Raw genomic sequence first — 72,089 nt, 5'->3', positions numbered from 1 at the left:
TATGTATATATATATATATATATATATATATATATAAATTTTTGTCCCTTCTAAAACTTTTATTAATCTTTAATTTTTGCCTCTTCTGAAAAAATAATTGTTTTCCAGTAACTTTTTTTTCCCTCATCTTATAATTTTTATTTTAGGAATATGTGAATGAGCGTTATCCTTTTTTTCTTGTCTTCTTTCTCTTTTTCTTTCTTTCTTAATTATCTTTTTGTTTTTTGTCTAGCTCTACTGAAATTCTGATCTTTTCTTCTCCCTTTCCCATCCTTAAAGTCTTTCACATCTCCTCTATGTCCCTCCTCTTCTCTCAACATATTCACATTCCTCTCTAAATACATTAATTTTTACGTTTCTATTTTTTTTCTGGTCTCTTTTCATTCCCCTTTCCGTCTCTTCTTTTCCTCTCTCTCTCTACTTGCATCCTACCCAACCCATTTCCTGCATTGTGATTAGGACATAGTTAACTCTCCCTGTGCCTCCCCACACCAATCTATTCCTATTTTTTACCCACATCTCTCCCTAATCCTAATAATTTCGGGTTTTCCAAATTCTTTTCTGCGGTTCGAAGTCCTTTAACATATACTTGTTTGATGTTGAATACATGTATCTGTTGAACTAGATTGTATCTGTAGACTATTGACTGTACAAACGCAAACTTTGGTTGATGGTTGCCTTAAGATAGTGTTCTAGCACAAAACTGGTGCAATCTTCATCTCAAATGGGCAGAGTAAGCCGGAAAAACACAAGAAAAATGGCAAATTCGGGTATCTCAATTCCCAATCTTGATAATCAAGGATTAGAACAGATAAAGAATAATCCAGAGGAGAGTTCCCAAATAGCTCTACAAACACTAATAGCAAACATGATAAATGAGAAGTTTGACGATGTACAAAGGACTCTGTATGAGCGTGATAGGGAGAGAGAGGAGGCATCCCAGAAGTTTATACAGGAATATCATAAGCGTGAGGAAGCTACTCAAAAACTGATACAGGATTTGCGTGAACAACTTGAGAATACTCAAAGAGAAAGGGAGGAATGGCGTGAGCAGGCAGAGAACACTCAAAGAGAACTGCAGGAATCCCACGAACGGGAAGAAAGAGAACTGCAGGAATCCCACAGACGGGAGGAAGCTAATCAAAGAGTAATTCAGGAATTGAGAGACCAGGTAGAGAATACACAAAGATCACTAAAGGCATTCATGGAATCCATTAACAAAGAGCTGAAGGAAGTCAGGGAGACCACAAAGGGAATGCTGAATGGAACCCAACAGAAGGAATGGGAGTCCAAAGAAACCATAACCAATCAACTAAGTGATTTGAGAACAAACACTGAACACCAAATTAAGGAAGTAAAGAAATTCATACAAGACCTAAAACAGAGCTTCAACAAAGAACTTGAAGCCATCAAAGCTGACCAATTAGAAGGAAAAGAGATTAAAAACAAAGTAGAGAGTCTTGACAGCAGGTTAGACCATGCAGAAGATCGAATCTCAGGGATTGAAGACAGCCTAGATATCATAGAGAAAGAACATACAACCATCCAAGACAAGTCCAAGAAATATGATAGGTCTATCCAACACCTGGAAGACACCATCAGAAGGCCCAATCTAAGGATAATGGGTGTAGAGGAGCACCTAGAAACAGAAGTTAATGGTCTAGGAAATTTGTTTAACAGGATCCTAGCAGAGAACTTCCCAAACATACAAAAAGATAGGCCTATTCAGATACAAGAAGCTTTTAGAACCCCAAATAGACCAGACCAGAATAGGACATCCCACCGTCACATTATAATCCACACAGGATCAACCCAGACAAAGGAAAAGATCCTTAAAGCTGTCAAGGAGAAAAGGTTAATCACCTATAAAGGGAAACCAATTAGAATCACCTCAGATTTCTCAGCAGAGACAATCAAAGCAAGAAGAGCCTGGAATGATGTATGCCATGCCCTAAAAACAAACAACTATCAACCAAGAATACTGTACCCAGCTAAACTCTCCTTCATAACTGAAGGCCAAATAAAAACCTTCCACAGCAAAGAAAAATTGAAACAATACATCACCACCAAACCAGCCCTACAAAAGATTCTCAAAGATGTCCTACACATAGAAAACCAACAAGACCACAATAAAGGCCAACAAACTGCACCCAAACTGAGAATCCAAGAACCATAGGAAGAACCCAGTTTTCGCAGCCCCCAAGAAGGTGGATAACATGGCAGGAACTCCCAAATACCTCTCAGTCCTATCTCTTAACCTTAACGGACTGAACTCTCCAATTAAACGACATAGACTGTCTAGTTGGATTAAAAAACAAGACCCTTCTATCTGCTGCCTGCAGGAGTGAAATCTTGCCCATAAAAACAAACACATTTTCAATGTTAAAGGCTGGAACAAAATCTACCAAGCAAACGGCCCTCATAAACAGGCGGGAGTTGCAATCCTAATATCAGATAAAATAGACTTCAAATTAAAATTCGTGAGAAGAGATAAAGAAGGTCGCTACATACAAATTAAAGGATCTCTCGTTCAGGAGGATATTACAATTCTAAATATCTATTCGCCAAACAATGGAGCACCCAAATTTATCAAAGAAACACTACTTTCCCTCAAATCCCATATAGATCCAAAGACATTAATTGTTGGGGATTTTAACACACCACTCTCCCCACTAGATAGATCAACTCGGCAAAAACTCAACAGAGAAACCGCAGATCTAAACAGCTGCATAGATCAACTAGACTTAACAGACATTTACCGAACATTTCACCCAGCAGCATCAGAATACACGTTCTTCACAGCAGCACATGGAACGTTTTCTAAAATAGACCACATTTTAGGCCACAAAGCAAACTTGTCTAAATTCAGAAACATTGAAATTATACCTTGCATTCTCTCTGACCACAAGGGAATAAAATTAGAACTCAACACCAAAAGCCACCAAAGAAAGTCCGGTATCACATGGAGGCTGAACAACACACTGCTGAATCATGAGTGGGTCATGGAAGAGATTAGAAAGGAAATTCAAATGTTCATGCTATTCAACAAAAATGAACACACAAATTACCAGCTCCTCTGGGACACAGCAAAGGCAGTACTCAGAGGCAAGTTTATAGCTCTGAGCTCCTACATCAACAAATTGGAGAGATCGGAAACTAACAATTTAATGACACATCTAAACCTCCTTGAAAAAGAGCAGCAAGATAAACCCCAATCCAGTAGACGGAAAGATATAATCAAAATTAAATCAGAATTAAATGAATTAGAATCCAAAAAAACTATAGAAAGAATCAACAAAACAAAGAGTTGGTTCTTTGACAAACTTAACAAAATTGACAGACCCTTAGCAAACCTCATCAGAAAAAGGATAGAACACACCCAAATTAATAAACTCAGAGATGAGAATGGAAACATCAGCACGGAAACAACCAAGATTCAAAACATTATAAGGGAATACTTCTCAGAACTTTATGCTAATAAGTTTGAGAACTTGACAGAAATGGACCTTTTCCTAGCAAATATTGACATGCCAAAACTAAACCAAGATGAGTTAAACCAGCTTAACAGGCCCATATCAAGCATTGAAATAGAAACAGCAATAAGAGACCTCCCAGCTAAGAAAAGTCCAGGACCAGATGGTTTTACAGCGGAATTTTACAAGGCCTTCAAAGCAGAGCTCACACCAATACTCCTCCAACTCTTCAATGAAATTGAAAGAGAAAGCTCACTACCGAACACATTGTATGAAGGTATCATAACCCTCATCCCAAAACCAGGCAGGGACTCATCAAAGAAAGAGAACTATAGACCCATTTCTTTGATGAACATTGATGCAAAACTTGTCAACAAAATTTTGGCCAATCGACTTCAACAATTCATCCAAAAAATCATACACCACGATCAAACAGGATTCATTTCAGGAATGCAAAGCTGGTTCAATATACGCAAATCAATTAATATTATTCATCACATCAACAGGAGCAAGAATAAGAACCACATGGTTATCTTAATAGATGCAGAAAAAGCATTCGACAAGATCCAACACCCCTTTATGATGAAGGTTTTGGAAAAATTAGGAATCCATGGAACATTCCTCAATACAATAAAGGCTGTATATGACAAACCTACAGCCAGCATTATACTCAATGGTGAAAAACTAAAGCCATTTCCTCTTAATTCAGGAACAAGACAAGGATGCCCACTCTCTCCACTTCTCTTCAATCTAGTATTAGAATGCCTAGCTACAGCAATAAGACAAGATGCAGACATAAAGGGGATCCAAATAGGGAAAGAAGAAATAAAACTCTCCCTCTTTGCAGATGACATGATCTTGTATTTAAAGAATCCCATAGACTTCACTCCCAAATTACTCAAGCTCATTCAAAACTTTGGCAAAGTAGCAGGTTATAAAATTAACCCCCAAAAATCAATGGCTTTTCTGTATGCCAACAATGAGAAAAGTGTGGCTGAAATTAGGAAAGCAACTCCATTTGTAATAGCCCCACAAAAAATCAAATACCTAGGAATTAACTTAACTAAAGAAGTGAAGGACCTCTATGATGAAAACTTTAAAATCTTGAAAAAGGAAATCAACACAGAACTTAAAAAATGGCAAAACCTCCCATGCTCCTGGATTGGCAAGATTAACATCGTGAAAATGGCAATACTTCCCAAGGCTATCTACAAATTCAACGCGATACCTATCAAAATTCCACCCTCATTCTTCAAGGAAATAGAAGAGGCAATCCAAAAATTCATATGGAACAATAAAAGACCCCGAATAGCAAAAACGCTCCTCAACGGAAAGAATATTGCTGGAGGAATATCAATACCAAATTTCAAACTCTACTATAAAGCCATAGTAATCAAAACAGCTTGGTATTGGCATAAGAACAGACCTCAGGACCAATGGAATAGAATTGAAAACCCAGAAATGAACCTACAGACCTATAGCCATCTAATCTTCGATAAGGGAGCTAAAACAATAGAATGGAAGAAAGACAGCCTCTTCAGTAAATGGTGCTGGCAAAATTGGTTAACTACATGTAGAAAACTAAAGCTAGACCCTTATATATCACCCTGCACCAGAATCAACTCCAAATGGATCAAAGACCTTGAACTCAAAGCAGACACTCTGAAAACATTACAGGATGGAATAGGAGAAACCCTAGGTCTCCTTGGCTCAGGCCGAAACTTTCTGAATAGAGACCCGGAAGCAGAACAAATCAAAGAAAGGTTGGACAAATGGGATTGCATAAGGTTGCAGAGCTTCTGCAGGGCAAATGACATAGCTAGCAAGATCAATAGAAAGCCCACCGATTGGGAGAAGATCTTTACTAGCCATACAACGGACAAGGGTCTCATATCTAAAATATACTTGGAACTCAAAAAATTAAACCCCCCAACAACAAATCCTCAAAGAAACAACTGCCCAATGAATAAGTGGGCGAAAGACTTAAAGAGAAGCTTTCCTGAAGAAGAAAGAAGGATGGCCAATAGACACATGAAGAAATGTTCAACATCCCTAGCCATAAAAGAAATGCAAATCAAAACAACATTGAGATTTCATCTTACTCCAGTTAGAACAGCAAAAATCAAGAACTCTAACAACAACAGATGCTGGAGGGGATGTGGACAGAAAGGAACCTTACTTCATTGTTGGTGGGAATGTAAACTTGTTCAACCACTTTGGAAAGCAGTATGGAGGTTCTTCAAAAGACTTCACATAGATCTCCCCTATGATCCAGCAATCCCACTTTTGGGCATTTATCCAAATGTTTACAAACAAGACCACACTAAAGCTACCAGCACAACTATGTTTATTGCAGCATTATTTACCATAGCTAAGATATGGAACCAACCCAGATGCCCCTCAGTAGATGAATGGATCAAGAAAATGTGGTATATATACACAATGGAATTCTATGCCTCCATCAGAAAGAATGACATTTCCCCATTTGTTAGGAAATGGAAAGGTTTGGAAAAAATTATATTAAGTGAAATAAGCCAGGCCCAAAGAACCATAGGTCCCATGGTTTCCCTTATTTGCAATATCTATTATAGGTATGAGTCAAGCGGAAAAGGTCAGATAATGTGATATTAGGAAAATGAATCCTTAAATATGTATTTTAATGTTTTTGTTTCTTTCATGCATGTTTTCTAATGCATTTATAAGATTATTTCTTTGTTGCTTTGTATGTCCCTCCCCCACAGTGTAACCCCCGCTTTCACTATATTTGATGTCACTATAACATGTGGAGGAGATGGGGATAAACAAGTCATTTAAGGATTCAGGTGGACCTGTTGCAACAATGAGCAGTACAAAATGTCATGTCAAAACCAGCTTTACAATGTCGGTGTGGGGGTGGAGGGGGGTATAATTGGGTGGGGGGAGGGGGGAGGCTGGGAAGGGAGGTGAAGGGTAAACAAAAGAGGAGGCTGCAATGCTTGGTAAGAAATGTATGCATTATCCTGCCCATGTAATTGTAGCCCCTCTGTACAGTATATTCTCAAATAAAATAAAATAAAATTAAAAAAAATAAATGAAAAAGCTGATGTGTAACTGAAAAAAAATAAAAAAATAAAAATTATATGAAGATGCACATTTATGTGGTACTTATATTAATTTATGAAATAGTTACATAAGATCACATTAATGATATTCAATATTTTATGTTCAATGTTATGCTCATGAGTCTGCCTTTGGCAATATGAATTGAGATCTCCAACAACAAATGGAATTTCATTGTCAAATACTACAAATAGATTACTGATGCTAGTACCAAAATGAAAGCTGGAACAAGAAAGCTGAAAGTTTGAAGGGAAGGGATCAGTGGTAAGGGCGATGATGAAAGAGAAATTTTTCACCATAGAATCTTGGAAGAATAGAATGTGTTTTGTTGAATTACTAGCTTTTTAAACCTTCTTAGAAAGCAGAACATTATTTTTTATTCTTGCTTTTTGGAAGCTCTTTAATGAATGGTTTAACCAAAAATTATCAAAATTACTATGAAAATTGAATTATGTGAATTATCAGATTAACATTATATTCAAAGTTGCCTTGAGATGCAGGAAGATTGGATTCTTTTCTATTAAATTAATGGAATAAGCTTCCTTTGAATGGTTGGACAGTCCATGACACTTGTTCCAAAACAAGAAAAGATACTGGAGAGAAAAAAAAAGAGGAACGAGACTCAAGGCACCTGAAATTAGCATGTTCTCATTTGGATTTTAATGGTTTTTTTCTACAAAGAATAAGAATTTCATCTTAACAAAATAATTTCAAAATGGATGTGCTACAGGATAGCTTCTAAATGTAATATTTAATGTTGTTGGATTACTTGAAGACAAATGTTTACAGAAAACTTTAAATTCAAGAAAAAGTGTAATGTTCCAATAAACACCTAGAAGGAATATAATTTAAAAATTCACGGTTCAAAGCAAACCCTGGCAGGAAAGACTGTGAGTCACTTGTCTCCAAACAGGAAGTGGCACTGTGGCTCAAGTGGAAGAGATCTTCTCTTGAGCTGAAGAACTCAGGGATATGCTAAAACCCAGTCCCTGAGTTCAAGACCTAGGACTGACAAAAAGAAATTTAAAAAATTAAAGCATTAGGGCTGGGAAGGTGACTCAGTGGTAGAGTGCTTGTCTTGCATGAATGAGGTCCTGGTTTCAATTCCTCTGCACCACATAAGCAGAAAAAACTGGAAGTGGCGCTATGGCTCAATTGATAGCCTTGAGCTGAAGAGCTCAGGGACCATGCCCAGACCCAGAGTTCAGGCCCCCCTACCAACAACAACAACAACAAAAAATTAAAGCATCAACCAACCTGAATATGTTGACCAGAATAATGAGTGAGGCATTATCCGTTTACATAACTTAGTGACTTGAAACCTAGTTTACCAGGGGAGGTGGTGGGCAATTTGTGTGTTTGATGAAACCTGCGAAATTATTTTGTACTCTCCCAAGGATGGAGAAAGGAGGGAATGGGGGAAGTAGGATAGGTGTTTGGCGGCCTTGCTTTTTGGTTCAGTGATTGTTTTCTGGAGTCAAATTCAGAGAAATACTGCTTGCAATCCTAGTTGCATGGGGAATGAAGAAGCCATTTCCTGGAAGTGGTTTTTGCACTGCCCTTGGCCCGGTTCCAACCACCACTGGATAATCCAAGTCCCATTTGAGGACCAAGATACCTTGAAGACTACTAATCCACTGAGCAGGTGGACTTAACCACAGCCAGAAAAGGCAAAAAATTCAATGCGGAGGGCAGCACTGGAAAAATCCTGTACAGAGGGGGTTCAGTTACATGAGTAGGGTAATGAGTACATTTCCTATCGAGCATTGTTGCCTCCTCCTTGGTTTTTTCCCCTACCATCCCTTCCCTCCCCACCTCTCCAACTCCTCCTTCCACTATCCCTGCCTGACAGTGTAAATTCATTTTCTACATAGTGTCCTGTACATCTCTTCGTCACAATGGGTCAACCTGCAGCCCCATTTAAGCATTTTGCTACATCCTTTCAACTCCCCAAATTACAAAAGTGAATATACAAGATGCACAACATTGGAATCAAATACAGTGAAAACAGGGGTTATATCGTGGGGGGGATGAACCTACAAAAGAAACACATAGTGCCTTATAAGTATATTAAAAACAAAACCAAGACTGACTTGGGGTATATTTCAGTTAACATCATCTTATATGATCATATGTACATAACCTTTGATCTTCTCTGCTTGTCCTAGACATGTACTAGTCCTTGCAAATAAGGGAAACCATGGGACCTCTGTTTCTCTGGGCCTGGCTTACTTCACTTAATATAATTTTTAACAAGTCTTTCCATTTCCTAACAAATGGGGCAATGCCATTCTTTCTAATGGAGGCATAGAATTCCAGTGTGTGTGTGTGTGTGTGTGTGTGTGTGTGTGTGTGTACATACATATATATACACACATATATATGTATATATATTATATTTTCTAGATCCATTCATCTACTGAGGGGAATCGGAGTTGGTTCCATATCATAGCTATGGTGAGTAATGCTGCAATAAACATGGTTGTGCTGGTAGCTTTGGTGTGATCTTTTTTGTGATCATTTGGGTAAATGCCCAAAAGTGGGATTGCTGGGTCATAGGGAGCTCTATGTGGAGTCTATTGAAGTACTTCCATACTGCTTTCCAAAGTTGTTGAACAACTTTACACTCCCACTAACAATGCAGTAGAGTTCCCTCCAGCATCTGTAATTATTACATTTCTTGATTATAGACATTCTAACTGGAATGAGGTGCGATCTCAATGTTGTCTTGATTTGCATTTCTTTTATGGCTAGAAAACTTGAGCATTCCTTCATGTGTCTAAAGGGCATTTTTACTTCCTCTTCAGAGAAATCTTTCTTTAAGTCTTTAGCCCACTGAGTTATCAGGCAGTTGTTTCTTTGAGAATTTAATTTTTGTGTCCTAAGTATATTTTAGATATAAGACCTTGTCCATTTTATGACTCATGAAGATCTCCCAGTACGTGGGCTGTCTACAGTTCGTGTTAGCTTTTACCTTTGCCTTGCAGAAGCTCTGCTGTTTCATGCAATCCCATTTGCCCAACTTTTCTTTGATTTGTTTTGTTTCTTGTTTTCTATTAAGAAAATTTTGGCTTGCACTAAAGAGCCCTAGAGTTTCTCCTATTCCTTCATGTAATGTTTTCACAGTGTCTGCTTTTATTTTGAGTTCTTTTATCCATTTGCAGTTGATTCTGGTGCAGGGCGATATATACGAATCTAGTTTTAGTTTAATAGGTGTTTAACCAATTTTGCCAACACCATTTACTGAGAAGGCTGTCTTTTCCCACTCTATGTTTTTTAGCCCTTGTCAAAGATTAAGTGGCTATAGGTCAATGGATTCATTTCTGAGTCTTCAGTCCTTTTCCATTTGTCCTCAGGTTTGTTCTTGTGCCATTATCTCTTTGTTCTTATTACTATGGCTTTTTAGTAGAGTTTGAAATTTGGAACTGATATTGCTCCAGTACTGTTCTTTCTGCTAAGGATTGACAAACCTACAGCCAGCATTATAGTTAATGGCAAAAAGTTAAAATCATTTCTTACAAATTCAGGAATGAGATAAGGATGTCTTCTCTCTCCATTCCTCTTCAACTTAGTATTTGAATGCCAGCTGGGGCAATAAGACAAGATGCAAACTTAAAGGGGATCTAAATAGGGAAAGATGAAGTAAAACTATCCCTCTTTGCAGATGACATGAGCTTGTATTTAAAGAACCCCATGGACTCCACTCCCAAGTTACTTGAGCTGATCAGAAACTTTGTCAAACTAGCAGAATATAAAATTAACCCTCAAAATTCAATGGCTTTCCTGTATTCCAATAACGATAAGAGTGAGGCTGAAAATAGGAACACAATACCTTTTTAATATCCCTCCCAATACCTAGGAGTTAACTTAAGAGTGAAGGACCTCTATGATGGAAACTTTAAATACCTGAAAAATAAAATTAAGGCAGAACTAAGGAAGTGGGAAACCTCCCACACTCCTAGATTGGGAAGAGTAACATCATTAAATTGGCAATACTGCCAAAGGCTATATCCAAATTCAATGTGATACCTATCAATATTCCAATCTCACTTTCAATGAAATAGAAGAAGCAATCCAAAAATTCATATGGAAGAATAAAAGACCCCGAATAGCAGAGAGGATTTATGTGATTCTCATTTGGTATTACCACTTTTATTCTACAAAGTAATCTATGGATTTTAACTTTCTTCCCTCCCTTTGGATAAACCTCACAAAAACCCTGGCTCTAGCTCCCAAGACACCTAACTCTTAGGTCTGGACAATTGTTCCTAGATAGTGAATTACTTAGTTGTATTTTGAATGCATAAAACATGCATATAAAACTAGCATATTTTGATCTCATGAGAAAACTGCCTTTTCCCTCTCTCAAATTCATTTCCTGATAGGCATTTTTAGAAAGAATATATTTTCATTTTTAGATGAAAGTATTGTAGGAAACTATGTTCATAATCTGGCTCCTCCTGCACCTCAACACCTAAACACAAATGTCACAAAGCATTTATAAGAAACAATACAAAGACCAAACACTGGGAAATGCTCAGATGCAGAAAGTTTTACAAAACCCAGAATATAACTCTGCTGTCTGAGGCAGGGGCTCTCTGTGTAAATTAACAAACCCCAAAAGAGCAGCCAGGAGTACCGGACATGAGTGTCCCTGGCTGATAATCCAAGGACAAGGAGCATGGAAGGGCACCCTGAGCCTGAAGGAGAGTGTCTGGAGGAAAGTTTCCTTGCCAGCCTGAGTACAAAAGTTAGCATCACCCCACCTGGGCCTGTATTTCTTGTCTTCTCCCCACAGCTGAGCACAATCGTCCACTGCTCCACGGATGATACTGTACAAGCTGATCCCCAGAGTGGCTTCTGTTTTGTCTGCACTCCTTTCTAGGTGGGTGCTCCCCCGCCCTGCCGTGTGTGTGTGCTATCACGGGCTGATCCTTAGGGCCCAGTCCCATGGGGCTGGTGGGTGCTAGATGTGGGTCAGTGGCACTGTGTCATTCACGCAGCAGCTTCCCTAGTCCAACAGCAGGTACACCCTGATATCCTCCCACAGAATCAGGCGAGATGCCCAGAAGCACCTGAGTTGGGCAGGCTGCCACTAGGATCCTACTTCATCAGAGGGACCAGGATGCCAGATGAAGTGGCTGCTTCCTCAATTAGTAATTATTTTATGGAGCAGTTATAAACAAATTGACCCACATTACTGTATGATATATAATGATATATTCTTGAGTCTCTAGTCTACAAAATCATTGAACTTGATACTAGCAAGAATGGATTTTATTGTATGCGTTTATAAGGCCTAATGGCAAACTGAAATAAAAGTACAACAAAACTCTTATCCAAAAAACACATTCTTAAATCTCAGAATTAAAAAAAATTGTATGTAAGTGGTGCAAATAAAGTTATACTAGAATAGTAAAATACACACAAAAATACTACATTCGTTACATTCCAAAGTAAAATAAGGAGGGGGGACCAAGATGGTGACGGGGCAGTAGGGAAACGCCACAGATCTCCCCAACAAAAAAGAGAGTTGAGTTCCAACGCTTAATCTCCCCAAGAGACCGACAACAACAAAAAGACGAACACTCAGAGAAAAATCAGAGGTGGAAAATAACAAAAAAAGAAAGAGAGGAAAAGAAGAATTTCAGAACAGAGAAGAGTGAAGACCCCTCTCCCAACCTTTACTGGCCGCATGGCAATGCGCCAAGCTGCCGGACAGCCAGCCCAGTGGGGGCTGCCGGAGCCCCAGAGACACAGGGGGCCGCTTGCAGACCACCCGCACAGAAGCGGCCTGAGGTACCGTTTTGCAGAACAACTGTTCGCCAGGAACAGAGAAACCTACCAGCCGGGTGTCTCTAAGAGGATCCCACCCCCACCCCTCACTCTCCACCCAAGCATAGAGGCTACATCCTGCCAAAGCCACCCGGCACTGGCAGCACGACAAAGGAACCTGTCTGCAGACCAACCGCGCAGAAGCTGCCGGAAGCACTAGACCCGCCCGTTCTTGAGCGCAACAACCCGGCAGGGCCCTCCCGGGTCCCAGAAGCACAGGGGGCTGCTTGCAGATCACCCGCACAGAAGCCACCTGAGCATGGACACTGTGGCCCCAACAGCTTCGATAGAGGCAGAGACAGAAAAGAATCACACAGAGCCACCACCGCCCAGCCCAGCCCGCAACCACCCCAACTGAACTAGGATTGCAAAAACAACTGATGACCTACACCACACAGAAACAACCAGCTCCAGGGTGAGTACCCCACAGGGGACAGTGCATCCCTCAAGGTAGACCAGAGCTGGAGGGAATCCCCAGACCCTGACCTAGACTCCCTACACCAACACCCGAACCACAGGACCCACTAAAATTGGGAACTGTTTGAGAGCTCCACCAGCCCATGGAGCACATTCCGATGGCCAGGCCAGAGAAAGAGTGCCCCTGGAAGGGAGCTTAAATGCCCAATATAACAGTAGAAGAAATTTGAACTGTGTCCTCCAGGCTGCATAACCTAGGTGGTATACACATCAGCACAGGCCTAACAAGTGCGCTCCAGGCTGGGGCCGGAACCAGGCCCGGGGATCTGGCGCCTGAACAACACAACCAACTCCTCCCAACTGAAGTAAAAAGCTGAGCATACGCCTCAACAGAGGGGAGAAAATCAGGAAACAGCACTCCCCGGAAAGCATGCCTGTGACAACAAAAGACCTGGAGGCCCAGGACAAGAGAAGCCCAAACACCACCAAAACTCCACCCATATACCCTAGGCTGGGAATTGGGCAACACAGGCTGCCAGCACCTGATAGTAAGCAGGAGCTCAGACTGATAAGGCGGCTCAGCAATAGAGTGATAGTCTTGGATGTATGAGGCCCTGGATCTGATTCCTCAGCATCACAAAAGCAAAAGGTTCAGAAGTGGTGCTGTGGCTCAAACGGTAGGGTGCCAGCCTTGAGCTGAAGAGCTGAGGGACAGCACCCAAACCTAGAGTTCAAGCCCACAACCAGCCCAAAACAAACAAACAAAAACGCATCAGGAGCCCATAGCAGACTCCAGTATTTGGGAGAGTGCATCCAGAGCATCTGATCTTCCCAAGAGCCCCCGTAGGAGCAAACACAAGCAGTCTAGGCTGCTCAACCCTTCCAAAGGCGGGAATTGCCAGCAATCTACAGCAGAGAGCTGAGAATCCTAAGTAGGTCAGAATAGCAGCTGGAAATAGGCTCCCAACAGAACCCAGATCAGGCACAGACTCTCTCTACCAATACAGAATCAGCAACCAAGCAAAGACAGACACACCAAAACAAAATTGAAGAGTAGTCTCCTGAACCCCCATGCGAAAATCACAGAGAAAAATCACAAGGTTTACTACCACCCAGGACAGCAAGCTCACCTCAAAAGCCAGCAGCCACACAGGGGAGAGCCGCAGTGGGAGCAAAGCAGGAATGGAAGACAAAAGCTACATCCAAGGGTTGCTGGAGGCAATGACTCAAGAAATAAAGCGAGAAATTGATCAGAAATTGAAAGAGCACAAGGATGAACTATCAAAAGAGATACAGGATATCAAACAAAAGTTGGATGCAAAAATAGAAGCTGCACAAACCTCAGTAAGAAGTGAGATAAGGGCCAAATTAGAGGAAATACATACTGAGATCAGTACTCTGAGAACCAACATCGAATCCATAAAGGGATCCATTTCCTCCATGCAAACCACAATAGAAGCCACTGTCAACAGAGTTAATGAAATGGAAGGTAGACTGTCAGATACATAAGACAGAATACACCAACTGGACCAAAAAGTAACAGATTTGGAAAAATCACTCAAATTAAACCAAAGGGAAATTCAAGAGCAAGCAGATAATGCCAAGAAGTTTAACCTTCACATAATCAGAGTGGAAGAAGGTGAGGAATTACAGAGCAAGGGAATGCAACAAATTTTTAACAAGATAATCAATGAAAATTTTCCCCACCTCAAAAACGACCATCTTAACTACATTCCAGAAGCTTATAGAACACCCAACAAGCAAGATCCCAGGAGAAACACTTCTAGACACATTATAGTAAAAATGATAGATCTGAATAATAAGGAAACAATCCTGCATGCAGCAAAAATGAAGAAGGAGCTATACTACAACGGGAAAAAAATTAGAATCACTGCAGAGCTCTCCACACAAACAATGGATACTTAAAGATGTCCTACACATAGAAAACCAATAAGACCACAATAAAGGCCAATAAATGGCATCCAAGGGAATAAAATTAGAACTCAACACTAAAAGCCACCAAAGAAAAGTCCTGTAACACATGGAGGCTAAACAACACACTGTTGAATCACCAATGCGTCATAGAAGAGATTAGAAAGGAAATGCAAATGTTCGTGATATTCAACAAAAATGAACACATAAATTACCAGCTTCTCTGGGACACAGGAAATGCAGTTCTCATAGGCAATTTTGTACCTCTGAGTTTCTACATCAACAAATTAGAGAGATCTGAAAACAACAATTTAATTAGACATCTGAACCTTCATGAAAAAGAGCAACAAAATAAACACCAATCCAGTAGATGGGAAAAAATAATTAAATTTAAATCAGAATTAAACTAATTAGAATCCAAAAAAACCTAGAAAGAATCAACACAACAAAGAGTTGTTTCTTCAAAAAGTTAACAAAAATTGACAGACCCTTAGCAAACCTTATCAGAAGAAGAAGAGCACACAAGGAAATAAACAAACTCAGATATGAGAATGGAAACATCACCACAAAAACAACCAAGATCCAGAACATTATAAGGGAATACTTCTCAAAGCTTTTGCTAATAAGTTTGAGAATCTGGTAGAAATAGACCTTTTCCTAGCAAATATTGACATGACAAAACTAAACCAAAATGAGTTAAACCAACTTAACAGACCCATATCAATCATTGAAATAGAAACATCAATAAGAGTACTCTCATCTAAGAAAAACCCTTGACCAGATGGATTTACAGTGAAATTCTACAAGGACTTCAAAGCAGAGCTCACACCAATACTCCTCCAACTTTTCAATGAAATTGAAAGAGAAAGTGCACTACTGAACTCATTCTATGAAGACATCATAACCCTCATCCCAAAACCAGGCAGGGACTCATCAAAGAAACAGAACTACAGACCCATTTCTTTGATGAACATTGATGCAAGACTTCTCAACAAAATTTTGGCCTACCGACTTCAATTCATCCAAAAAATCATACAACAAGATCAAACAGGATTCATTTCAAGGTTGAAAAGCTGGTTAAATATATGCAAATCAATTAATACAATTTATCACATCAACAAAAGCAAGGATAAGAACCACATGATTATTTCAATAAATGCAGAAAAAAAACATTTGACAAGTTCCAAAACCCCTTTATGATGAAGGTTCTGGAAAAATTAGGAATCCAGGGAACATTCCTCAAAACAATAAAGGCTGTATATGACAAACCTACAGCCAGCATTATACTTAATGGTGAAAAACTAAAGCCATTTCCTCTTAGGAACGAAACAAGGATGACCAATCTCTCCACTTCTCTTCAATTTAGTATTAGAATACCTAGCTACAGCAATAAGACAAGAGGCCATCATTAAAGGATCCAAATAGGTAAAGATCATGTAAAACTCTCCCTCTTTCCAGATGATATGATCTTATATTTAAAGATTCCCACAGAATCCACTCCCAAATCACTCATGCTCATTGAAAACTTTGGCAGAATAGCAGAGTATAATGTTAACCCTCTAAAATCAATGGCTTTACTATAAGCCAACAATGAGAATAGTGTGGCTGAAATAAGGAAAACAACTCCATTCGTAATAGCCCCACAAAAAATAAAATGACTAGGAGTTAGTTTAACTAAAGATGTAAAAATCTTTATGATGAAAACTTAAAAACCTAAAAAAGGAAATCAAAACAGAACTTAGAAAGTGGAAAAACATCCCTGGATTGGAAAGATGATCATCATGAAAATGGCAACACTTCCCTAGGCTATGTACAAATTCAATGTGATACTTATGAGTATTCCAACCTCATTCTTCAAGAAAATAGAAGAGGCAATCCAAAAATTCATATGGAACAATAAAAGACCTCGAACAACAAAAACATTCCTTAATAGAATAGTGCTGGAGGAATATCAATACCAAATTTCAAACTCTACTACAGAGCCATAATAATCAAAACAGCTTGGTATTGGTACCAGAACTGATCTCAGGACCAATGGAATAGAAGTGAAAACCCAGAAATAAACCCACAGACATATAGCTATCTAATTTTCGATAAGGGAGCTAAAAAAATAGAATGGAAGAAAGGAAGCCTCCTCAGTAAGTGGCTGGCACAATAGGTTAATTACTCATAGAAAAATAAAGTTAAATGCTTATATATCACCCTGCACCAGAATCAACTCCAAATGGTTCAAAGACCTGGAGTCACAGCAGACACCTTAGGTCTCCTTGTCACAGGTCAAAATTTTCTTAATAGAGACCCAGAAACACAACAAATCAAAGAAAGGTTGGACAAATGGGATTGCATGAAATTGCAGAGCTTCTGCATGGCAAAGAGTAAATCTAGCAAGATCAATAGAAAGCCCACGGATTGGGAGAAGATCTTCACTAGCCATACAACGGACAAGGGTTTCATATCTAAAATGTACCAGGAATTCACAAAAGTAAATCTAACAACAAATCCTCAAACAACTTCCCAATAAATAAGTGGGACTTAAAGAGAAACTTCTCTGAAGAGGAAAGAAGGATGGTCAATAGACACATGAAGAAATACTCAACTTCCCTAACCATAAAAGAAATGCAAATCTAAACAATATTGAGATACCACGTCATCCCAGTTAGAATGGCTATAATCAAGAACTCTAATAACATCAGAAGCTGGAGGGGATGTGGACAGAAGGGAACCTTACTGCATTGTTGATGGGAGTGTAAATTTGTTCAACCACTTTGGAAAGCAGTATGGATGTTCCCTAAAAGACTTCACATAGCGCTCTCCTATGATCCAGCAATCCCACTTTTGGGCACTTACCCAAATGATCACAAACATGATGATACTAAAGCTTACCAGCACAACTATGTTTATTACAGCCTTATTTACTATAGCTAAGATATGGAACCAACCCAGATGCCCCTCAGTAGATGAATGGATCAAGAAAATGTGGTATACTTACACAATCGAATTCTTGGCCTCCATCAGAAAGAATGACATTGCCCCATTTGTTAGGAAAAAATTGGAAAAAATTATATTAAGTGAAGTAAGCCAGGCCCAAAAAGTATAGGTCCCACGGTTTCCCTTATTTGCAATAACTAGTATATTTGTGAGACAAGCAAAAACGGTCAGATAAGTTGATGTTAGGTGAAATGAACCCCAAGATAAGGACAAAAATGTTTTTTTTTGTCTTGGTATTGTTTCTAGCTTATTTATAAGATGATTTATTTGTTGCTTTGTATGTCCCTCCCCCATGTTATAACCCGTTTTGACTGTATTTGATGTTGGTATAATTTGTGGAGGAGAAGGGAAAAACAAATTCTTTAAATAGGGATACAAGTGGACCCATTGTTTGGTGCATGGGTTGGTTTTGGGTGGGAGGGGATGGGAAGGGATGGGAAAGGGAAACAAAGTAGGGGGCAACAATGCTTGATAAGAAATGTAATCGTTACCTTTCTCATGTAATTGTAACCCCTCTATATGTATTTTCACAATAAAAATCATGAAATAATAAAGTAAAAATCCATGTCAATTTTTTGTGTTGTTGTTGTTGGTCGTGTGGCTTGAACTCTGGGCCTTGGCGATATCTCGCAGCTCTTCAGCTCATTGATTCCACTGAATCACTTGAGCTACATTGCCGTTTCTACTTTTCAAGTGGGTCATTGGAGATAAGAGTCTTACAGACTTTTCTGCCCAGGCTGGTTTTGAACCACCATCCTCAATCTCAGACTCCTGAGTAGCTAGGATTACAGGCATGAGCCACCAAAGCCCAGATGCAAGTCAATTTGTAAAAAGCAAGCTTATTGAAACTTCTGGCTTTTTCCAATAAACAATCTTACTTTTTAGCATTAGTTTATAACTATGAGTTATTTTTGATGTAACTGTAAAGTTTTTAATAGAAACAAACATAATTTTTACTATTGCTCAGTATCTCACAAAATCCCTTGTAATTGACTTTCCCCAAAGTCAATTATTACATACTATTACTCACTATTATTACACTCTATATTACATATAGTGTGAAGCAAAAATAGTTTGGACCATTTCATTTAAATTATTAGATGGTATTTTAGCATTATAAATTCGCATCTGTGATTTTAAAAGAAGGAAAGTATAAAAGTGTAGTATGTCCTAATTAATGCAAAATTCATGAGTTCATACAGACAAAATTATTTTCTTTCCACTAAAGGTTTGAAGGAATACTATTGGAAATAGTGAGGCAAGAGGAGGAAGAATTCCAATCATGTCAAAGAATGTCTCTGTTATTCTGCTACCCCTTCCACTAACAAGACCTACCCGGTACCAGATGTCACAAAACTTCAAGTATCTCTCTTAGAAATCTATTTGGAAAAGTTCTAAATCACTGATTATTTATGTACTATCTGTTATATGAAACAAAATATAGACATATAACAATTGAAATAAAATGCACACATATGTTGAAGTCACCACACCTGGAAAAACAACCAACAAAGTAGAACTCCCCCAGGAACAAAAACATGTTGTGTCCGGTTGTTTTGAATCACAAAATCCTCAAATACATGTTATCCTTGAGTAGCTCCATAAAGATAACTGTCTCAGAAGTACAGTTGTGTTAATTTGTAATTAAATTCATCTAGATGAACCTAATATAGCAAATCATGTGCATGGATCAAATTGTTTAAAACAAATGTGACTGTATGTGGAGTGAGAGCTGCACATATTTAAAATAATAAAATAAAAATCATCACATACTTAAAAAATTCAGAAATGCAACCAATAAGTCCAATAGTATCCATATTGAGACCTAAATCCTACTGATTTAACAAGAACAAAATATGCAAATAATAGAATCTGAGCCGTGTACCTGAGTGTACATAATTTTAAACTACTCCAAATTACACTTTGTAGAAGACTGAATGCGGGTTAATTAAAGGAAAAGATCAACCCATGATATAAATGACATTAAAAAAATCTCATGAAAAGAGAGAAGTAGTGGTGGTCAAAATCTTTCTAGTACAGACAAAATTGCATGCCTATTTAGTTAGATCCAAAAAAGATCCAAGATACTCAAAGTGATTTGAAACTTTGGCAAAATAGCAGGATACAACTGTAACATTACTATAAATGTTGACTCTGGCATGGAATTAATTTCCTCTTTGATCTGACAAATGATTATATGAAAGAACAGAATTTCAAATAAATATCAAGACCTAACTAAACATATAATCAGAAAAGTCATCATGCAAGCCATATTGCAACTGGGATAAAAGAAATACCAGTTATGCTGATTCTGTATTTATTGTAAATGTTGATTTTTTCATAAATTATTTCCTTTAGCTTGCATTTTTAAAATACTGTGTTAATTATGTATATCTTGGTGACTAATTTTGGATTCCTCCTTCAATTTAGTTCTGAGTATAATGTCTAACTTCAGTTCCTAACCCAAGAAATGATGTTGATTACAAAACAAATCTAATTACCACTGTTTTATTTATTTATTTTTTGGGGGGGTCCAGTCGTGGGGCCTGAACTCTGGGCCTGGGTGCTATCTCTCAGCTCTTCAGCTCAAGGCTAAGGCTCTACCACTTGAGCCACAGCACCACTCCCGGCTTTTTTCCTTTTGCTTATGTGGTGCTGAGGAATCAAACCCAGGGCCTCTTGCATGCAAGGCAAGCGCTCTACCACTGAGCCACCTTCCCATCCCACCACTGTTTATAATACACAAAATCTCATAAGCCTGACACCAGTACGCATTGGTTAACATTTTGATATCGTGGTCTCATGACTGATGAGGCTTACCTGCATGAGTATAGTTGTGCCTAGATTCCTCAGCCTAAATTTAGCCACTGTTAAAAAATGTTTATATCTTTATTTGTCACCCATCGGAGATTAAACCTGAGTATAAACCTAAGAAAAATGATAAGGTGAGAATTTATCTTTATAGATATAAAGTAAACAAGATTCAGCATAGAGTAACTCACTAGTTTAAAGTCAACCTATTTCTCCAAAACTTTCTAAGCATTTCCTTACAATGTGTATTATTCTCAAGGGAATGAGGAATGTGAGAAGAGGACTAACCTAGCATTATCTTTAAATGCACATAATTTGGATTTACCTCTTTATTTTGCTATAGTCATTTTTGATTTAAAAAACTGTTTGAATAATTGATTTTCAGGTCAGCTATAATATATCCTTGTTGCATATTCCAAAGTACATTCAGAAAATTCTATATAGCAATTAAGTAAAGAAAGTCCGGGCAGAAAAAATGGCATCTCTATACTATGTGACACCCAATACTTAGGTAATTCATTATGCCCCCATTTAATGAATGTGATTGTTTAAATCTTCTTCAAGTATTAATTAAAATCAATCAGTGTCCTATAAAATAATTGTGTATAATTTTATCCTAGAATCATTCAAGAACTGCCCATTCAATCATGACATACATCACATTCCATTGGTATTCATATGGATAGGAATGAGTTTCTTAGGATCTCCCACCTGCCATTTGGAGATGGCAGGACCAGGATTCAAACTGTGGGCTCCAGCTCCCACCACTTCAATCTGAGGATAGGGAACTCACCGGTCTGTCCAAGAACATCAGCAAGACCAGTGATTAGGCAGGTACCAGTGGCTCTCAGCAGTCCTCCTTGATACTTACAAGGCTGTGATAGGAGGATCATGGTCAAAGTCACCCTAAGCAGAAAAGTCCTTGAGACCCCTGTCTAACTTCAGTGCCAACAAAGCCAGAAGTAGAGCCGTATGGCTCCAGTGGCAGAGGGCTAGCCTTGAGCAAAAGCAGCTCATGGACTGTGCCCAGATCCTGAGTTCAAGGTCCGGGACTGGCAAGAAACAGACATACACAACAATCTGTGCAGCCATCCAGCTATACAGGTCACCCTTTTGTCCCCAACTCAATTGGACAGAGTTCCCTGGGAAAGGGGCTAGAGGGCCACTGTCATCTTGACTCCGCCCATTCTGGGTGCATCACAGGATTCAGCCACACCCCCATTATTTCATGGTTCTTTCTGACCAATGGGATACAAGAATTATTGCCACGCCCACATTCCATGCTGTCTTATAGATGGACTAGGTTCTGTTAGCACACTTGGAGGCTGAGATCCACAGGGGGAAAATCCTTCCACAGGAGCAGCAGGCCCGCTGTAGGCACCCGGGCCACCAGGCAGCTCAGTGCCAGACTAAGCTGGAGCCACAGGCCCTCTCCCCCATGAGCTGTCACCACAATATGTGTGGGGATGGGAAGCAGGACATATGGGTATCTAAGAAGAAAATCTGCTTCATCCATGACCTGCCTGATGAGGTGGACTTCCAGGGTCCAGCAAGTGAGCTCCACCATGGATACAGCCAGCTATCAGCACACATCTGAACCATCGAAGAGTCCCCTTTGGTGTGTAAAGAGCAGATGTTGGTCCTGCATGAGCTGTGCTGGGAGAAAGCCGAGTGCTTGCACTGGCTGTCCCAGGAGAAGATGGAGAAGAGGAGAGTGCTGCAGGAGCTGCAGTTGCTCCCAGCAGGGGAAGGCACAGACAGCAGTCTCCAGATGCCAGCACAGGCTGAGCCCCCAACCACCAACACCGCTTCAGATGCCTCAGGGCCGGTGGTGGGTGAAATGAGGGAGGAGCAGAAAGGTTTTGAAGAATTGCAACTTGAAGACAGCATGGAAACTGCCAGAGGAGAGGTCAGGGTTCCCGAACCCATAGTGGACTCCCCCAAGAAGCATATCCTGCCAAAGATGCCCCACATCCAGATCCACCCACAGCTCCCAGGCTCAGGGGAGGAGTGCTCCCTCACTTTCTTCTGTAGACTGATGCAGATGATGACTCTCTATGTGACATACTGACTCTCAAAAGCCTTGGCAGCCACCAGAAGTAAGTGGCCAGGTGCCCTTCTCTCAGGACTCCATCTGCCAGGTGACAGGAAGTTAAACTGGGGGTCGGGTAGGGCATAGGCTGCTGGGACTTGGCCCAAACTCAAGGGACATCTAATGGCCCATTGGTGGCCAGGAAAGAGGCCCATGTTATGCTTATCACAAATAATAAATTATTTACAAAGCAAAAAAAACCTGTCCAACAAAGATTTGTTCTTCTAGTCCTGGGGCTTGAACTCAGGGCCTGGCCACTGTCCCTGAGCTCTTTTTTGATCAATGCTGGCCTTCTATCAGTTGAGCCCCACCTCTCCTTCCAACATTTTCTGTGTGGAATCGAACCCAGGGCTTCAGGCATGATCGGCGACCACTCTACCACTGAGCCACATGTTCAGCTAAGATGATTCCCCCCCCAAACCCATATGGCCATTCCTCAGATAAATAGGGCTAGGATGAATATGAAGCACAAGTCTGGTGCACAACAAAATACTCCCCCGTCCCCTCTTCCCAAACCCTTAGTTGAAGTTTCTCTTCTAACATTGAGGGATGAGAAAGGGAGAAGGGAGTCCTGAGAGAGTACCAACAACAATGGCCCCCTGAGTCCTACATCCTCTCCCACACGTGGTCCTCCAGATTCTGAACTTACCTGATTCAATGTGGAGTCTACACTGTCTCCCCACCACTGCAAGGCTCAGGATGAGCTAAATGTCAGCCCTGGCCTCAGCCCACACCCAGGGTGGAAGCTCCTAGTCCCAGACCCACTTCCACCTCTGACTGCCACGAGTTAGGCCAGACCCACCACTCACCACTATGTTGGCGGTGATGACCTCATGCATGGATTACAGGAAGACAGTCTATGGCAAAGAGCAGAAGCAGCAGGGTGAGGAGGGCAGAAGGAGGAGGGATGATTGCTGTGGGACCTTCCTTGGAGCCCTCCTATCAAGCCACAGCCATGCTGACACAAAGCATGGACAAGGCCAAGGGGTGAGACGAGATGGAGGAGCACGGGACTAAAGCAGGTACTGTTTTGTCTTGGAGCACTTGAAAATTCCAATTATATTTGGCCCATGCCAATCCCAAAGCCAACATGCAATGCCTCTCCTTGTTGTTGTTGGCCGTGAGCGCTGTCCCTGAGCTCTTTTTCTCAAGGCTGGCACTCTACCACTTGAGCCACAGGACCACTTTTGTTTTCTGACTGTTCATCAAGGATAAGAGTCTCATACATTGTCCTGCCCAGACTCGCTTGGCACCATGATCCACCAGATCTCAGCTTCCTGAATAGCAATGATGCCAGGCATGAGCCACCAGTGCCCAGTATATGATGCCTTTTGAGGCATCTTGGCAAGTCTGTAAATGAGCCCCAAAGGGCCTGGATAGAACATGACCCACTCAAGGAGCTGGGATGGGGGAAGGCTGACCTCCTAGCAATTCTGTTTCCCAAAAATTAAAGATGTCAGGTGGTATATGCATCAAAGACCTAGGCCAGCAGCCACCAGGCTTAGTGGGGAAAAAGTAGAGAATACCCAAAGATTGTAGTGTAGGAATTTCTGATTTTGTATGCATGTGGGGTGTGTGTGTGTGTGTGTGTGTGTGTGTGTGTGTGTGTGTGTGTGTGTGTGTGTGTGTGTGTGTGTGTGTGTGTGTGAGTGTGTGTGTGTGTGTGTGTGTGAACTCAGGGCCTAGGCTCTATCCCTGAGTTTTCTTGCTCAAGGCTAGTGCTCAGCCCCTTGAGCCACAGCCCCATTTGCTTTTCGATGGTTAACTGTAGGTAAGAGTCTCAAGGACTTTCCTGTCCAGGGTGGTTGAAGCATGATGGGGGCCCCAGGGAAGCAAGAGTAAACACAACTCGCAGGTACAATCTCTATGGTGGGCGACTCCTGCTCCCTGGTGGCCAGACGCAGAACATGCGGCCCCATGCCATCATCCTCAAGAGTTCAATTTGGGGAAGTGACCAGGGCCAAGCTGACTTTTGCTCACCCTGATTGTTGATGCCAGAGCAGGTCTGTTCCACCCTAGGCCAAGAGAGCTCCAGGAGGCCCTGCTTACCAGGGACACAAGGAAGGGAGAGGTCAGCTCCAGGCTGAGCTAAGAACCTTTGCCTACGGATACCCCAACTTGGCCTTACTTATCACCATACGACCTGTCAAAGAACAACCCCACAAAACAAAATGGGAGCTGTGCCTCCAAGTGGTAGAGCTCTAGCATTGAACCAGAGAGCTCAGGGACAGGGCCCCCAAGCTTTGAGTTCAAGCCTCCCAGCTGAACTTTCCCCATAAAACACAGGTTAGCTAAATGTGAACTAGTAGGATTTGTGAAGTGTTTAAGAATGGTGATACTGAAGAAAGCACCCTAATTCTAATGACAGCTGAACTTGTGACATACAGCTTTGTGGTGAGTCCTTCAAAAGGCACAATTTCTGGGTCCTTCCTGCATGGGGGTTTTGTGCTGAGTCCCCAAAATGGTGCTGTTTGCTGAATCATCCCAAAGGGTGCTATGTGCTGAGTCCCTGAGAAGAGTGGGCTGTCCTGGGTTTTTCAAAGGGTGCTGTGTGCTGAGTCCATCACACAACATACTGTAAGCTGAGTCCTTCAAAATGTGTGGTATGCTAATTCATTCCAAAGGGTCGTGCTATGTGCTGAGCCCTTGAGAAGAGAGGGATGAGTTGAGCTTTTTGAGTGCAGTGTGCTGAGTCCTTTACACAGGGTACTCTGTACTGTCTTTCAAATGTTGCTGTGTGCTGAGTTCTTCCACAGTGTGGTATGTGTTGAGGCCCTCAAAATTGTTCTATGTGCTGAGTTTTTTTTTGTTTTTTTGTTTGTTTGTCTTTTTGGGGTCCGGTCATTGGGCCTGAACTCTGGGCCTGGGCGCTCTCCCTCAGCTCTTCAGCTCAAGGCTAGCACTCTACCACTTGAGCCACAGTGCCACTTCTGGCTTTTTTCCTTTTTGCTTATGTGGTGCTGGGGAACCGAACCCAGTGCCACCTGCATGCAAGGCAAGTGCTCTACCACTGATCCACCTTCCCAGTCCATGTGCTGAGTTTTTGAAGGGTGCTGTGCACTGGGTGTTTTACACAGGGTGCTTCATACTCAGCCCTTCAAAGGTTGTTGTGTGGAGTATTAACATGGTGTGATGTGTGGAGTCTTAACATGATGTCCCTGGGAAACAGTGCTACGTGCTGAGTTTTTCAAAGTATGCCATGCACTGAGTCCTTTACACTGCGGGCTATGGACTCCCTCCTTCAAAAGGTGCTGTGTGCTGAGTACTCTACCCAGCGTACTGCATGTTGAGTCCTTCAAAGGGAGCTGTGTGCTGAGTCCTTTACACAGGGTGCTTTGAGCTGTTTTTGGAAGTGCGTTGTGTGCTGAGTCATCCCAGAGGGTGCTATGTTCTGAGTCCTTGAGACGTAGTTATCCCCAACAATCACACACACACAAACACAAACACACATACATGCATGAGTGTCACCATGCAACTGCTTGGTGAGTGGAGTGGAGGAGGAAGCCTCAGGGCCCAGTCAGGGCTGTGACTGTGGGTGGGGGACTGGGCCCAGGGGAGGAGGGGGCCGAGCCCAGGTGCCCACTTTGGTGGCAGCAATGGCCAGGGACCCAAGGGTTCAGGGTCATGTGTGCAACAGGGATGGGGTGGCCCAGGAGAGGACTGTGGGGCCAAGAGAGAGCAGAAAAAAGAGTTAGCATGAACACAAGCACCAGTGGAAACGGCTTCAGTGGTGGTGGCCGCCCAGATCATAGCGTGGGATGCTGAGCCTGCATGGCAGGCACTTCGCTGGACGCAGCCCCTCAGAGTCGCGGCAGCCATGGCGGCAGGGAGCACAGCAGAGCAGAGGCTACTGAGGTGGAGGCATAGACGGTGGCGGAAGCCGCCTTCACAGGGCAGGAGGCCACTGAGGCGGCGGTGGTGGCTGAGGAGAAGGAGCAGAGGCTGCACACAGCCCCACCACGTGCCTGCAGATGCCTCCTCCTCCACCCAGCAGCACCGTGTTTCAAACATGGAGCTGACAGCACCAAAACTCGGAGCCTCTTGCAGGCACCTAGGGGAGATGGTGTGCCCCTGGATGGCTTGTGGCCTTGACTTGGTCCAGGCCTGTGGTCCTCAGACTCGGGGCACACACCCGGAGTTGCAGCTTCTCCCAGCAGCACATGTGAATGGCCGCCCTGCATGCCTGCACCCCACGACCCCTGCACCCTGCAACCCCCCTACTCTACCCTTCCCCTACCCGTGAGGACCAGGAACCGTTCCTCTCACCTCCCCTCTCCATCCCCCCCTGGACATCCCCTGCACCCCACAGTCCACCCTGGCTCTGCCACAAATGCACTCCAGGGGTGGGGGGTGGATGTGGGTGTCTACCCAGGGATCCCACCCTCATCCTTAGTGGCCAGTGTTCCAGGAAAAGGGGAGCTGCAGGGATGGATGGGGAGGGGGCACCACAGAACCCCTGGCCTGGAGCAGTGGGAGCCACATAGCCACGCATCTGCACCCTTCCCTGCTGGGAACCTGGTGGCTTTAGTCAGAGGTGGGAAGCAGCACCTCCACACCTGCCTTCTAAGGTCTTTTCCTTTTCACTGGGAGGGGGTGTTAGATGCAGAACATAGGCCCCCTTGATGTGTGAACCTTTGTCTTCTGTGCTCAGTCACCCTTTCACCTGAGGACATTCCCAGAAGAGCTCACTAGAGAGGTGAGGGCACTGGGGTCAGATAGAAGGTGGGTATTTGGCAGAGAAACACACCCCCTCTGACAAACATACACCTGTCTTGTACCCCCAAACCTGGGGGGGGGCTGACAACCCCAGTTTTCAACAGTTCTGACTGGGTGATCACATTTCCCAGCTCTGCCAACCTCTGCTAGTGTTCCCAGGCCATCTGGTCTCCTTGTCCTACCCAAGAATCTGCCAAGTCACCCAGAAGTATCTAGGCTGGAAGTAGGGAGTCCATCCATATATATAGCCTTTAGGACCCCAACAAAGTCCCCAACAACGACCCCACCCCAGGTCAGACACGTCTCTGGAGGCACCATGACCTCCTACTTTGTTTTCTGTCCAGGCTCTGAGGAGCCACCTGTCTCCAGACTCCTTCACCCAGCGTCCTAGGGTTTTGGTGAATGGGGATTCAAGGCTGGTTGTTGCCAAGGGGAAGGGTCTGGCCCTAGAAAAAGGGGGAGGCAGGGTGGTTCTGCATTATTAGAGCATTGTTCCCCTTGGGTGGGAGCCCCTGGTTCTGACAAGGGAACCCCCGTGCTCGAGCTGGTACATGCCCAGATGAGAAACCAACAAACTCAGGAGAGGCACTGCTCTGAGTCTGTATGCTTATGTGTGTGAGTGAAAGAGAGAAAGACAGAGAGACAGAGAGACAGAGAGAAAGAGACAGAGACAGAGAAAGACACAGAGAGAGACAGAGACAGAGAGAGAGAGAGAGAGAGAGAGAGAGAGAGAGAGAGAGAGAGAGAGAGAGAGAGAGAGAGAGAGAGAGAGAGAGAGAGAGAGAGAGAGAGAGAGAGATCATCTTTCTCAAGGTACAGCCTGTCTGTGCTCAGGTGAATAATCAGTTGTCAAATTCATGGATAAGTCTTCTGTCACTGGTTTGGATTTTTGTGTGTTTGTGTTTCTCTCTCTCTCTCTTTCTCTCTCTCTCTCTCTCTCTCTCTCTCTCTCTCTCTCTGTGTGTGTTGGGATAGCAGGGAGATGAGAACAATGAAAATATATTTGTCACTGTGTCTAAAAAGAGCAAGAGCATTTTATTTGTTGTTCTTTAATCACTAATGTCCAGTATGAGCCCAGCCACAATTTTTGTATTCTCTTTCACCGTTTCATGGCTCCTTTAGGGAAGGTTTCAGTAGATGTTCCTTTCCACCTCTTTCTTCCCCTTTCCTGCAGCCCACAGTAGCTGCTGGACCTGTGTTGGTCTCCCTTAGGAGGCCTGTGTGAACTGCAGACCAGAGTGGACACCTGCCCTTCTGTCTTCAGCCAGAAGGCTCATGAGGCTACTGTGACAACAGCTGCACTCTTCCAGCCAGACAATATGCTCTGGTGTGTATAATTGGAGCTAATTCAAAGTTGGGAATGTGTCTGCCAAACATAAATAGGGAATGAGATGGGGGGGAGTAGGGCAGTGGCTGTGAAGCTAGGAGGGTTGGGAAGTGTCAAACGGTGTGACATGGCAGATGGTTCACCGTGACCGAGAATGAGAGGGGAATCTTACCCAGGCATTGGCAGTGTCTGTGGGCATCAGGGAAGGGGGCTCCGGGCACCCAATGGTGGTGTGGATACCCTCCAGGGGCAGTGCACTGGTGGGCAGTCCTCCCTGGAGTTCTGCAGACTCCAATCTGTGCCCTCCTGGGCTGTTTCCAGCTGGGCAATGATAAGCAAGTGTGTTCCCCATGCTGGAGCCTGCTTGGGATCAGGACATGGCAGTTAGCTAGGGCTCTCTGAATGCCATTTTCTGTAACCTGCTGTAGGCTGTCTGCAAGGAAAAGGGGACCACTGACTTTGGAACCCTTTAAGTTTGATTGGGACAAGTGAAATACCAGATTTTCCAGGGTTTTTTTTTCTTGAAGCTGGCAATTTCTACTAATGCCTGGGATTCTGGATTGGTCAAATTAGATGTACCATTTCAGCCACCAAACAATGACGTTCAAAGTGGCACAAGCAGAGTTCCCAAGCCAGATGGTCTCCTGCTATGAAGGTCATGCCTTGACTGCCTTTCTCCGGCAGCTGCTGATTCTCCTCCGGCTCTCTCTAGGGTGACCACTACAGTTGAGGATGTCATGGGGAGCACAGACTGTGACCTCACCATCCGCAGCAACCTGCCAGCTGTGAACAGAGACAATTCCCCAAACCTGTACTGGACTCTGGGAGATTCAGAGACCCGGGATGCCTCAAGGATCCTTTCTCTGCAACATGAAATTTGGGGGCCGGATATGGTGAACCATCCTTTCTGGCCCCAGGGAGTGGAGAAGAGGGCTCTTGAGCCGGGCATTCACTTCCCAGCAACCTTGTTCACACCAGAGTAGGGAATTGAGTTCCACAGAGCAGGTCAGTGGCTGGATAGAGATCTTTGAGAAGATAGGCATCCCAGAGACCCCGGAATCCAGTGAGTACATCATGGCTCACATCCTTGGAAACAAAACAGTTAAGTGGGTGGCACCAGGAGGGTAGGAAAGGAGAGAGAACAGTGAGAAAGCTACATCAGGCTTTGCCCCCACCAAGGATGCTTACCTGAATTGAATGGGACTTTTCTGTAGTATTGTTGTAGGCAAATGCTCATTTATTTATACAACAAACGGTTACAGTGTGTGCCAGGGCCGGAAGGGAAGGGGGCGGCATAGACAATGAAAGGTTCCAGTGCTGGTTCCACAGCACATGAAGAAATCTTGGTTTGAGTTGGATGCCGGTGCTTCACACCTGTCATCCTAGCTACTTAGGAGGCTGAGATGGGAGGATTGAGGCTTAAGGCCCAGGCAGGAAAGCTTGTAAGACTCTTATCGCCTAGTAACTACCAAAAAGAAAACGCCAGAAGTGGATGAGTGGCTCAAGCCATAGACTGTTGGCTTTGAGTAAAAAGGCTCAGGGACAACACCCATGCTCTGAGTTCAAGGCTTAGGAGTGACACAAAGAGAGGAAAGAGAAAGAGAGGAGGAAACAATGGAGGGAGAAAAGGAGGAAAGGAAGGAAGAAGGGAGCATGCAAGCTTTGGTTTGGAGTCCCTGGATCAAGGGAGCCAACCATTCACAATCTCTGTGGGGTCAGTTTAAGAGCCAAAATCCAGTATGTAGGACCAAGCCACAGACCCCTCAGTCACTTCATGACATCTAGAATCTGTATGGTCGCTGACTGCAGAGGGAAACAGTCTCGGGTAGACCATAGGGTTCAGGGTGGGTCACAGAGTTTCAATCTCCCCTGTCTCACCGAGTTTATTTTCCTGTCAGATAAGAAAGTGTCCAATGGCTAGAGAGGTATAGAGTGAAAGAGTGTCAAGAGGGGTTGTCAAGGGATAAGCATTGCAACGGACCAGCTCGGCCGGAGCACTGGGACCGATGGGACAGGGATCTCGGGATAGGTGGGCAAAGGAGTTGGCGAAGTGACAAACAGACATAGACTCAAAAGAGTTGCATCTGAGTGTATCTTTATTGAGGAGAATTAACATTTTTATACAGTGTGTGATCGTGACATAGATTTTTTGTTTATTTAAGCACGTAATCAAATTTTTAAAGGCAAAGCATTGATGAATTACATGAAAATTAATGACTATTCCACCAACTGTTTAAGCTAAGTGGTGCGAAACAAGTCTAGCATATTGTTTAATAGAATACGTCATCTATTCAGCCTTTTTTATGTTTAATAATTAACAAACCTAAGACAGGGCTGTACTTACATTATACTCTTTTTAATTTTATCCAATTAATTTCATCTTTATAAGCTCCTGTATAAGGAAATGGTTCTTGGTTGGTTCAGGAAATATGTCACTAACTTTATATTTTGTGTGAAAACACCATCTATTCCCTATAACGTAAGTTGGACTAAACTTAATCATAACTGTTGGGAGAATCTTTCTTTTTCTTATATAATCAGAGGTCCCTTCTTTTTTAGAACTCTCTAAACTACTGGGATAACTCTTTCTAACTTAGTTTAGTTTATTGATTTTGTCTGTTGGACATATCTAGAAATTTTAAGTCTCTATATTTACTATTTGTGAGCTGCAAAACCGCTTGTGAAGTTGTAGGAGTTTCTGGAGGCAACGTCACATCAGATGATAGATTGATTGGGGGATTGCCCACATTTAATCTTTGGCCTTAGTCTTTATTACTTAGAGAAGCCATCTCTATTGGACTGGAAAAATACAACATGCTCTGTTCACGGATCAATAGAAAAATAGCCAAAATGAGAATAAAGGCAACGAATGTACAGCCAAGAAGAATATAGTAAGAATAAGGGTAGAGGCTATAAAGGTGCAGCCAAGTGTATGGGAAGCCTTGAACCAACACTCCTTTCCTGGGGGCATGCTTCCTTGAAGCTCTTTGTCCAACACAATCTCTCACGCAGACTCCGCAGAAGGTGGGGTGGCACCCACTGGTCACAGAAAGATGTCCACTCAGCTGGAAATACCAGGAACCACTGGAAGTGAAGAAACTTAAGCGTTTGACCTTGTTTCTCTGGCCAGAGATTATTCATTGAACTTGCAGTCCCTTATTCTGTTGTCCATGTCAAATCAGAAGCCATTTATCCACCACAGGCAGCTTTATGGAAGTGCTCTGCCCACCTGCGCCGGCCTCTCTTTGCTGAACCCAGCTAAGGACTCATTGCAGACACATCTTCATGGCTGCTTTGCCTGCTGTGATCTCTGCTCCTTTCCAAACGCTTGCTTCGGCAGCTTTCTCTCCATTGTGCCTCTCGGACTGGGTTCCCATGGTGGTTGGATACTGAGCTGCTTGTTAGAGGAGGAAACAAGAGTTGTTGTATACAATGGCAGGTCTGAATTGGCCTGGAGGCAGGACAGACGCTCTCCCAGGTGGGACTTGTCAGGGCACAGGGCAGGCATCCTGCCACTGGGCCCTGGGACACTGTGGTGAGCAGCAGTCACACTGGAATGTCTCTTTCTCAGACAACAACGGGTTAAGTCTGACCAGATTGTCTTTTTTAGGGAATCCAGTTCTCCACCATCTCCTGGGGGATGCCTGGGGCTTGAGTCTATGCCAAGCTCCACTTCTGTCCAGAACCTTTCATTCCAAAAGTTTCAACCAAGTGTATGTGGCATGGCAAAGCATGAAGATGAAGAGGGAGGACGATCCCAGATCAAGCATGTCAGGCCATTGTAGCCATGACCTCAAATGACAACCTAGACCATCAGTGATAGAGCCTTCGACACAGCCACATGGCACTTAAAATCCTGGCACTCTGGGTTCACCATTGACGACCTGGTTGTCGTTGGCTACAGGATGCCTGTGCAGTACATCCTTGGGGAATGGGAATTTTGCTGGCTCAATCTGAAAATGACACCTGCAGTGTTCATTCCTGGACAAGAGACAGAGGTAGACATGCCACTGGCACAGGACAGCCAGGAAATGAGGGCGGGAGTCAGACCCGTGTTGCTCTGAGACTTCCTCTAGGGAACTCTAGGGCCCCGTGACTGCCACTCTCTGAGGTAGAGGTGGGTCTCTTTGCTGGCTCAGCCTTTATTCTAGAAGACAGATGTAGGATTCAGAGAGGGCCGACTGAAGGTCGAGGCTGGTTGGAAAACCAGAGGCACTGGGTTCTGAGCAGGGTTGTTTCTTTGAGGATACTCACAACCCAAGATCATTCCTGGGATGGATCAGCCCATTTCTCCTTCTCGAGAGAGAGGGACCTAGAGCCCTCCAGTCTGCATCCCATGGTTGAGAAATCTATTCATTCCCATATCCTTGGTTGGATAACTAGACCTCAACTGACTGCCCAGTGTTGAGGCAGGACAGGGAGAGATCTTGAGTCCTTGATGAGGTCATGGTCAGTATGAGATGTTTTTTAAAATTTTTTTATTGCAAAGATACTATACAGAGGGTTACAGTTACATGAGTGAGGTAATGAGTACACTTCCTCTTGAACATTGTTACCCCCTCCATTGTTTTCCCCCTACCATCCCCTCCCTCCCTCCCTTCCCTGAGGTTCTTTTTTTTTTTTTTGATTGTGATTAAGTGATTACATAATTTCCGGAAATTCACAGTATTGTGGAATAATGATGCTCATTTAAAGTCACAAGTTCATTCTAATTTTCCTGGAGCAAATTGTCTATCACAGTCTGTAATATATAACGGTGCTCACATGTTATATACCATATATGTGATCAGCAGCATGGGGATATTTGGTAGTGGTTCAACCAGATGAGTGGGAGTTCTTTGTTTCTTAAGTCCTATTAGTTTTGTCATATCACCTAACATTTTGGATTTAGCATCCACTTATCAGGGAGACCATGTACTGTTTGTCTCTTCATTCTTGGCTTACCTCGCTCAACATGATTCCTTCTAGCTCCATCCATTTCCCTGCAAATGCCATTATTCTGTCATTTCTAATGGCTGCATAATATTCCATTGTGTATAGATACCACAATTTTTGGATCCATTCATCTGTGGTGGGGCATCTAGGTTGTTTCCATATCCTAGCTATTGCGAACAGTGCTGCAATAAACATGGAGGTGCACGTGTCCTTGTATATTGGTTCCTGTTGTTCAGGGTAGATGCCTAGAAGTGGTATGACTGGGTCGTAAGGGAGGTCAATCTTTAGCTTTCTAAGGACCCTCCAGACTGCTTTCCAAAGTGGTTGTATAAGTGTACATTCCCACCAGCAGTGTAATAGCGTTCCTCGTTCTCCACATCCCCTCCAGCATTTGTGGTTGGCTGATTTGTGGATGTGGGATATTCTGACTGGGGTAAGGTGGTGTCTCAGGGTTGTCTTTATTTGCATTTCCTTCACCACCAGAGATGATGAACATTTCCTCATGTGTTTCTTTGTTTTGGCTATTCTAGGTCTTTTGTTGTTCCATATGAAATTTTGGACTGTTTTCTGTATTTCAGTGATGTACGTCATTGGGATTTTAATAGGAATTGCATTGAATTTGTATATTAGTTTGGGAAGTATTACCATATTTACTATATTAAGTTGGCCTATCCAGGAGCATGGGAGGTCTTTCCATTTCCTAGTGTCTTCTGCAATTTCTTTCTTTAACTGTTTATAGTTCTCAATAAATAGTTCTTTTACATCTTTGGTTAGGTTAATTCCTAAATATTTTATTTTTCGGGAGGTTATTGTGAATGGGGTTGCTCCCTTTATTTCCCTCTCTTCCTGTACATTATCAGTGTATAGGAAGGCAACTGATTTTTGTGGGTTTATTTTGTATCCTGCTATTTTGACGAAGAGAGTTATGATTTCTAAGAGATTCGGGAAGGACTTTTAGGGATCGTGGAGGTATAGTATCATGTCGTATGCAAAAAGGGATAGTTTAACTTATTCTTTCCCTATGCGGATCCCTTTAATGTCTTTTTCTTGCCTTATTGTCCGGGCTAAGGGTTCTAGGACTATATTGAAGAGGAGTGGAGACAGTGGGCATCCTTGCCTTGTTCCTGATTTTATGAGAATTGGTTGTAGCTTTTCCCCATTAAGTATAATATTGGCTATTGGTCTGTCATAAATGGCTTTTATTGTTTTTAGAAATGTTCCTTCTATTCCTATTTTCTCCAGAGCTTTTAGCATGAATGAATGTTGAATTTTGTCAAGGGCCTTTTCTGCATCTGTAGCAATAATCATGTGATTCTTGACCTTGGCTCTGTTGATATGTTGGATTACATTTATTGACTTACGTATGTTAAACCATCCCTGTGTCTCTGGGATGAAGCCTACCTGGTCATAGTGAATTATGTTTTTTATGTGTTTCTGGATTCTGTTACCTAGAATCTTGTTAAGGATCTTTGCATCTGTGTTCATTAAGGAGATTGGCCTGTAATTCTCCTTTTTGGTTGGGTCTTTGCCTGGTTTGGGAATGAGTGTGATATTGGCTTCATAGAATGAGTTTGGGATAGCTCCCTCCTTCTCTGTTTCTCTGAAGAGCTTGAGGAGTATGGGTATTAGTTCTTGTTTAAAAGTCTTATAGAATTCTGCTGTGAATCCATCTGGTCCTGGGCTTTTTTTTGTTGGAAGACTTTTGATAGCTTCCTGTATCTCATTGTAGGATATTGGCTTATTTAATTGGTTAACTTCTTCTTTGCTCAGTTTGGGCAACTTGTATTTCTCTAAAAATGCATCCATTTCTGCCCGATTTTCTTCCTTTAGAGAGTATAGCTTTTGAAAGTAGTCTGTTAGAATTGTTTGGATATCTTGGGTACGTGTGGTGATGTTTCCCGTGGCATCCCTAATCCTATTAATATGGGTTTCCTCTCTTCTTTTTTTAATTAATCTAGCCAATGGGCAATCAATTTAGTAAATTTTTTAAAGAATCACCTTTTTGTGTGGTTTATTTTGGTTATGATTTTCTGATTTTCTAATTGGTTAATCTCTGCTTTTAATTTGGTTATCTGGCTTCGTCTAGTAGCTTTAGGTCCCATTTTTTCTTGTTTTTCTAGCTGTTTTAATTGCAACATGAGATTATTTACTTGGTCTGTCTCCATTCTCTTGATGTGGGCACTGAGGGCAATAAATTTGCCCCTCAGGACTGCTTTTGCTGTGTCCCACAAGTTTCTTTGTGAGGTGTTTTCATTTTCATTGAGTTGTAGGAAATGCTTTATTTCTTCTCTGATCTCTTCTGTTATCCAGGCATTGTTAAGGAGTGTGCTGTTCAATTTCCATGTATTAGAGAAATTTCTGTGGTATGCTTTGTTATTGAGACCTAGCTTGATTCCATTGTGGTCAAATAGGATACAGGGGATTATGTCGATCCCTTTGTATTTACTTAAGTTCCTTGCATGAACTATGATATGGTCTATTTTGGAGAAAGTTCCGTGAGCTGCTGAGAAGAATGTGTACTGTGTTGTTTTAGGGTGAAATACTCGGTAGATGTCAGTTAATTCCGCTTGAAGTATGGCCTCTCTTAATTCGGTAGCTTCTTTGCCAATCCTCTGGTTGGTAGACCTGTCCTTTGGTGAGAGTGGTGTGTTAAAGTCTCCTAGTATTATCGTATTGGGATCTATTTTATTCTGTAAGTTTGAGAGCATTTGTTTAACATCTCTGGGTGCACCAATATTTGGGGCATATAAGTTGATGATGGTTATATCCTCCTCTTGGATTGTTCCCTTTATTAATATGTAGTGTCCGTCCTTGTCTTTCTGTACTGATTTTAATGAAAAGTTTATTTTGTCAGATATCAGGACGGCTACACCTGCTTTCTTACTGGGGGCGTTTGATTGGTAGATCCTTTTCCACCCCTTCACTCTGTGTTTGTTTGTATGTTTGGCTGAGAGGTGGGTCTCCTGAAGGCAACAGATGGATGGTTCTTGTTTTCTGATCCAGTCCTCAGTTCGTTTTCTTTGAATTGGCGAATTCAGCCCATTTATATTAAGAGAAAGTATAGAGAGATGCATTGTTGTCCCTGCCATTCTGTTTTCCTAAGTTTTTCTTCTTTCCTTTCCTCCTGTGCTTGCTCAGTTAGACTTTGAGTAACGCCTGTTTGGGGCAGGCCCCAGTTCCTGGTTGCTTTCTTCAGGTTGTGTGCCCCCTCTTAGAATTCTTTGTAATGCTGGCTTAATGTTTATGTATTCATTTAGTTTTTCTTTGCTATTAAAAGTTTTCAGTTCTCCATCGAATGTGAATGCTAGCTTTGCCGGGTATATTAGTCTGGGTTGGCAGTTATTGGCTCTCAGGGCTCGTATGGTGCTTTCCCAGGCTTTTCTTGCATTCATTGTTTGTGTGGAGAGATCTGCAGTGATTCTACTTTTTTTTCCCATTGTAGTACAGGTCCTTCTTCATTTCTGCTGCATGAAGGATTGTTTCCTTATTATTCAGATCTATCATTTTTACTATAATGTGTCTAGAAGTGTTTCTCCTGGTGTCTTGCTTGTTGGGTGTTCGATAAGCTTTTTTGATGTAGTTAAGATGGTCGTTTTTGAGGTGGGGAAAATTTTCATTGATTATCTTGTTAAATAGGTGTTGCATTCCCTTGCTCTGGAATTCCTCACCTTCGTCCACTCCGATTATGCGAAGGTTAAATTTTTTAGCATTATCTGCTGGCTCTTGAATTTCCCTTTGGTTTAATTTGAGTGATTTTTCCATAGCTGTCACTTTTTGGTCCAGTTGGTGTATTCTGTCTTCTGTATCTGACACTCTACCTTCCCTTTCATTCACTCTGTTGATCGTGGCTTATATTGTGATTTGCATGGAGGAAATGGATCCCTTTATGGATTCAATGTTGGTTCTCAGAGTACTGATCTCCCCTCTCAATGAGGTATGCATTACCTCTAATTTGGGGTTTATCTCACTTCTTACTGAGGTTTGTGCAGCTTCTATTTTTGCATGCATCTCTTGTTTGATACCCTGTATCTCTTTTGATAGATCATCCTTGTGCTCTTTCAATTTCTGATCAATTTCTCGCTTTATTTTTTAAGTCATTGCCTCCAGCAACCCTTGGATGTAGCTTTTGTCTTCCATTCCTGCTTTGCTCCCACTGGGGCTCTCCCCTGCGTGGCTGCTGGCTTTTGAGGTGAGCTTGCTGTCCTACATGGTGGTAAACCTTGTGATTTTTCTCTGTGATTTTCGCATGGGGGTTCAGGAGACTGCTCTTCAATTTTGTTTTGGTGTGTCTGTCTTTGCTTGGTTGCTGATTCTATATTGGTAGAGAGAGTCTGTGCCTGATCTGGGTTCTGTTGGGAGCCTATTTCCAGCTGCTATTCTGACCTACTTAGGATTCTCAGCTCTCTGCTGTAGATTGCTGGCAGTTCCCGCCTTTGGAAGGGTTGAGCAGTCTAGACCGCTTGTGTTTGCTCCTACGGGTGCTCTTTTGAAGAACAGATGCTCTGGATGCACTCTCCCAAATACTGGAGTCTGCTATGGACTCCTGATGCGTTTTTGTTTGTTTGTTTTGGGCTGGTTGTGGGCTTGAACTCTAGGTTTGGGTGCTGTCCCTCAGCTCTTCAGCTCAAGGCTGGCACCCTACCATTTGAGCCACAGCACCACTTCTGACCCTTTTTGCTTTTGTGATGCTGAGGAATCAGTTCCAGAGCCTCATACTCCAAGACTATCACTCTATTTCTGAGCCACCTTAACAGTCTGAGCTCCTGCTTACTATCAGGTGCTGGCAGCCTGTGTTGCCCAATTCCCAGTCTAGTGTATATGGGTGGAGTTTTGGTGGTGTTTGTGCTTCTCTTGTCCTGGGCCTCCAGGTCTTTTGTTGTCACAGGCGTGCTTCCCGGGGAGTGTTGTTTCCTGGTTTTCTCCCCTCTGTTGAGGCGTATGCTCAGCTTTTTACTTCAGTTGGGAGGAGTTGGTCGTGTTGTTCAGGCGCTGGATCCCCGGGCCTGGTTCCGGCCCCAGCCTGGAGTGCGGCCAGTAAAGGTTGGGGGAGGGGTCTTCGCTTTTTTCTGTTCTGAAATTCTTCTTTTCCTCTCTTTCTTTTTTGTTATTTTCCACCTCTGGTTTTTCTCTGAGTGTTCATCTTTTTGTTGTTTTCTGTCTCTTGGGGAGATTAAGCGTTGGAACTCGAACTCTCTTTTTGGTTGGAGAGAGCTGTGGCGTTTCCCTACTGCCCGTCGCCATCTTGGTCCCCCCTTATACATAAGCTTTAAAATGTTGCTTCCCCCCTGTTTTTCCTTTTTTGTTTTTCTTTTTCATGGTCATGGGCCTGGGCACTGTCCCTAAGCTCTTAAGATCAAGGCTAGCACTTTACCACTGGAGCCACAGGGCCACTTCAGTTTTTCTGGCTGTTAATTGGAGGTAAGAGTGTCACAGATTTCCTGCTAAGGCTAGCTTTGAACTACCATACTCAGATCTTAGCTCCTGAGTAGCTAGGATTACAGACATCAGCTACTGGCTCCCAGCTAAAATGTTACTTATTTTAAGTTCTGTGATTTAGTTGAGGGAGTAGCATGAGTGTGTAGAAAAGTAACTTACAAATAATCTCCAAATAATTTCAGAGTTTCATTTTCATAATACTTATTGCAATGATTAATAACAGAAGCTCACAAAGTAACAGAATGATCCTTCATTTTCCCCTTCCTATAGGTATTATTGGAAGAAAATGAGTGAGATCCAAGTCTAAGACAATATGTACTTGAAATTATAAAAAATTATTTTGATGACACATAAACAACCAGATTACACAACATCATTTTCATTTTTTAAAGAAAGGAATGTCATACAGGTATATTTATTGGCAGGTTTTTTCATCTGAAAAACAAAGAAAAAAGTATCATAAAAAAGCTGATGGGAATCAGCAGCTATGTAAGTGTGATTGGAGAGTTTAAGACATGAATTTATTCAGGTAAAATAATTATTTGGGAAAGGTATCTGTTCACTGAGTTTATTCATCATTAATTTTATTCATGTATCACTTAATATATAAACACATACATGTGTGTGTGTGTGTGTGTGTGTGTGTGTGTGTGTGTGTGTGTGTGTGTGTGTGTGTGTATCAGCAGTATCCGTCCAATGAACTGTTTGGTTAGGTAATTTCATGTTAAGTTCATCAAAAAGATGGACTTCCATAAACTTTAACAACCCTGCAACACCACTGCACATGCAAACTTAAGGGTTCACCATTGTAAGCCAGACCTGTGTTTTACCAAAGCATATACAAAGCGTATATAGTGTGTTATTTTTTCATTTAGGCTTGACACAAAATGTGTTTGTCCCTAGAAATAAATGATGGTATTATAACTACAATAATTTATTGTAAATCTTTACATTGAACACATGTTCAACATGAGTTGTTCGTTCTTTCTTTTTCATATTTTAATTTTAGGAAGTTGATTTGAGTTTTGATGTTGTGTTTGCCAGACAGGTACTCCACCACTGGAGTCACTACACCAATCCTTTTTGTTTAAGTTACTTTACTCATAGATTAGCAATTTTTGCACCTAGCCTAAAAAGCAGGGATCATAATTGCATTCCAATATCCCTACCTAGTAGGTGGATATGGGTGATACTTTCCTTCCTAGAATGTCTCAGAAGTGTGATCTTCTCAAATTCTACCACTTTAGTTAATAGTGTGTGATCCAGTTCTGCCTATCTGTAGAAGACAGAAATAAATGATTACCGGTAATTTGAGTTAATCATTGGCTAATATAGGTGATTTGATATTAAAATGTAGGGTAAGTTTAAAAGTATAATCACAGTAGTCATATTTTGCTAAGTAAATTTTGTTTCACATTAAAAACACATCTTAACCAGAATTAATGACTTATTTTGCTGTCTGTCAACTGGTATGTCATTTGGGAAACCTCATGTCTTCCATGCATGATAAAGGACTTTGAATGATCTGATGTACTGGCTCACATCTATAATCATGGTTAGCAATCAGAAATAAATAGATCACAATTTGAACATAGCCTAACCAAAAATTTAGGAAGTCCCAGCCTCAACAAACTAGTGAATCATGTTGAATCATGCCATTAATCTCAGTATCACAAGAGGCTAGGTTTCTGCCCAGTACCTGAGTCACTTAGGTAACTGGTTCACTTCGAGGCAGTCACCTCTTCTGATGCAGAAACTGGGCTAAGATTTAGCCAAAAGGAGGGAGGAGTCTGCCCCACCTTCCCAGAGTGGACCTCACAGAATGCAGTGAAAACATGCTTGCTTTCCTCCTCCAAATAGCTTGAGATGGCATGCTGCTGAGTGTACATTATTTGATTCCAGTGATCTGTGGTAGAGATGTAAGGAAACATTAAACTAAATTTCATATTTGCCCATTGAGCTACTCTTCCCAGCTTGTGAGTTCAATTCAGCAAGTGTTCATTATTTGAGAGTTGAGAATACTGGGGTAGGGGAGAGAGGGAGGTTTAGTGAAGGAGAGGAGAGATTGGTAGAGAGAGGGAGAGAGGAGAGATGGGGAGAGAAAAGAAAGGAAGGAAGGAATGAACAAACGAACAAAGGAACAAAGAAGGAAGGAAAGAAAGAAAGAAGGAAGGAAGGAAGGAAGGAAGGAAGGAAGGAAGAAAGGAAGGAAGGAAGGAAGAAATGATTGAGAATGAATGGTTTGGAGTCAGGAATTACATGGCAGAGGTACTACTTGTATTTGGTATTAGGTCTGCCCCAGGCCATGCAGACCCTATGCAGACACCTCCCCACTTCTTTGCTAAGTTTCCACCCTTTATGTGTTACCTAGTTATCTGGGACTCCTGAAGGCAGCCACCTCACCCCTCCCCCCCATTAAGTCACAACCTGGTCAGCTACTGGTCACACTTTCCATCTGACCAGAGGAGAGTCCCAGGCCCCGAGGTCACATCCAGATCCAATGTGGTCAGACTTTTCCCCAACCTGGGCATACCTCATCTGGTCTTTGGCTTAGATACGACTTGGCCCTAGGTTGGGTCACCAACACCCCCCCCCTTTTCTACATGCCTCTCCACCATGTATGGCATGGGCAGCAGTTCAGTAAATAAACTACTTTAGGGGCTGGGAAAGTGGCTCAGTGGTAGAGCACTTGCCTTGCATGCATGGGGCCCTGGGTTCGATTCCTCAGCACCAAATAAGCAAAAAGAAAAAAGCTGGAAGTGGCACTGTGGCTCAAGTGGTAGAGCTAACCTTGAGCTGAAGAGCTGAGGGACAGCGCCCAGGCCCAGAGTTCAGGCCCCACAACTGGACCAAAAATAAATCAATACATAAAAATAAACTAATTTACCTGACTGAATACCATGTGTTGTTTTCTTCATTGGCTACCTAATGAAACTTACCTAATTAATATACCTTACACTTCACAGTTTCTAGTTATGAATCCAAGGATATTTTTCTGACACATTTGAGTTCAGTATCTACAAAACATATGTACTAACTCATCATTTACCAGTATAAATCTGCCTGAAATCTTTTTTTTTCAATTTTTTAAATTGTGAAAATAACGTACAGAGAAGTTACAATTACATGAGCAAGATAATGAGTACATTTCTTATGAAACATTGTTGCCTCCTCCTTTGTTTCCCCTTCCCATCCCTTCCCATCTCCCACCTCCCACGCCAAAATTGTAAAGTTCGTTTTTTGACATAATGTGTTGTACATCTCATTGTTGCAATGAGTCCACCTGTATCCTTATATGAAGAATTTGTATTTTCCCTTTCCCTCTACAAAGTGTACCAACATCTGAATCTTTAATAGCAGCATAATTAACCTTAAAGTTTATTTTGTTTGGTTTGCTTTCTTTTCTTTTTTTGCTTAAAGTAATCAAAGATTTGCTGGGCCAATCTGAAAAAATCTCTGCCTTCATACTTTCTAATCACCCTGGGCTATGTGATACCTGCTCAGATGATGGGACTTTGAAATTCTGGAAAGCAGATGCACATCATAAGGCCCTATGGCTTTGGAATTTCCCACATTCTTTTTTAAATGTAATTGTTACTCAGGTGTGTACAGTGAGTTTACCATTTCACAAAACATGTAATGTGTACATTTTTCTTGTAGGCAATGCTATCCTTTCCTTAGCTTTCTCCCAGTTTCTGTTTTTTTTTTGTTGTTGTTTTTGATTGTTTTTGTTTTTGTGCCTGACTTGCAGCTTGAACTCAGAATTGGGTGCTGCCCTTGAGGTTTTGTAATCAAGGCTACTCTACCTCTGGAGCCCCGGTTCCCTTTATGGATTTTTGATTGTTAATTGGAGAGAAGGGTCTTACAGATTTTCTCACTGGAGCTGGCTTTGAACTGTGATCATCAGCCTCCTGAGTAGCTCGGATTATAGGCCTGAATTCCCAGTGTCCAGCTACTGAAGTGTTGGTTGCATGCTTCCCTGGTTGTGTTACAATTTTCCTCGACTCTTGCACTAATACTGAATATTGCCTGGCTCAAATCTGAACTGGTGGAAATGCTTGTATTTTGAGGAAGGCAGGAATAGGAAACTATAGGCTATAGGGACATATACGCTAATCAAATTATTTGGAACATGGCATAAAGACAAGTAAGTTTACTGCCAGTTGACTTTGTCCTGTCTTTACTGTTAATTCTGCATGGCCTGTGAATGAAGTCAGACATACCCAAATGGCCACTGGCAGAAAGAAGTTCAATCGTCCTGTTCTAAAAACAAAACAAAAAACAACCAAAAAGTACTACGTATGAGTGTAGCAATGTCCTCCAATTAGAGACCAGTCTGCCCTAGTTTATGAAAAAAATGTCTTTTGTTCAAGTGCTGCTACTTTTTCTAACTACAAATATAATTAAATCTGCAGTAGTCTGTAGAATTGTATACCACAGCTTTCATTTTAGTTCACAAGAAATTCAGACATTAGATGCTGGCAAAATTGATTAACTACTTGTAGAAAACTAAAGCTAGATCCTTATATATCACCCTGCACCAGAATCAATTCCAAATGGATCAAAGACGTCAGAGTCAAAGCAAACACTCTGAAAACATTACAGGATGGAATAGGAGAAACTCTAGGTCTCCTTGGCACAGTTCAAAATTTTCTTAATAGAGACCTGGAAACACAACAAATCAAAGAAAGGTTGGACAATTGGGATTGCATGAAATTGGAGAGCTTCTGCATGGCAAAGGATTTAGCTAGTAAGATCAATAGAAAGCCCACGGGTTGGGAGATCTTCACTAGCCATACAACAAACAAGGGTCTCATATCTAAAATATACCTGGAACTCAAAAAATTAAATCCCCCAACAACAGATCCTCAAAGAAACAACTGCCTCATAAATAAGTGGGCTAAAGACTTAAAGAGAAACTTCTCTGAAGAGGAAAGAAGCATGGCCAATAGACACATGAAGAAATGCTCAACCTCCCTAGCCAAAAAAGAAATGCAAATTCAAACAACATTGAGACACCACCTCACCCCAGTTAGAATGGCAAAAATCAAGAACTCTAAATAACAACAGATGCTGGAGGGAATGTGGAGAGAAGGGAACCTTACTGCATTGTTGGTGGGAGTGTAAACTTGTTCAACCACTTTGGAAAGTAGTATGGAGGTTCCTCAAAAGACTCCACATAGAGCTCCCCTATGACCCAGCAATCCCACTTTTGGGCATTTACCCAAATGTTTACAAACAAGATCACACTAAAGCTACCAGTACGACAATTTATTGCAGCATTATTTACCATGGTTAAGATATGGAACCAACCCAGATGCCCCTCAATAGATGAATGGATCAAGAAAGTGTGGTATATATACACAATGGAATTCTTTGCCTCCATCAGAAAGAATGACATTGCCCCATTTGTTAGGAAATGGAAAGACTTAGAAAAAAATTATATTAAGTGAAGTAAGCCAGGCCCAAAGAAATATAGGTCCCATGTTTTCCCTTTTTTGCAGTAACTAGTATATGTTTGAGTCAAGCAGAAAAGGTCAGATAATTTGATGTTAGGGAAATGAACCCTAAGATATGTATTCAAATGTTTTTTTTTCTTTCATGCGATTTTTTCTAACACATTTATTTATAAGATTATTTCTTTGTTGCTTTGCATGTCCCTCCCCCACGGCTTTACCCCTGCTTTCACTGTATTTGATGTTGGTAAAATTTGTATAGGGGAAGGGCAAAAACAAATCGTTTAAATAGGGATACAGGTGGACCCATTGCAACAATGATATATACAAGTTGTTATGTCGAAAATGAACTTTATAACTTTGGTTGGGGGGAGGATTAGGTGGGAGGATTGAGGGAGGATGGGAAGGGATGGTAAGGGGAAACAGAGGAGGCTACAATGCTTGATACGAAATGTTCTCATTATCTTGCCCATGTAGTTGTAACCCCTCTGTACTGTATTTTCACAATAAAAAAATTCAGACATTAAAATGCTTTTTTTTGTCAGTTGTGGGGCTTGAACTCAGGACCTGGACACTGTCTCTGAGATTCTGAGCTCAAGTTAGTTAGCACTCTATCAATTGAGCCACAAAGCCACATTTGCTTTTTCAGTAATTAATTGGAGATTAGAGTCTTATGGGGACTTTTCTTCCTGGGCTGTCTTTAAACTGTGATCCTCATATCTCAGAATCATGAGTAGCTGGGATTACAGGCATGAGACACTGGCTCCTGGCTTCAAATAGTCATTTTTAAAATGATGAACTGCTTGGTGCCTCTGGCTCACATATATAATCCTAGCTATAGGTAGGATTACAGGTATAAGAAACAAGAACTACGTGTGTTGTTTATGATGGTTTGTATTAGCATGTTTTAATACTGTTTGTTTCTTATACTACATTGCTCTTATTTTTATTTTCACCTAGGTGGGGGTTATAGGTGCTGCCAGTGTTGAACCTTCTTTGGTTGAGATGGAGCCATATGGAAGTTCTTGCCTAGTATGGCATGAAATTGAAGTCCTCCTGCTCTCAGCTCCCCATGGACATGAGATGATAGATGTATTCCATTACGCATAGCTAGGTTTTGGGAGCATTGAAGGTAAAACTACACTGGTCTGAAACTGATGTCCCAAATAGCTAGCTTTACAGGCAAAACCTTGTATTCCGTTTCACTTTGAAGAATTGTAGGTACATACTTAGAGAGTACAATGATAGCACACTACATGTTTAATATATTAAATAGTCAATATAATTAGCAGGTTTATCTCCTAAAACATTGAAGCTAATGAATTTGGTAACCTGACTCTGCTAGTTATTTTGGAATATACCATAAACATGAATAAACTGATAATGTGCAGTAGAAGATTGGAAGTTGATAGAGATCGAGACAAATTAGACTATATTTAGTAAATATATATTTATCTATTGCTGCTCTGAAGAACATTATCATATATTCACGATGACAATACCACCACATATCCATCATGACAATAATTTTCCTGCAGTGTAGAATGTTCCATTTCATAATCTGCCATCGTTTATCTTTTTTACATTCTCCTAATAAGTATGAATGTTTTCCAGTTTATTATAATGTTTTGAAATTATTATATGATGGATTAAAAAATTTGGAGAGTCTACTGAAATTATCTCATTTTGTCTGGTTTTGTGATGCTAAATCATTAAGAACACAGATTCCTGAAAGTTATGCTAGCAGACTATATCACTAAATTGTATTCTAAGTATATCTTATTATTGTATTTTGATATAGGTTTTTACTGTTGCTGTTTTATGATATAGAATGTTATGAAGCTGGACTGAAACTTGCAACCCCACTGCCGCCAGTAACAGTTTTATCACCAGGTTCTGGAGGCTCATAATTAGAACTCTAGCTAATCAGGAGGTTGAGACCTGAGATTTAGTTCAGACAGCCTGAGCAGGAAATTTTATGAGTCTCTCCTCTCCAGTTCACTACAGAAAACTTGCAGTGGAACTGTGGCACAATTGTTAGAGCACTACACTCAAAGGAATGATGCTCGGGAATGTCATATAGCCCTTGAGTTCAAGTCCTAAAACACACATATGCACAAACACACATTCACATACATTCACACACCCTCCCACACACATGTACACACACAGATTCGCAGGCAATGTTATATCTTAAATTCTTATCCGGAGATTAGACAACAGCCCACTTATTTGTGAAAGTTTTTCCTGATTATTTTGAATGAGGAGGATAGTTCGTGGGACACAGATGACAAGACTTTAGTGAGGAATACTTTATAAACGACTAGCTTATAAAAAGGACAGGAAAATAGCTTTTATCTTTAAATCTTACATTCCTTCAACTATTGTATTTTGAATTATGAGAAGACAATGCAGCACCTCTTCCCTTCTCCCCCTCACCTCTGTCATAAGATATGAGAAAATTATCAAGAATAGTCTTTTATCTTACAAGAATGAACACCCATAAAAATGTCTGACTATAGGTGTAAGGTTTGTTTTTCAATACTTGTACGATTTTCCACATGACAGCACACACGGGCTTCAAGAGCAAACAGAAGATTAGGAAATAAAAACCTAACAATGTCCTAAGAAGTAGATGTCAAAAATACATCCAAGAATCAAATGGCAGGCTGAGAAGGCCCTGAGAGGCAAAATGATTTGTGAAGGATGAAAGGAATAGTGACAAATAAGGCATGGGTCTGACCTAGGAAGGGTTCCTTGTGGCTGAGATCATGCTGGCTTGTAGGCCTAGCTGAGGATGTTTGGATTTGATCATGTCCACATGTGTACAGAGTGATGTTGGAGGGGAGATTTCAGCCTCCAGGTTGTCTTTGGAATGTTCTTATGTGAGCAAGCAACTCTGATCATTGGGCTCTGAGAGATGACACTGCCTCCCTTACAATGGAATAGAATATGGAACTCTGAGAGACAGGCAACTGTAACCGACAGTCAGCTCAAGCCAGCTCACGTGGCCTGTAGCTCGGGAACAAGAAAGATGTTCCTGTGTTGTTTTCAAAGTTCAAGAGACTCAGGTCTCAGGCATGAGTGGTATGAGTGCTGCACTCGATGATACAGACATTGGATCAGTGCCAAACCATGAATCCAATGTCTCAGGCCTTTTTATAAAATAAACCAAGGGAATCACAAGGCAACTCAGGCCAGGTGTAAGTATGACAGGAAACCTATTTAATCTCATCCTAGCCTACAGTACAACCTTCTTCTTGTGTGCTTTTATATGTGTATACTGAGAAAAATTTACTATGCACTTTTCAATCCACTCTGTTACTCACTTTGAAGTGTACTCCATTTTCCATGTTTCAAAGATCCACTCTTTTTACCACCTCAGTGTGACAATGAGTCAGCCCAAAACCTGAATGTGCCTTATAATATATGCAGCTTGGATTCAGGCTTGTTGTAAATGTTGGCAATGGACCTGTTCCCTGCCTACCAGAAAGGTGATTTCTTCTGTGTTGGAAACTTCCTCCACCACTATAGAGAATTGGGAACAATGGAGCAGTTGCTGGATATTCTGTTTAAAAAATGAGTGTTCTTCTTTCAAACCCAGGGCTGATGATACCCCCCCCCCCCGGCAGATTATTGGAATACTTGATACTTCTCTGAAACTGTTTCACTGAGGTCTTATCACAGGAAATTGGCTTGAGACAAAGAAGTGCACTCCAAGTTAATTCTTTAGGACTGGGCTGCCAGAATATTTCATTTGCCTCAGGAGCTAGTGGAGCCTTAGCAGTTTGCTTGCTGAGAGACTAGGATTAAAGAAATGAGTCAGCCCCACCCAAAGTCCACCCTCACCTAGGAAATCACTATCTTGTAGGCCTTTGAGGGAATATAGAAAGAAGCAAGGATGCAACTTGAATTTGGGGCCTGAGTGCTGTCCCATTCCTAGCACTCTACCATTTGAGCCCCAGTTCCAGGTCTGGCCTTGGACTGGTTACTTGAAGATAAGTGTCTTTAGAATTTTACAAACTAGACTGGGTTCAAACTGTGATCCTCAGATCTCACCCTCCTGATTAGTAGGATTAGAGGCATGAGCCATTGTGCACTTATTTGGACAGATGCATATAAACATCCTCACAGAATTTCCTTGAAATTGTATAGACATACCTCCACTTTTTGTCTGTCATGTTTACATTGCCATTTGGGACTTAGCCAGTCCCATGTGTGTCCTGTTAGTTCAGAAAAGGAGAAGCATAGAGTTAGCATCCTCCTCCCCTTCCATTGGTATAGATCCTTCTACTGTAACTGGGAGGAAGATGAAAAAGATGAAGAAGTAAGTGGATGTTGGCACAAAGATAAGTTCAGTCCTTGAAAACTGGGTATCTTTGAGGTTTCTGAATCAAAGTCAACTTTCTTCTTTGCACACCAGTTGTGATTTTTACCAGGGGGTTGAGGCTTGCCACTTCAGTGGATAGCAGATTACACAGTTGTGGATGTGTTTGTGGTTTTGGACTCTCATGGATGACAAGGAGGACTGTGTATAACAAGTCAGATTCAGTGGGGAAACAACTTTCTCTTCCTAGCACATGCAGAATTATAGAGGATTGTATTTGAGAAATTCCTAGAAGTGGGTTGTGAGGAACATCCTGCTTGCAGGAGTCTCTTCCCACTTCCCAAAATGCACGTCCTGCCAGAAAAATGCTTTAGTACAAGGCTCAGGATGGGGAGGGCGGGCTCTCATTTTCCTTATCACCAATATGCCCACAGCATGATTTGTTCCATCTTCCCTATGAGGATGCTCTTCTGCCCTGATGATTTCTATGACCACAAGAACCAAGAAACCCTGAAAGAACTTACACAGTATGTCAAGCTAAACATGCCCTCTTCAGACTTGCTCTTCTGCTTATATATTCTTCTGGAGCTTACAAATTCAGATGGAGGAATGCATGACCCATGAGACCAAGAAAAAGAGGGAGAAGTCCTTGTTTACATGCCTTAGAGCTGGTGAGTAGGAATGGAACCTGTGTCTCTAGAGATGTGCATGATTGGTCAAGAGCCTTTAGTACACCCTAGCTTGGCAAAATATCCTTTTATGGATATTCTTTAGATAATATCTGTTCTCCTTTTGAAAGAACTTGGAAGCAGCCACTCATTAGAAACACCCTAACTTGGGGGGGGGTGTTCCAGGAAGATGGCGGAGGAGAAGCTGGAATCTAAGCAAGCTCTCCCATAGAAAGCAGTTTTAGAGTTCCAGTGAACAGTCTTAAGCCAGAGAATTACACCAAGTGTGCCATCACAGGACAGAGAGTTAGGCCAGAGAGGGGAAACCCAGGCAAGGAGACACTTCTGAGCTCTTGCCAGCAGCTGCCACAGCAGCGGCAGCTGTGGAGGTGGCGGCGGGTGAGCACAGGAGCCATACCTGAGCCACAGAGAGTCTGGGATGAAGAAGCCAGACGCAGCAGGCGAGCGGATTCTACTCAACACCAGCAAGAACTGACAAGGAGTGGACATCTTCATCCTGCAGTTTGCAGACCAGACACAACCCAGGAACCAAGACTCGGCATGAGTAGAAGCCTGACATCTTCACTCCTTCTCAGGGAGCAGAGGAGGGAAGGCCACCCCTACCCCCAGCACCAGAGATCTCCATCTTGGATACCGACAAAGCTCAGTGGAGCTGCTAGCTCCAACTCAGGCATTGGAAGAAATCTAGAGTCATTTAGCAGGTCACAAGAACCTAACTTGACCTGCCAGACTCAGCTCCACCCAGGGAAAAGTCACACAGCTCGGGCACCAGCCCTAGGAGTGACTTTCTTCACTGGGTAATCAGAGCCAGAGGCTGCCCCTTCCTCTAGCAGCCTCAACAATCAATTGAAATTCAGTAAACAGAAACCCTGAGAATGGCTCCAGGCTGGGCTCTGTGAGTTTTTCAAAAACTAGCCCCCGGGAAAAGCTACTGTCTGTTGAAAGGCCTCAACTCTACCCAGAACCTAGCCTCATCACTGCATCCCCCTCTTTTGTGATACTCGAAGTAGATCTGCCTCCAAATGAACTAACCTGGGAGGAGGATCGCCAAATCCTGGGTAAAGCAGAGCATTTGTCTGCCTGTTCGAACAAACTGACTTAAGAAACCAACCAAGCCACAGGACCACAAGCAGACCAGAGACTCCAACAAAAGGCTGGCTACAGACACAAGGGAGATACAGGATTTTTCCCACCCCTCCCCAAAAAAATCAAAGAACTTTTCTTCTTCTTCTTCTTCTTCTTCTTCTTCTTCTTCTTCTTCTTCTTCTTCTTCTTCTTCTTCTTCTTCTTCTTCTTCTTCTTCTTCTTCTTCTTCTTCTTCTTCTTCTTTAAAAAAATTTTTTTTTGGTACCTTATATAAAATTTTTTTTTCTTTTCCAAAACTTTTTTTAATCCTTAATTTTTGCCTTTTTTGAAAAAAAATTGTTTTCCAGAAATTTTTTTTCCTCTTATAATTTTTATTTTAGGGATACGTGAGTGTGCGTTTTTCTTTCTTTTTTTGTTTTCTTTCTCTCTTTTTTCTATTTTAATTATCTCTTTCTTTTTTGTTTACCTCCACTGAACTTCTCATCTTTTTTCTTCTTTTCTTATCCTTTTCACGTTCTCTTCTCTTTCGTTCTTCTTTATGTGACTTAATTCTTGTCCTGCACATCCTCAGATAAACCCTTAGTTGACTATTAGACCCTATCCCCCATTGTGTACACACTTAATCCAGAAATTTATCACTCAATTCAAAACCTCTAAGACTTAAATTCCTTAATAGCAGTACTACCTCTTTATACCTATATAATATTTTAAGCATTTTTATTTTTAGGTTTTTCACATCTCCTTTATGTCCCTCCCCTTCTCTCAATATATTCACCTTCTTCTCTAAATAGATAGTTATCGGGTCTACATAATTTTATTAATTTTTACTTTTCTATTTCTTCTGGTCTCTTTTCTTTTCTCTTTCCCTTTCTTCTTTTTTTCTCCCTCTCTATTTTCATCCTACCCTACCTATTTCCTGCTTTGAGATTAGGACTTAGTAAACTCTCTCTGAGCCTCCCCACATCAATCTATTCCTAATTTTTATCCATATCTCTCCCTAACCCTAATAATTTCTGGTCTTCCAAATTCTTCTTTGCGGTTCGTAGCCCATTAATGTATAGTTGTTTGATGTTGAATAGATGTATCTGTTGAACTAGATTGTATCTGTAGACTATTGAGTGTACAAATTCAGACTTTGGTTGATGCTTGCCTTAAGATAGTGTTGTAGCACAAAACTGGTGCTATTTTCATCTCAAATGGGCAGAGTAAGCCGGAAAAACACAAAAAAATGGCAAATCCGGGTATCTCAATTCCCAATCTTGATAATCAGGGGACAGAACAGATAATGAATAATCCAGAGGACAATTTCTAAATAGCTCTACAAACACTGCTGGCAAACATGATAAAGGAAAAGATTGAAAACATAATAAAGGAAAAGATTGAAAACATAAAAAGGACTCTGTATGAGCGTGATAGGGAGACAGAGGAGGCAATCCAAAAGTTTATACAGGAATATCACAAGCATGAGGAAGCTACTCAAAAATTGATAAAGGATTTGCGTGAGCAGCTTGAGAATACTCAAAGAGAAAGGCAGGAATGGTGTGAGCAGGCTGAGAACACTCAAAGAGAACTACAGGACTCCCACGAACGGGAGGAAGCTAATCAAAGTGTAATGCAGGAATTGAGAGAGCAGGAAGAGAATACACAAAGATCACTAAAGGCATTCATGGAATCCATTAACAAAGAGCTGAAGGAAGTCAGGGAGACCACAAAGGGAATGCTGAATGGAGCCCAACAGAAGGAATGGGAGTACAAGGAAATCATAAGCAATCAACTAAGTGATTTGAGAATAAACACTGAACACCAAATTAAGGAAGTAAAGAACTTCATACAAGATCTAAAACAAAGCTTCAACAAAGAATTTGAAGCCATCAAAGCTGACCAATTAGAAGGAAAAGAGATAAAAAACAAAGTAGAAAGCTTTGACAGCAGGTTAGACCATGCAGAAGATCGAATCTCGGGGATTGAAAACAGCCTAGATATTATAGAGAAAGAACATACAACCATCCAAGACAAGTCCAACAAATATGACAGATCTATCCAACACTTGGAAGACACCATCAGAAGGCCTAATCTAAGGATAATGGGTGTAGAGGAGCACCTAGAAACAGAAGTTAATGATCTAGGAAATTTGTTTAACAGGATCCTAGCAGAGAACTTCCCAAACATGCAAAAAGATAGGCCTATTCAGATACAAGAAGCTTTTTGAACTCCAAATAGAATAGGACATCCCACCGTCACATTATAATCCACACAGGAACAACTCAGACCATGGAAAAGATCCTTAAAGCTGTCAAGGAGAAAACATTAATCACCTATAAAGGGAAACCAATTAGAATCACCTCAGATTTCTCAGCAGAGACAATCAAAGCAAGAAGAGCCCGGAATGATGTATGCCATGCCCTAAAAACAAACAACTATCAACCAAGAATACTGTACCCAGCTAAACTCTCCTTCATAACTGAAGGCCAAATAAAAACCTTCCATAGCAAAGAAAAATGGAAACAATACATCTCCACCAAACCAGCCCTACAAAAGATTCTTAAAGATGTCCTATACATAGAAAACCAACAAGACCACAATAAAGGCCAAGAAACTGCACCCAAACTGAGAATCCAAGAACGATAGGAAGAACCTAGTTTTTGCAGGCGCCAAGAAGGTGGATAACATGGCAGGAACCCCCAAATACCTCTCAGTCCTTTCTATCATCATTAACGGACTGAACTCTCCAATTAAACGACATAGACCAACTAATTGGATTAAAAAACAAGACCCTTCTATCTGCTACCTTCCGGAGTCACATCTTGCCCATAAAAACAAACACATTTTCAATGTTAAAGGCTGGAATAAAATCTACCAAGCAAATGGACCCCATAAACAGGCCGGAGTTGCAATCCTAATATCAGATAAAATAGACTTCAAATTAAAATTCGTGAGAAGAGATAAAGAAGGTCGCTACATACAAATTAAAGGATCTCTCCTTCAGGAGGATATTACAATTCTAATATCTATTCGACAAACAATGGAGCACCCAAATTTACCAAAGAAACACTACTTTCCCTCAAATCCCATATAGATCCAAAGACATTAATTGTTGGGGATTTTAACACACCACTCTCCCCACTAGACAGATCAACTGGGCAAAAACTCAACAGAGAAACCGCAGATCTAAACAGCTGCATAGATCAACTAGACTTAACAGACATTTACCGAACATTTCACCCAGCAGCATCAGAATACACGTTTTTCTCAGCAGCACATGGAATATTTTCCAAAATAGACCACATTTTAGGCCACAAAGCAAACCTGTCTAAATTCAGAAACATTGAAGTTATACCTTGCATTCTCTCTGACCACAAGGGAATAAAATTAGAACTCAACACCAAAAGCCACCACAGAAAGTCCGGTATCACATGGAGGCTGAACAACACAATGCTGAACCACGAGTGGGTCATGGAAGAGATTAGAAAGGAAATTCAAATGTTCATGCTATTCAACAAAAATGAACATACAAACTACCAGCTCCTCTGGGACACAGCAAAGGCAGTACTCATAGGCAAGTTTATAGCTCTGAGCTCCTACATCAAAAATTGGAGAGATCTGAAACCAACAATTTAATGACACATCTAAACCTCCTTGAAAAAGAGCAGCAAGGTAAACTCAAATCCAGTAGACAGAAAGAAATAATTAAAATTAAATCAGAATTAAATGAATTAGAATCCACAAAAACTATAGAAAGTATCAACAAAACAAAGAGTTGGTTCTTCGAAAAACTTAACAAAATTGACAGACCCTTAGCAAATCTTATAAGAAAAAGACGAGCACACACCCAAATAAATAAACTCAGAGATGAGTATGGAAACATCACCATGAGAACAACCAAGATTCAGAACATTATAAGGGAATACTTCTCAAAACTTTATGCTAATAAGTTTGAGAACTTGACAGAAATGGACCTTTTCTCTAGCAAATATTGACATGCCAAAACTAAACCAACATGAGTTAAACCAGCTTAACAGGCCCATATGAAGCATTGAAATAGAAACAGCAATAAGAGACCTTCCAGCTAAGAAAAGTCCAGGACCAGATGGTTTTACAACGGAATTCAACAAGGCTTTCAAAGCAGAGCTCACACGAATACTCCTTCAACTCGTCAATGAAATTGAAAAAGATTTCAAAAGATCCCCAAACCAGGCAGGGACTCATCAAAGAAAGAGAACTATAGACCCATTTCTTTGATGAACATTGATGCAAAATTTCTCAACAAATTTTGTCCAATCAACTTCAATAATTCATCCAAAAAATCATACACCACGAGCAAACAGGATTCATTTCAGGGATGGAAAGCTGGTTCAATATACGCAAATCAATTAATAATATTCATCACATCAACAGCAGCAAGAACAAGAACCACATGGTTATCTCAATAGATGCAAAAAAAGCATGCGACAAGATTCAACATCCTTTTGTGATGAAGATTTTGGAAAAATTAGGAATCCAGGGAACATTCCTCAATACAATAAAGGCTGTATATGACAAACCTACAGCCAGCATTATACTCAATGGTGAAAAACTAAAGCCATTTCCTCTTAACTCAGGAACAAGACAAGGATGCCCACTCTCTCCACTTCTCTTCAATCTAGTATTAGAATGCCTAGCTACAGCAATAAGACAAGATGCAGACATGAAGGGGATTCAAATAGGGAAAGAAGAAATAAAACTCTCCCTCTTTGCAGATGACATGATCTTGTATTTAAAGAATCCCATAGACTCCACTCCCTAATTATTCAAGCTGATTCAAAACTTTGGCAAAGTAGCAGGGTATAAAATTAACCCCCCAAAATCAATGGCTTTTCTGTATGCCAACAATCAGAACAGGGTGGCTGAAATTAGGAAAACAACTCCATTTGTAATAGCCCCTCAAAAAATAAAATACCTAGGAATTAACTGAACCCAAGAAGTGAAGGACCTTTATGATGAAAACTTAAAAATCTTGAAAAAGGAAATCAAAACAGAAAATAGCAAATGTCAAAACCTTCCATGCTCCTGGATTGGAATGATCAACTTTGTGAAAATGGCAATACTTCCCATGGCTATCTACAAATTCAACGTGATACCTATCAAAATTCCAATCCAAAAATTCATATGTAACAATAAAAGACCCCGAATAGCAAAAACGCTCCTCAACGGAAAGAACACTGCTGGAGGAATATCAATACCAAATTTCAAACTCTAGTATAAAGCCATAGGAATAAAAACAGCTTGGTACTGACATAAGAACAGACTTCAGGACCAATGGAATAGAATTGAAAACCCAGAAATGAACCTACAGACCTATAGCCAACTAATCTTTGATAAGGGAGTTAAAATAATAGAATGGAATAAAGACAGCCTCTTCAGTAAACGTTGCTGGCAAAATTGATTAACTACTTGTAGAAAACCAAATCTAGATCTTTATATATCACCCTGCACCAGAATGAACTCCAAATGGATCAAAGACGTCAGAGTCAAAACAGACACTCTGAAAACATTACAGGATGGAATTGGAGAAACCCTAGGTTTCTTGTCTCAAGCCAATATTTTCTTAATAGAGACTCGGAAATACAAGAAATTAAGAAAGGTTGGACAAATGGGATGGCATGAAGTTGCAGAGCTTCTGCATGGCAAAGGACATAGCTTGCAAGATGAATAGAAAACCCACGGATTGGGAGAAGATCTTCACTAGCCATACAACGCACAAGGGTCTCATATCTAAAATATACTTGGAACTCAAAAAATTAAATCCCCCAACAACAAATCCTCAAAGAAATAACTGCCCAATAAATAAGTGGGCTAAAGACTTAAAGAGAAACTTCTCTGAAGAGGAAAGAAGGATGGCCAATAGACACATGAAGAAATGTTCAACCTCCCTAGCTATAAAATAAATGCAAATCAAAACAACATTAAGGTACCACCCCACTCCAGTTAGAATGGCAAAAATCAAGAACTCTAACAACAACAGATGCTGGAGGGAACGTGGACAGAAGGGAACCTTGCTTCATTGTTGGTAGGAGTGTTGAACTTGTTCAACCACTTTGGAAAGCAGTATGGAGGTTCCTCAAAAGACTTCACACAGATCTTCCGTATGACCCAGCAATCCCACTTTTGGGCATTTACCCAAATGTTTACAAACAAGACCACACTAAAGCTACCAGCACAACTATGTTTATTGCAGCACTATTTACCATAGCTAAGATATGGAAACGACCCAGATGCCCCTCAGTAGATGAATGGATCAAGGAAATGTGGTATATATACACAATGGAATTCTATGCCTCCATCAGAAAGGGTGAGTTTGCCCAATTTGTTAGGAAATGGAAAGGCTTGGACAAAATTATATTAAGTGAAGTAAGCCAGGCCCAAAGAAACATTGGTCCCATGGTTTTCCTTATTTGCAATATCTAGTATATGTATAAGTCAAGCGGAAAAGGTCAGATAACATGATGTTAGGAAAATGAGCCCTTCATTATGTATTTTTTTTGTTTATTTTATTTTATTTTATTTGAGAACATACTGTACAGAGGGGTTACAATTACATGGGCAGGATAATGCATATATTTCTTACCAAGCATTGCAGCCTCCTCCTTTGTTTACCTTTCACCTCCCTTCCCAGCCTCCCTCCTCCCCCCCCCACCCAATCATACCCCTCTCCTCCCCCACACCGACATTGTAAAGCTGGTTTTGACATGACATTTTTTTTAATTTAATTTAATTTTATTTGAGAACATACTGTACAGAGGGGCTACAATTACATGGGCAGGATAATGCATACATTTCTTACCAAGCATTGCAGCCTCCTCCTTTGTTTATCCTTCACCTCCCTTCCCAGCCTCCCCCCTCCCCCCACCCAATTATACCCCCCACCCCCCACACCGACATTGTAAAGCTGGTTTTGACATGACATTTTGTACTTGTCATTGTTGCAACAGGTCCACCTGAATCCTTAAATGACTTGTGTTTTTAAATGTGTTTTTTCTTTCATGCATTTGTTTCTAACGCATTTATAAGATTATTTTTTTGTTGCTTTATTTGTCCCTCTCCCACAGTATAACCCCTGCTTTCACTATATTTGATGTCGGTATAATTTGTGGAGGAGATGGGGAAAAACAAGTCGTTTAAGGATACAGGTGGACCCGTTGCAACAATGAGAAGTACATGTTGTCATGTCGAAAACGAACTTTACAACTTTGGTGCGAGGGGGAGGGGAGGATTGAGTTGGGGAGCCGGGGGAGGCTTGGACGAGATGTGAAGGGTAAACAAAGGAGGAGGCTGCAATTCTTGATAAGTAATGTACTCATTATCTTGCCCATATAATTGTAACCCCTCTGTATGTTCACAAAAAATAAAAATTAAAATTAAAATTAAAAGAAAGAATTAAATTTTTAGGGGCTGGAAAGGTGACTCAGTGTTAGTTCGCTTGCCTTGCATGCATGAGGCCCTGGGTTGGGTTCCTCAGCACCACATAAGAAGAAATAAAAGACGGAAGTTGCACTGTGGCTCAAGTCGTAGGGTACTAGCCTTGAGCTGAATAGCTGAGCGACAGCACCCAGGCCCACAGTTCAGGCCCAATGACCAACCAAAAAAAAAAAAGAATGAAATGTTTAATTCCTTATTATATTAAGTCAGAACTATTGCTTACACATGAAACACATATTCCTGGATCAGAAAGGAATAAAGAAAGATCCCTACTCAATCATGCTTTGCTCACAATATCTAGAAACTTCTACTCTTTGCTCATTGTATAAAAAAGAAAAAGAAAAAAAAGAAATGTACTCATTACCTTGCTCATGTAATTGTAACCCCTCTGTATGTTATTTTCACAATAACAAAAAGAAAAAGAAAAATATATGCATGAAAAAAGAAGGATACAAACAGGAAATATGAAGACTTACCAATAGTTCATCTTTAATATTATAACTATTATTTAAATAACATTAAATGACCATACTCTTTGTCTCATGAGTTATTCTTCATAACTAAACTGAGGCAGTTTGCACAGCTTTCCATGTGCACTAGTGTTGTTTTTTTTTTAATTTAATTTAATTTAATTTGTGAACATACTGTACAGAGGAGTTACAATTACCTGAGCAGGATAATGCGTACATTTCTTACCAAGCATTGCAGCCTCCTCCTTTGTTTACCCTTCACATCCCTTCCCAGTCTCCCCCCTCCCCCCAATCCTAATCCTTCTCCTTCCCTCCCTTCCCTCCCCCCCCCCCGCACCGCCGTTGTAAAGCTCGTTTTGGACATGACAACTTGTACTTCTCATTGTTGCAACAGGTCCACCTGTATCCTTAAACAACTGGTTTTTCCCCATCTCCTCCACAAGTTATACTGACATCAAATATAGTGAAAGCAGGGGTTATACTGTGGGGGAGGGACATACAAAGCAACAAAGAGATAATCTTATAAATGCGTTAGAAACACATGCATGAAAGAAAAAAAACATTACACATCTAAGGGTTCATTTTCCTGACATGACATTATCTGACCTTTTCTGCTTGACTCATACATATACTAGATATTACAAATAAGGGAAACCATGGGACCTATGTTTCTTTGGGCCTGGCTTACTTCACTTCATATAATTTTTTCCAAGTCTTTCCATTTCCTAACAAATGGGGCAATGTCATTCTTTCTGATGGAGGCCTAGAATTCCATTGTGTATATATACCACATTTTCTTGATCCATTCATCTACTGAGGGACATTTGCATTGGTTCCATATCTTAGCTATGGTAGGGACTTACTGTGTAGCTTAGGCTGCTCTAAAGCTTACAATCCTCCTTGGTGCTGGGATTACAGGCATGTCTACCATTATTGGCTTTACTCAGTAACTCTATTTATAACATTTTCTGCAAGAAATTCATTCATGCTCATGAAGATATGTGGCTTAAAGCTGTTCACATTAGTATTCTACTGTACAAAATATAAATAATATAGCTGGACATGGTACTATGCTACCACATGGTAATGCCAGCCAATACTCAGGAACCTGACACAGGAGAATTACGAGTTGAAGAAAGCCTGGTCTACACTGCAGAACCTTGTTTCCAAAGTTAAGAAATTCTATAAATATAAATCTACTATGAAACATACAATATGTTAAATTTATATAATGGAACAAATAGATCTTTGTTAATGGAAATAAAATCTTGGCAGAAATTTTAAATACATACATATGTATATATATTTTAATTTGGAGAAATAAAATTTCAAGTGGTATTATCTGCATCTTTCAGTCTGTCACCTATCTATTTACTGACACATTGATTTCTGTTTAGTCTTCACAAAACACTGTTTTCTCACATAAGTACCAAAAAATGAAAAAGAAAAAGTACAAAAAATGCATTGTCATAAATACAAATGTAGTTTAATCCCTACCATAATAATTTGGAAAACGTGCATTAAGTTATTGACATTGAATACTGCTCAAGAAAGGGAGTCTAGGGGAATGTACATTGTGTGTATGTGTGTGTGTGTGTGTGTGTGTGTGTGTGTGTGTGTGTGTGTGTGTGTGTTTTCCATGAGTGAGTCCAAAGTAGACTAATTATACTTGGTTAGTCTTTTTGCTCAAAGCTGACACTCTACCACTTGAGCCACATCTCCACTTCTGGATTTTGGGCTGCTTTAACCCAAGATGCTCAGTTTTTGACCTCTAAAGTAGCTAGGTTTTCAAACATGAGCCACTGGCGGACAGTAACTACGTTAACATTTTTTGCATGTTTGGATAAATTTTAAAGTAAGACATATATGTTACATTTGAGAATGCTGGGAAATAGTAATGAATGTTTAACAGAATTTAAAGCATACAAAGCTGAGAATGGCAAGTAGCTGAGAATAGGCTGGAATAAATCAAACTTACCTATGACAGTTTTCAGTCTGTGCCCAGAAATGATTGCATTGTTGAAGTTCAAGGCCATCAGATAGCTGAGCTCCAGCTGGCTGCTATGCTCATGAGGCCAGCTAGTGCTATCCACAAGAATGTGGTGGTGTTGGATGGCAGGGGCAGCTTCAAGTTCAGAACCTGAAATATTTCAATTAATCTAGAAGGGGAAACATAACAGGACAAGGAATGTGATTAACAGTGCAGAATGCAAAAAACATCCAGTCCAAGGAAGACAGAATAACTCTTTCTATATCTGAAAAGAGTATTCTCTCACAAAGAATCTTGTGCCGACTATGGTGGTCAATGTTTGTAATCTCTGAACTTGGGAGGCTGATTTAGAAGTTAGCTTGAGACCAGCCCAAGTTTTAGGCCAACAGAAGGACACATAGTAAAATGCTATTTTAAAACAACAACAACAACAACAAAAGACCCAATGACTGGGAATGTGATTAGTGGTAGAGTGCTGGCCTCGCATGCATGACGCACTTGATTTGATTCCTCAGTATGACATAAGCAGAAAAATTGGAAGTGGTGCTGTGGCTCAATTGGTAATGTGCTAACCTTGAGCAAAAGAAACTCAGGGAGAGTGCCCAGGCCTTGATTTCAAACCCCAGGGCTGACAAAATTAAAAAAAAAACCAAGTGCAAAATGCTGTTTGTTGAAATAAATATGTTGAAGAATTCTTTTTACTCACTAGAAAATTGTGGTGCTGAGAATTCATCATGAACTTGGTTAGGAAAAAGTAAATTAATGATATATTGTCTGGCATTGGACAGGACATAGTGAGATCTAAAAATGATTGCTGCCTATGGTTACTTGATACAACTAATGTTACAGATACACTTGCCAGATTGTAAATTTTTAAAGATAGAATAATGGGTTTTTCTTTTTCAAAATAATTTTACTGCTGGCTGCCAGTGGCTCACACCTGTAATTCTTGCTACTAAGGAGGCTGAAAACTGAGGGTCTCTGTTCAAAGCCAGCACAAGCAGGAAAGTCTGTGAGACCCTTATCTCCAACTAAAGGTTCAGAAAATGTGAAGTGGCACTGTTGCTCAAGTGGTAGATTGCTAGCCTTGAGCTGAAGAGCTGAAGGACAATGCCTAGACCCAGAATTCAAGCCCCACAACAGACAAAAAATAATAATAGTAATAATATTAATTTTATTATTACAATTAAGGTGTTATATATAAAGGCTACCATTACAAAAGTTTGTGTATCTGCTCAAAGAAACATATATCCATATTCATTGCTAACAGCCAGGATTTGGCCATCTGCTTTCCAGCTGATCTCTGGGTGTAGAGGCAATGTGTAATACAAAGTAATACAAACCAGTTCTGACTTTAAATTATTTTTCTCTGCACATCTTAAAAATCAATGCTGACACATGAAATAAAAAATCCTTAAGTTTAAAACATTCGTCTAGACAAGTTAAAGAAATCGTGAGAACAAGTATTTTAATAATTATTTCAGAGAACTTGAACTCTGGACTTGGGTTCTGTATCTGAAATTTATTACTCGAGGCTAGTGCTGCCACTTTGAGCCACAGTGCCACTTCCAGTTTTTTTTGTGGTTAATTGAACAGAAAAGTCTCACCAACTTTCCTCTCCAACCTGGCTTTGAACTAGGCTCTAGACATCTCAGCCCTCAGAGTAGCTAGGATTATAGGCATGAACCCCTAGCACCTGGCTAGAATAATTGCTCACCTTTGACAGACGCCAGTTAGTATTAAATGCCAGTCATGTTTAACTTTGTAAAATAAAGTTAACTGAAATGCCTTACAGTAGAAATAAGGAATAAATTGTGTCTGTGGGTTACAAAGAACTTACAAAAAGCTACATATTTTCCTTGTTTTTTTATCTTCCAAAATTGTGTGGTTTCCAGAATCATACCTTATCTTTCCTTGCTGATTTCTTTATTTTATTTCATACAGGGCCACAGGTTCTTCAACTATCATTTATTTATATGAAGAGCTTGCACATATCTATTTCAGTCCAAATTCCTTGTAAGCATCTCTCATCCATATGTTCAACTGCCATAAAAAATTGTGAAGCACTAATTGTCTCTTTCCATTACTGGATATTAATGTGTAAATAAAATTTAGGAAAATAAAGAATAGCATCAATAAATATAACATGATTTTCATAGTAATGCTAAACATAAATTCAATGTTTATTATTTTCTGAGCAATTTAATAAAAACTTCAAGGAAAAGAAATCAACTTTTTTGAGTGCTAATATTTTGGTTTAAACTCAGGACCTTACCTTCTCACTTAAGCTTTTTCCCTAAAGGATGGTGTTCTATACTTGAACCACAGCTCCCCTTCCAACTTTATTTGGGGGATTATATAGAGATAAGAATCTCATGGAATAAAAACTCATTTGTGTCCATATCTTAGGGTTCATTTTACTTAACATCATCTTATATGGTCATATGATACCATGTACTAGTTACTGCAAGTAAGGGAAACTACAGACGGGACCTATGGTTTTGATCCTAACTTCAATGAGAAGGCAGGGATCTGGACATCTCACTTCAGTGTCAGCTCAGATAGGAAAGTCTGTGAGATTCTCATCTCCAATTTACTGCCAAAGAAAGCTGGAAGTGTATTCGTGGCTCGTAGCCTACAGCAAAAAGCTCAGGAACAGAACCCAAGCCTTGAGTTCAAGCCTTAGAATAGTGCATATACATACACAAGGGAAGTAAGTCACTCAAGTTCTCAACCTTCAATTTCCCTAATCCTAACTGTAATCCTGGTCAGAACCCTAAGAGTAATCTTCATGATAATAGTAACCCAATCCTAAAATTAATGGAAAATACTCGAGTTTAGATACATCCTTACAGATACGCACTGTCTTTGAAATGATTTGCAGTTTGCTCCAAAGACTACAGATTCCTAGACTTGGACTCTGATATCTATCTTGTTCCCTATTACGAATCATTAACCTCAAATCCTCATATCATGAAAAATACCATAGTTTCCACTAATCTTAACTTGTACAGAACTCCTATATCTCCAAAAAGAAGTCGCAGGTTTGCATAAAATCTACTCTAGTTCCTAACCCTTACTATATATCTAAACCTTACTAGAAACCTAACTCTAAATTTAACCCCATTGAACCCTGCATAGGAAACTTAGAGAAACTCTGTAGTTTTTGTTAAATTTCAAACATATTTTACTTGAAAATGTTAACAAAAAATTCAATTTTATTTAAAGCTTACCCTTCCGTAACCCTAAGCCTAACCTGAATTAGAAAAGTAACCCTAACACTGGAACTAATGTGCTTTGGATTTTAAAAGCCACACAAATACATTAGTTTTTATTCATCCTAACTTTGATTCAACTTATCTTTCTTAAAATAGTTTGTAGTTTTGCTCATTATCTTTCCATTATTGTAACCCTAACTCTAACTGGAATATTCAGGTTAACCCTCACACTAATCATACCCTAATCTTAATATTATTAGCCGTTTCCTATTTCACATTCATCCTAATTATAACTCGACTTATTCGAAGATTTACTTACAGTTGTACCCTAACTTTCCATTTCCCTAATGCTTACACTAAGCCAGCTGGAACTGAAACCTAACTTTCACCCTAATGATAGTAGAATTCTAATGTTTAAGAAAAAGACTAATGAATACTCCAGTTTGCACTCTGGAAATTAGTTTCAGTATGCCCTAATTCCTACAAATTTTCTGACTCTACCTCTGAAGTTATCTTGTTCTCTATCATGAACGATTATATTACTTGTCCTCAAATTCTCTTATCAGGAAAAAATTTTTTATGTTAGAATATTTAATATTTATTGCCCTGTTCATAAAGTTTTGCTTCAGAAACAAAAACTATATAAATATCTTTAAAGAAAACATAAGATCTTATTTTTCACATTACTATAAAGTATGATATCAAAATTATAAACATTTTGGTAAAAATCAGCGTTTTGTGTCTTCTTCATAGATGATGGTAATTCAGAGATTATTGAGTCAAAATCCAAATGTGAAGTTTAGGGTTAAACCTATTCTTAAACTTTTTTATTTCATTGCAAAACCAGTTGAAAATTTTCCTGTCAGATTTGAGCCACTGTACCTAGTTTAAATCTTGATACTCTTAACTTAGATTGTTCCACAATAACTATTTCACGTTGGACAGTTAAGTCCCAGGCTTTTTTTTAAAATTTTATTTTATTTTATTTGAGAACATACTGTACAGAGGGGCTACAATTACATGGGCAGGATAATGCATACATTTCTTACCAAGCATTGCAGCCTCCTCCTTTGTTTACCCTTCACCTCCCTTCCCAGCCTCCCCCCTCCCCCCACCCAATTATACCCCCCACCCCCCCCACACCTACATTGTAAAGCTGGTTTTGACATGACATTTTGTACTTCTCATTGTTGCAACAGGTCTTATCAGGAAAAATTTTGTAGTTTCCATTCATCCTACCTTTTCCACAAACCCTGTACCCTAAAACAGTTTCAGATTTACTTACCCTCTAGTCCATTACTTAATGCTAACTCTCAACCTAAACCTGGCTGGAAAACTCTCATTAATCATTACAAGAATGATCACTGAGAAATAAATATAATGATAATGCTCTAGTTACTATTCAGTCTCATATTTTTGCTTCTACTTGTTAGTGAGGACTGAATTTTATACTAAAAACTTTCTTATTCATAACAGTCATCATAATCAGACCAAAATACTGACCTTAATCTTAATCCTAATTGTATGACAATACTAACACTAACACAAGTACACTAGTTTTCACTCATCCTAACTTGATTCAAATAAGCCTTCCAAAAATGGATTTCATTTTTTCGAATATCTTAGTCATTTTCTAACCCTAACTTAATCTTAACTGGAACATTGACAATAACCATAAGCCTAATTGTAAGTAGATTCTAATATTAATAGCAATACTCTAGTTCACATTCATTCTAATTACCAGGCTTATTCTAAAATTTACCTTCAGTTTGAGCCTCATTTTCTTCTCCTTCACTCTAACGCTAACCATGGCTCGAATCCTAACCATAACCTTGATACTAATAGTATCCCAATTCTAAAATTTATGAAAAATGCTCGTTTTCTGCAATCCTAACTGAAATTCCACTTATAATTCTTGAAATAAATTTCAGGTTTTCTGTAAACCCTACAGATTTTCTCACTCTTAATTCGGAATATATCTTGTTCCATAACAGGAATCATTATACCCATTGATCTCAATTCCTGATATTATGAAATAAATTGTACTTCCATTATCCCAGTATTTCCTGAATTCCTAGAACCTAAAATAAGTTCAGCTTTACTCATCATTTAACACATTTCTTTTTTTTTTTTTTTTGTCGGTCGTAGGGCTTGAACTCTGGGCCGGGGCACAATCCCTGAGTTGTTTAGCTCAAGGTGTGTGCTTTACCACTTGAGCCACAGCACCACTTTTGGGTTTTCTGGTGGTTAATTGGAGATAAGTACACGTACTTTCCTGCCCGGGCTAGCTTTGAACTGTGATCCTCAGAAATCAGCTTCCTGAGTAGCTAGGATAATAGGTGCAAGCCACTAATTTACCCCATTTCTTTACTCTATCCTCAACCCCAGTTAACCAGAAACCTAATCTTAATCACCGTCTGATTTAACACCAAATGGTTAATGTAAGGAAAATTGTCTAGATTCTATTTAATCACACATTTTTTGCTTCTACTTCTTAGTGTAAAAGTAAAATTGACAGTAAAGCTTATCCTTCCCTATCCCTAGCTAGAACAAACAAAGTATCTCACACTTTAAACCAAATTATATCTGAATGTTTAAAGTAACACTGGTTTTCATTCATTCTAACTTTGATGCCCTTCATTCTTCTTAAAATATGTGGCAGTTTTACACAATATCTTATATCTTTTTTCTCATCCTAACCCAACTCTAACTGGAACACCTTGCCTAATTCTAAGCCTACATATATCTGAATCATCATGTTAAGAAGAAGCCTTTTCACATTTATTCTAACTCTTGCTCAGCATGTAGGTCTAAATTTTAATTGCATTTTGAACCTAAAATTTTTAAGTGTTTTCCTATGTACTGGCAGGTTTTATTTTTCATTATTCTTTTAAAAAATTTATTTTGTTGTAAAGATGCTTTAAAGAGGGATTAAGTACACTTGTAACATAAGGAGTACATTTCTTGTTGAGCATTGTTACCCCCTTCTGTCTTGTTCTCCCACTATCCCATCCCTCCCCACTTCCCTTACTCCTCCCTCCCCAGGGTGTAAAGTTCATTTTCAACATAGTGTCTTGTGCATATCATTGTTGCAATGGGTCATCCTGTGTTGAACCTAAATTTTCTATTTCTCTAATTCTAATTCTAATTCTGTCTGGGATCCTAACCCTAACCATAATAATATTGATAACTCAAGTCAGAAGTTAACAAAAAATATTGAAGTTTTTATTCATCCTATTAATCCACTGTAGATCTTGAATTAAGTTGCAGTTTAGCTTAAATATTCCAAATTAGTTTATATGCACGTATATGAAGATGTAATTTTATGTGAAAAGCAGAAGATCTTTGGAGAAAGGAGCAATGAAAAGGAAATAGAAGGAGTATAATCAAATGCTTTAAATATATTATAGAATTGCCACTTCTGACAATTAATAACTATTAAGAAAATAACTAAAAATTAATAAAGAGCACACTGCTTTCTCGTGTTCCTTAAGAGAGCCATGATATGTCTTGTGAAAGAAATACTTGTGTTAGATAAACTTTGTTCATGCATAATTTATATTGTTATTGGCCAATTATTTAACTTAATGAATAAAAATATATCAAATAATATCCCATGACAAAAAATATAAAACAATTACTTAGCAATTGTTTGAGAAAAAGTTATAGTCATGAGTTTTAGGAAATTGAATTTCTATTTCCCAGAAAGTAATGAATTAGGTTTACTAATCTAGTATTTATAGTAAATTTAGAGAACATAATTGGCATGAAAAACAACTAACTGTACATCTTCTTTCTTGAATGAGTGATATTTTAAACATTGTCTTTTATTCAAATGAATACTTAGGTTTACATTTCAAAATAAATGCAATTTTATCTCCTTTCAGAACAAGTACTTACCCTGCAATTAAATGTACTAGCATATTCAAGTATTTAAAAGCTAAATTTTCTATGTTTGATATGTAACTCTACATATTCAGAACTACATGACTTTTTATTCATAAATGGCTAAACTCAGATTTTTGCTTCATCAATATAAATTGCTTCATGAGGTTGTAGTGAAGGCTCCAGTAACCAGAGTGGTCAAAACCATTTCCTGAATTCTAAATTTTAAATCTAATCATTTTAAGCCTTTGATTATATCATTTATTGTCTCTTCAGAGCAATTAAGCTAAAATAAATACTACTTTTCAAACATTTCACTCACATTGTAAATAATATTAACATAGGTAAAAATACACTAATTATTTCAGACTCATCATATTTGGTGATCTTAGTGTGAAAAATGAAGAGAGTAGAAGGACTTTATACTCAATAAATATTTTTGGTTAAATTAAATCATATATCTGGATTTCTAATTTGAAGTTTAAACACATGGAAACAGGAAAACAGTAAAAAAATAATTACTTTGGGATCATTTTTCTTCTTAAAATTATGAAGCAAAAATATCTCTAAGAAATATATTTTTCAATAAAATGTTTCAACCCTTAGTAAAGTGCATTATACTTTAATATGAAGTTTTTCTCAAAATAGAAATTTTGCACTAATCTAATGTATGTATTTATGCACAAAATGCTGTGACTTCTAGTCTTGTTATGTGATTTTATGTATATTTTTAGTTGTGACATGATTCCTACTTACATTTATTACAAACATCTGTAATTATACAAATCATGCCTATACACACTATTTTACATAAGATAATATTCAAACAAAATTATCTTTTTGCCTGTTTCCAACAGGGAAGGATGATGTGCTGAAGTATATTAAATGAAAGCACTCTAATGAAGAGTCTTTATGGAACGGAAATTTGCAACATGAGAATGGAATCATGAGCATTTTCTACTTGGCTGAAAAGGAATTCTTGCTTCTACTTTCTTACCTTTTAATCACATAAGGAAAGCCACAAAATTTGAAGTTCATATGAAGGAATTGCATTCCTAAATGATGTGGCAACCCTGCTCAAAAGTTTGATCTTTTCACTAGTTCTTTGTGCTTGCTGGCTGATCTATTTCTGTATCATATCTTTCATATTATTAAGCATATTAGTAATTCAGCTGTGAGTACATTGAAAGAGAGTCCTGAAAATCACAACTATTGCTGTGTAATAATCAGAAGAGAGGAAAAAGATTATAATAATCTCCAATACCTCCCTTTGGCCTTCAATATACCAATTAATTACCAAAACAATCCTGTAAGATGTTAGTTTATTTTTTTCTTTTTAATTAGAGATTAAGCAAGTGCTTTTAGCAGTTAAAAGTGATGACAGTGGTATCAGAGCCTGATATGAGCACCTTCTCCATAGCAAGTAATGCTCTATGGACTGTAAATATGGAAGATACACTAAAATTCTCTCTCTCTCTACACACACACACACACACACAAACACACACACACACACAGAGCTGCCACCAGACACATCAGAGATCAGTTCCATTCATTTGTAATAATAGTTGATTGATGTTTGCTCCATTGCTTTATCTTGGCTTCAAAATCTTGCCTGGACCTTTATCTTTCTCTGAGATCAAGTACCTAGATCTTAGTATACTCTGTCTGTATATTCATAATATGTTCCTGGCTGCTTCAGGCCAAATCACAATACCCTGAATACAGGATCCTCAAACTTGACATCAAAGCAAACTCCATGAATTTATACTACTATTCCAAAATACTAAAATTTATTGGATCTAGAAATGAAAAAAAGACATAACTTGTTACTTTAGTAGCAATTGACATCATGCAAGTAGAAGAATATTGATCAGGACCTGAGGTAAGAGAAATTGGACTATGTCTAAAATGTAGAATACAGGATCTGTATTACAGATACAAAATCTTGTTCAATAGGCTCATGAATTGAAAACTTGTAATCTTATATTGGAAGCAAAATTTACATATACAATTTTCCAGTTATTTTGCTTACATATCACTTCTGATCACATATCCTCTTATGAATGTTTATCATATCTTTGAATAAATCACACAATTTGCGTGTACTTATCATCTTAAGGAAAGACAGTCTGATTTTATATCTTTCCTTATTTTTTGCTTCCCAGTTTGCTGAAAAAAATGTATCCCTGGAAACAGGATACTGACAGCAAATCTGGGTGTAATTTTCATTTTTTAAATTTCAAATATAATATAAACTTTGTTATGACTAGCCATTTTCTAACAATGAGTGATATTCATGAGCACTAATATTTTGGTGCCTTTAAATAAATTGAGACGATGTTCTGGTACCTCTTGGTTCTAATTGACTTAATCATTGGATCATTCATGTGCAAACATTTGCATTGTACTTTTTAATTTTTATATATATAATAGTCCCCAAAGTTTTACTTTAAAGTGATAATGGGAGGGTGTCTTCATGTTCAAAACTTTATATTTATTTCAATTAAAGTACTGAAAACACATGATGTTCACTGGAGCAATATGATGAGAAACATGAGAAAGATGAGAGACATATTTCTAGAAAAATATGAGAACATATTTCTAAAGAGAAGGGATATATTGATTAAAACATAGAAAAGAGTAAAATAGGAGGAGTTCCGGGAAGATGGCGGAGGAGAAGCTGGAATCTGAACAAGCTCTCGCATAGAAAGCAGTTTTAGACTTCCAGTGAACAGTCCTAAGCCAGAGAATCACACCAAGTGTGCCATCACAGGACAGAGAGTTAGACAAGAGAGGGGAAGCCAAGGAAACGCACCAGCTGCCGCTGCGGCGGCAGGGTCGCGGCGGCGACCACCGCCGCGGGGTCATACCTGAGACACAGAGAGTCGGGGACGAAGGAGCCAGACGCAGCGGACGAGCAGATTCTACTCAACACAAACAAGAACCGACAAGGAGCAGACATCTTCATCCTGCAGTTTGCAGACCAGACGACCCAGGATCCAAGACTCGGCGTGAGTACAAGCCCGATGTCCTCACTCCTCAGGGAGCAGAGGAGGGAAGGCCACCCCTCCCCCCCCAGCACTGGTGATCTCCATCTTGGATACTGACAAAGCTCGGAGGAGCTGCGAGCTCCAGCTCAGGCCTTGGAATAAAACGAGTCATTTAGCAGGTCACAAGAACTTAACAGCGAAGTGACCTGCCAGACTCAGCTCCATCCAGGGAAAAGTCACCCAGCTCAGGCGCCAGCCATTGGAGTGCCTTGCCTCACAGGGTAAACAGAGCCAGAGGCTGCCCCTCCCTCTAGCAGCCACCACAATCAATTGAAAAACAGAAACCCTGAGAATGGCTCCAGGCTGGGCTCTGTGAGCTTTATCACAAAACAGACCCAGGGAAAAGCTACTGTTTGTTGAAAGGCCTCAACTCTACCCAGAACCTAGCCTCACCACCACATCCCCTTCTTTTGTGATTCTCAAAGCAGATCACCCTCCCAGAAAACTAACCTGGGAGGGGGATCTCAAAATCTTGGGTAAAGCAGAGCATTTTTCTGCCTCTTCCAACCAACCCACTTAAGAAACCAATCAAGCCACAGGACCTCAAGCTGACCAGAGACTCCAACAAGAGACTGGTTACAGACAAAAGGGAGATACAGGATTCTTCCCACTCCTCCCCCCCCCCAAAAAAAATCAAAAGACTTTTTTTTCTTTTTTCTTTCTTCTTCTTTTCTTTTTTTGCTTGTTTTTTTGTTTTTTGTTACCATATATATATATATATATATATATGTAAATTTTTCCCTTCTAAAACTTTTATTAATCTTTAATTTTTTCCTCTTCTGAAAAAATAATCGTTTTCCAGTAACTTTTTTTTTTCCTCATCTTATAATTTTTATTTTAGGAATAAGTGAATGAGCGTTTTCCTTTCTTTTCTTGTCTTTTTTCTCTTTTTCTTTCTTTCTTAATTATCTTTTTGTTTTTTATCTAGCTCTACTGAACTTCTGATTTTTTCTTCTCCCTTTCCCATCCTTAAAGTTTTTCACATCTCCTCTATGTCCCTCCCCTTCTCTGAACATATTCACATTCTTCTCTAAATAGACGGTCTTTTAACCTCTATAATAACATTAATTTTTACGTTTCTATTTTTTTCTGGTCTCTCTTTATTCCCCTTTCCGTCTCTTATTTTTCTCTCTCTCTCTACTTGCATCCTACCCAACCCATTTCCTGCATTGTGATTAGGACATAGTTAACTCTCCCTGTGCCTCCCCACACCAATCTATTCCTATTTTTTACCCACATCTCTCCCTAATCCTAATAATTTCTGGTTTTCCAAATTTTTTTCTGTGGTTCGAAATCCTTTAACATATAGTTGTTTGATGTTGAATAGATGTATCTGTTGAACTAGATTGTATCTGTAGACTATTGACTGTACAAATGCAAACTTTGGTTGATGGTTGCT

At 40.2% G+C, this 72,089-nt stretch overlaps 1 long non-coding RNA gene across 1 annotated transcript; it reads right to left on the bottom strand.

Annotated features, from left to right (window-relative positions):
* Window positions 1–39,474: 39,474 nt before the first annotated feature.
* LOC138815781 (uncharacterized) lies at window positions 39,475–60,651 on the bottom strand. Its single transcript, XR_011368468.1, has 4 exons — window positions 60,523–60,651; window positions 40,761–40,967; window positions 40,231–40,337; window positions 39,475–39,496 (listed from the first exon to the last, which is right to left on the bottom strand). It is a non-coding gene; the product is annotated as an uncharacterized lncRNA (long non-coding RNA).
* Between the last annotated feature and the right edge of the window lie 11,438 nt (window positions 60,652–72,089).

The sequence above is a fragment of the Dipodomys merriami genome, unplaced genomic scaffold (assembly GCF_024711535.1).
Source record: "Dipodomys merriami isolate MVZ:Mamm:240054 unplaced genomic scaffold, mDipMer1.0.p SCAF_67, whole genome shotgun sequence".
In the NCBI taxonomy this organism is placed as follows: domain Eukaryota; kingdom Metazoa; phylum Chordata; class Mammalia; order Rodentia; family Heteromyidae; genus Dipodomys; species Dipodomys merriami.
This window is presented reverse-complemented; position numbering and strand designations above follow the sequence as displayed.